Genomic DNA, 72089 nt, shown 5'->3' with positions numbered 1-72089 from the left:
GGATGACGTAGGCGTAATAATTAGAAAACACATGCGCCGATTGTGTCATAAATGCCAGAATTATTGTCGATTGATCATATCGAGGTAAAACGGCTACTCCAACGTATCAGATCAACTCGGCACTTCTATAAATAGTGGACGAATTCCCACTTGTATCTCTTTACACTCAAAATTTCTGGCCTTCTATCTTGTTGAAACACCTTTCCACATGATTTTGATTTGACAAAATTATTCATATTAATGATAAAAAATATATTCTAACACATTAAATTTAAATGCTTTGATTTATTCACACTAATGTGTTTATTCAATGTTGAGTTATTTGATTTATAAGACATTAAATTAAATGGCCCCAAGGCCCATGAAAGAGAGTCAAGCCCAAGTCAATGGATCATAGCCTGACGGCCCAAGAAGACCAAAACATAGTCGTACTGAGTAAAACGCAAGCCCAGCTTGGAGAAGGATCGAGAAGCCTTCGTCTAAATAGCTTCAAGATGAAGCTGCTGAGTTGAGCGACAAGATAGTCCAGTCAGCAGTTGACCTGAACAAACTTAGAGACAAAGTATTTCTACTTTGGGTAAAGCTCAGAAGACGCAGAAAGCTGTCTGGAAGACTTTACTATAAATGTGGAAACATTCTGTTTTGTCTGACGAAAAGCTGCTGAGCACTGCCGAAGAAGAGACAAGAATGTTATTGGCCGAGGACGCTGAGCACGTACTGAGTGAAAGCGACAGGAAGCCCTTTTCCTCCAATGATTATTTCAAAATTCGAAATCACTAGTGCTTCAAGTGTCACTATAAATAGGCCTCTCAAATGCTTTATTCGATGCAGATCTTCAATAAAGTCAAAACGCTGACCAAATTGATATTCGAAGTTCTGTGAGTAAAGCAAAGCAAATCTTACACCAATTCCAATCTTGTGTAAAAGTCTAGAGTGATCTTATTCATCTAAAGTGTCTTAGTAATTGTTGTTTAGGACAAACACTTATCATTTCTAGAAGTATAGAAAGGAGAAGCTGAGTACTCGGTATAGTACTCAGTAGTAGAGATAGGAGTGAGTAGAGGAATAGAGGAAGGTACTCTTGTATACTCAGCTTCTGTTGTAAAAGGTTTCGTGCTTTACCTTTAAAGAGCTCAGTAGAGGATTCAAAAAGCTCAGAAGGAATTCCGGGGACTGGACGTAGGCGGAGAGGCCGAACCAGGACACGTCTGCTGAGTAACATATTTCTAACCCTTAACTCCTTTATATAAATTGCTTGCTATAAAACTGACTAAGTAACGGACTCACGCTGAGTATAGTGCACTGAGAAGCTGAGTTCAGGAATAGACTCAAGTGCTATCTCCTGACTCAAGAAAAGAAACAGACTTAGTCACTAGTTGACTAAGCTTGTGTCTTAAACAACTCAGCACCGTTGTGTAAATCTTCTCTTAAGGAAAAGAAGTCAGCCTTAACGGACAAAAATTTAGAATAGTTCCTATCCCCCCCCCCCCCCTTGGAACTAATCTTATCACGTTGCACGGGACCAATAAGTGGTATCAGAGCTTAAAAGCTCACCGAGCAAGATATAACTATCTTGAGCTGATCCCCACAATGGCTGAGAACAGCACTCATTTCCTCCCAGGAAATCAGTCAACTCAGATTCTTCCTGAGGGATTGTCCATTACTCGGCCTCCTCTGTTCTTCGGGTCTAACTACACCTTTTAGAAGAACAGAATGAAAAATTTCATTCAGGCAACAAATATGAGTGCATGGCTTTCTGTAGTCCAAGGCCCATTTGTTCCTGTTGAAACTGTTGACGGCCAAACGGTTGTTAAAGTTGAGGCTAAGTGGATAGAAGATGACCTCAAGAAGCTACAAAATCATGCTTTGGCTATAAACATGCTTCACTGTGCGTTAGATGCTGCAGAGTACAACAAAATTTCAGGTTGTGAGTCAGCACAGGAAATCTGGAAGAAACTGGAGGTCACCTATGAAGGAACCATCAAAGTTAAGGAGTCCAAGGTAAACCAGCACATGAGGTTATACGAGCTGTTTGAAATGAATGATGGTGAAGGAATCTCTGAAATGAACTCAAGATTCACCAACATAATCAACGAGCTCAAAAGACTTGGCAAGATCTTTATTGAGGAAGAGCAAGTTAATAAGATACTAAGGAGTCTTCCCAAAAGCTGGCAAGCCAAGAAAACTGTTGTTGAGGAAGCTCAAGACTTGACCACCTACAAGTATGATGAACTCATTGGATCTCTGCTGACCCATGAGATCTCAATGAAGAACTTTGAGGTGAAGGAGAAGTCTGAGGACAAGAAGCAAAAGTCTCTTGTCATGAAAGCTGACTCCACTGATGGGAGCTCAATAGACGATGAAGAAATGGCCATGTTCACTAGAAAAATGAAAAGGCTGTTCAGAAAGAATGATAAATATTCCAAGAAGCCTTACAAGAAGTTTGATAAGTACAAAGCTGAGTCCAGCGACAGCAAGTACAAAAAGGACAGTTCAAAGCCCATCACATGCTTTGAATGCCATCAAACTGGCCATATCAAATCAAGCTGTCCTACCTTGAAGAAGGAAAAGAAAAACAGCAAGAAGGCAATGGTGGCCACCTGGAGTGACAGTGATGAGTCATCATCATCAGAAGCTGATGCCACCGAGTCAGCAAAGATTTGCTTCATGGCTGATGAGCTTGCTGAGCCTTGTGTTTCTGAGCATGTTGACCCCTCCATTGCATCTAACAATGAGGAACACTCAACTGAGGGAATGTCACTACCCCTGCCCAGAAATGAACTGATAAATGCCCTGAGTGACCTCTACACACTTATCAAAAAGTGTAACGAAAAGGTTAGAGCACTCAGCAGGCGATGTGATGAGATTGAATAGGTCAAACTCAGTGACCTTCGATATCTTCTCCAAGACAACTCAACTTTGCATAACAATATGGAAATTATGCACAAGTTTGTCTCTGAGGTCCAATCAGATTCTAAGAAACTGAGAAAGGACATCACATCTATTCAGAACCAATTCAAGGTTCCGAATAAAAGAAATATTCCTCTGAACACTCAGTACCGAAGTACTAGTCAGCAGAGATGGAATCCTCAGCGGAATGTCTAGTGTGACTTCTATGGGAAGAAAGGACACACCACAAAGGTGTGCGGGCATGCTCAGCATTGGGGTGCTGACCAGCTAGTGAGATATCCCCAACGGAAGGTCAGCTGTGACTTTTATGGGAAAAATAGGCACACTGTCAAAGTGTGTCGTCATAAGATTAAACATGATGTTTCACCTACTGAGCCTAACAAACAAGGACCCAAAAAGACTTGGGTACCTAAAGATAACTAGTTATATTGCAGGTAAGCCTGAGGTGCGCTGAGAAGTCAAAGATGTGGTACATTAACAGCGCATGCTCGAGGCATATGACTAGTGATGAAACTCGGTTCATCACACTTGTGCGTAAACGAGGTGGAAGCGTAAGTTTCGGAGACAACAAAAAGGGTAAGATAGTAAGGTTAGGAACCGTTGGTGGTAATCCTACTATTGAGTCAGTCTCCCTAGTCGGTGGACTTAAATATAACTTACTGAGCGTAGCTCAGCTGTGTGACAACGGTAGAAAAGTTATATTTGATGACACTGGATGAAAAATACTCGAGGGAAAAACAAATGAATTAATTTTAACTGCACCTCGTGTTGATAATGTCTTTATGCTGAATTTGGAAAAGAAATTTTCAAAAAATATATGCTTAGTGTCAAAGGAAGAAAATTACTGGCTATGGCACAGGAGACTTGGTCATGTAAGCATGGACCTCCTGGCCAAATTAGCAAGAAAGCAATTAGTTGAGGGAATGCCAGAACTTAAGTTTGAAAAGGATCAATTATGCAATGCTTGTCAGTATGGAAAACAAACTAAAAAATCTTTTCACAGTAAAAACATTGTCTTAACCAAGCGTCCACTAGAGTTGCTACACTTGGATCTCTTCAGACCAGTCCAGCCGCTGAGCTTGGGTGGTAGGAGATTTTCCTTGGTCATTGTAGATGACTTTTCTCGGTACACTTGGATCATCTTGCTGAGTAGCAAGGATGAAACCTTTGAGACGTTTTCAACATTAGTAAGAAAACTTGAAAATGATAAAGACCTAAAGTTAGCTCACATCCGAAGTGATAATGGTGGAGAATTCAAAAACCAACAGTTTGTTGAATTCTGTGAAGCCAGCGGCATTGACCATAACTTTTCTGCTCCTAAAACGCCTCAACAGAATGGGGTAGTTGAGAGGAAAAACAGAACCTTGGTTGAAATAGCCAGGACAATGCTGAGTGAGAATAGGCTTCCAAAGAACTTTTGGGGAGAAGCTGTCAACACAGCTTGCTACATACTTAATAGGGCTCTAGTCAGACCTATATTAAAGAAGACCCCCTACGAACTCTGGAAAGGACGAAAACCCAACATTGGATACTTTCGTGCCTTCGGTTGTAAATGTTTCATTCTAAATACTAAAGACAGCCTTGCTAAGTTTGATTCAAAGGCTGATGAAGCTATCTTTTTAGGCTACTCAACAAACAACAAAGCATATAGAGTTTTCAATAAACGAATTCAGGTCTTAGAAGAGTTCGTACACATTAAGTTCGATGAAACTAACCCTGCAGGAAAAGACAATCAGTTGACTGAGGATGATCCATACTCAGCACCTGCTGACCAAGAAACAGGCACTGAGTCACTACCTCAAGGGCTGGCCAAAGGTAAAAGCGAAACTCAAATTGTTTTCACTGACCAATCTATACCTGCAGAGATTATTGAAACACAACCAGCTCAAGACATCACTCTACCAAAAGAGATCAGAATACCAAGAGGACACTCAGAGAGTGCTATTCTTGATGCTGCTGGAAACACCCTGATGACAAGAAATCAACTCAATAGATACCTCAGCAACGTAGCATTCGTCTCAGTTCTGGAACCAAAGAACTTCTTTGAAGCTGAGCACGATGAGTTCTGGATGGGTGCAATGTAAGAAGAATTTGATCAGTTCAGAAGAAATGAAGTATGGGACTTAGTGCCAAACCCAAAAAGCCAGAAGACCATAGGAACAAGATGGGTATTCCGCAACAAGCTAGATGAACAAGGGAACATAGTCAGGAACAAAGCAAGACTTGTAGCTCAGGGCTATAGTCAGCAAGAAGGTATTGACTACGGTGAGACCTTCGCCCCAGTGGCAAGGCTAGAGGCTATAAGAATTTTATGTGCATATGCTAGTTACATGAACTTTAAGATATTTCAAATGGATGTTAAGAGTGCATTCCTTAATGGAGTTATAAACGAGGAAGTCTATGTTAATCAGCCTCTAGGGTTTGAGGATCCCAAGTTCCCAAACCACGTTTATAAGCTCAAAAAGGCTCTGTATGGTCTCAAGCAAGCACCGCGTGCTTGGTATGAGAGGCTGACCAGTTTCTTGCTGACTAGAAATTATGTCAGAGGTAAAGCTGATACAACCTTATTCATTAAGAGGAAGGGTAAAGATACCCTACTGGCTCAGATATATGTTGATGACATTATTTTTGGTGCCACTAATGAGTCTATGTGCAAGGAATTTAGTAAGCAGATGCAGACTGAGTTTGAAATGTCAATGATGGGAGAACTCAACTTCTTCCTTGGACTTCAAATCAAACAAGGGAAAAATGGCATCTTCATCAGTCAAACTGAGTATGCTAAGGAGATATTGAAGAAGTATGAACTTGAGAACTGCAAGTCAATATCTACCCCAATGGGCACTGACACTGTCCTCTGCGCTGACGAAAATGGTAAGTCAGTAGACAGTAAATTGTACCGAGGTATGATTGGCTCTCTACTCTACTTGACTGCTAGTAGACCGGACATTCAGTTCTCAGTATGTTATTGTGCTAGATATCAATCTAACCCTAAGGAATCTCATTACATAGTTGTAAAAAGAATCCTTAGATATTTGCAAGGCTCAGTGAATGCAGGTTTATGGTATCCCAATACTTATGATTTCACACTCATTGGATACACTGACGCTAACTACGGATGAGACAAGCTTGAACGAAAAATCACCTCAGGAGGATGTCATTTCCTTGGGAGTTGTCTTGTGTCTTGGTTCAGTAAGAAGCAGTCGTCAGTAGCCCTGTCAACCACTGAAGCTGAGTACATTGCTGCTGGAAGCTGTGTTGCTCAAGTCCTCTAGATTAAGTAACAGCTAGAAGATTATGGTGTTCAGACTAAAACAATTGAAGTCAAATGTGACAACAAGAGTGCCATTGACCTATCAAAGAACCCAATCCAGCACAGTAGGATGAAGCACGTCAGCATAAGACATCACTTCATCAGAGACCATGTACTCAAGGGAGAGATCAAGCTGACCTACGTCCCAACGGATGAGCAGCTTGCCGATATCTTCACCAAGCCGCTGGCTCGTGAGCAATTCAATATACTTAGAGAAGCTATCGGTAAGTTTAATCCTCTTCAATAAAGTCCAAGTATAATTCATGCCGAGTGATTTATTACATGTTGAGTTGCTATACATGCTGAGTATCTTTTACTATACAATGAATTAAAACTGCTTTATACACTCAGAACTTGAACTGCTGAGTAACTACGTTGCTGAGTAAAGCAACTTGCACAAATAGGGTTTGCATGCGTATTTATGTAGTCTCTAGGATGACGTCATCATTAGTAAAAGCACACGCCATTTCTTGCAATTAATGTCAGTAATAACTGACTTCCGATGGTTCAAATTCCCACCGCTCTTTCCGACCTTTCAAATCACCATTTATTGTCTATAAATAGTGAACGATTTCTCACTATTTACCTTCTACGCTTGAAATTCGCACTCGAACCTTCTCTCTCTGTCTAAATCCCTAATCTCTAAGCTTTTGCAAAGAAGTTCTCAAGAACACCATGTCTGATTCCCAGAATCTGTCTAGTGACCAATATGAAGATAATCGCTCAGACATCAATCCTGACTCTCCACCTGAGCAAGAATATGTTGAGACCCTAGAAGATGAGGCTCACACTGGTCATGGTCAGCATGACAAACCTATGGATGAGATCAGCATCCTTGGTATAGATCCCAACACTGAACACTCAACTCCTTCAAAGAAGAAGAAGAAGGACAAGGGCAAGAAATCAAAAGAGGTTGAGGAAAGAACTTTTCGATCTGTGTTCTCAAACGTTGAAGGACTTGATGTCGTCGCTTCACGCTGGTTCTCAAAGAGCTTCGTCGAAGTTGAGAAACCCTACAGTGACTGGATATCCAAAAACGGATGGACCAAACTTTTTTCCTTAAACGGGCTAACCTACCTAAGGCTTGTAACTGAGTTCTACTCAAATCTACTGGTTGCTACAGACGATGTTGATTTTATGGTCACATATGTCAACAAAAAGCAAATCATCATCAACCGCTCATATCTAGCCATTCTTCTAGACTTGAAGGACGAAGGAGCTGAGCTGAGAAAAACCAATGACTATAAAAAGGTCAAATACATCGCCACTTTCTGTAAGCCTGAAGGGAATGTCGGTGAAGTCTCGTGCACTTCACTTACTCAACATCAAAGACACGCCCACTACCTGCTGACCAACTACTTATACCCAAAGGTCAATGCCACATCCTCTGCATCCAATTTCGAACAGTGTTTCCTATGGCACATGCTGAACTACAAACCTCTGAATATGCATGTATTCTTGATCGGGGCTATGCAACGAAGCACTGGAGCACTTCGAATGGGATCTCTCATCACCGAGATTCTCAATGATCACAAGATCAGCTTTAAGAATGAGGAAAGCATACTGGGAACAGAAATCACCATTGAAAATCTTACTGGACTCGGACACAGCCTTCCCTTTAAATCAAAGAAAGGAAAGGATTCGGTGATCGAAACTGAAGAGGAAGCTGAGCCGACCTATAAAGGGAAAAAGAGAAAGGCAGACACATCAGCTACGGAAAAAGCTAAGCCTGCACTCCAAACTGTCAAAAGACTAAAGGTACTAATGACAAATCCCTCTCCCGCTGAGTCAATTAAAAAGAAAGCTGAGCCTACCAAAGCTGCCCAAAAACGACCTGTCGCTGACTAGGAAACTGAGGATGAACCAGAGAATATTGAGCCACCCCTAAAGAGAAAGAAGGCCTTCGGAGTTACTCCCTTGAATGTAACTCCTCTGGATGTCTCTATCCCAAAGGATTCCTTCTTTCTGCGAGCTCAGGAATCTGATAAAAGCACTCAACCATCAAACAATCAACAGAAACATTCTGTCTCCGCTGAGCAGAAAAAGAAAAGTGTGCCAAGTAAATCAACCTCTAGAAATCCGGCTACTGAGCCTAGTGCTAAGTCAAATGTTGACACCACTACTACCGAGGCTGAGCAAGTCCATCTCGAGTCATCCGACACCACTGACCAACTCCCTTCGTCAAACCTTTCTAAAGAAGGCAGTGACAAACGATATAAGAAGATGTCACACATCAATCTCACCAGCGCCACCATTATGATGCTGGTTTGCTCAAAATGTACCATCAGTCTTACGCCATGATGACCGACACCATGAGCTGGATGGGCAAGTCCCTTCAATTTATACTCAGCGTCATCAGTTCTCATATGGACATTCCGACGTCCAACATAGCTGGTGGGATCAAAGTCTTTGACGGGCTTAAGCACAGTACGGCTCAACTCCAACAGTATTCCGCCCTACTGACTCGTGCTGTTGATCAAGGGAAGTTTTATGCTGTTGTCCCTCAGCCCATTGATGCTGGCAAAAAGGGGGAGAAAGATAAACACCCAGCTGGAACTCAACAAAAGAAACAACATCTTGGTTCCACTTCTGCTGACCCTCCCAGCACTCAACCCCAGCAACAAGATACACTCAAGTCTAGTCAGCAAACTAAGACCAAACCTAACCAAGTGTCTGTCAACATTAGGCGATAGATAGTTGTAAACTTGTGTACTTGCTGATGACATGTTTTGTGCTGAAAATTATTGTATCTTCATTAAATCATCTATGCTATCGGTTCATATTGCTCTATGTTTGTCTGCTGTGTTGATATATATATATGATCTCTCTCACATGTCTTCTTAACTAAAACACATTGAACAAAATAACTACTCAGCTTACTTTGACATCTAAACTTAACCTTCCGTGTAACTTAACTGGGTAAAGAGGAAATGTTCCAAGCGCTGACCTAACTCTGAACACTGACTTTAGACTTACTTGATTAAACCTTGAAATGTTTAAAGTAAAACTAAGTCAGCGGCTCAACCCTTACAGGGGAGTATCTTAAGAAATCTAGGTCAACTATCACGGGGGAGCTCAACACTGAGTTCCTTACTGAATATTTTTGCCAACATCAAAATGGGGGAGTTTGTTGAAACACCTTTCCACATGATTTTGATTTGACAAAATTATTCATATTAATGATAAAAAATATTTACTAACACATTAAATTTTTAAATGCTTTGATTTATTCACACTAATGTGTTTGTTCAATGTTGAGTTATTTGATTTATAAGACATTAAGTTAAATGGCCCCAAGGCCCATGAAAGAGAGTCAAGCCCAAGTCAATGGATCATAGCCTCACGGCCCAAGAAAACCAAAACGCAGTCGTACTGAGTAAAACGCAAGCCCATCTTGGAGAAGGATCGAGAAGCCTTCGTCTAAATAGCTTCAAGATGAAGCTGCTGAGTTGAGCGACAAGATAGTCCAGTCAGCAGTTGACCTGAACAAACTTAGAGACAAAGTATTTCGACTTTGGGTAAAGCTCAGAAGACGCAGAAAGCTGTCTGGAAGACTTTACTATAAATGTGGAAACATTCTGTTTTGTCTGACGAAAAGCTGCTGAGCACTGCCGAAGACAGAAGATACAAGAATGTTATTGGCCGAGGACGCTGAGCACGTACTGAGTGAAAGCGACAGGAAGCCGTTTTCCTCCAACGGTTATTTCAAAATTCAAAATCACCGGTGCTTCAAGTGTCACTATAAATAGGCCTCTCAAATACTTCATTCGATGCAGATCTTCAATCAAGTCGAAACGCTGACCAAATTGATATTCGAAGTTCTGTGAGAAAAGCAAAGAAAATCTTACACCAATTCCAATCTTGTGTAAAAGTCTAGAGTGATCTTATTCATCTAAAGTGTCTTAGCAATTGTTGTTTAGGACAAACACTTATCATTTCTAGAAGTATAGAAAGGAGAAGCTGAGTACTCGGTATAGTACTCAGTAGTAGAGATAATAGTGAGTAGAGGAATAGAGGAAGGTACTCTTGTATACTCAGCTTCTGTTGTAAAAGGTTTCGTGCTCTACCTTTAAAGAGCTCAGTAGAGGATTCAAAAAGCTCGGAAGGAATTCCGGGGACTAGACGTAGGCGGAGAGGCCGAACCAGGATACGTCTGCTGAGTAACATATTTCTAACCCTTAACTCCTTTATATAAATTGCTTGCTATAAAACTGACTAAGTAACGGACTCACGCTGAGTATAGTGCACTGAGAAGCTGAGTTCAGGAATAGACTCAAGTGCTATCTCCTGACTCAAGAAAAGAAACAGACTTAGTCACTAGTTGACTAAGCTTGTGTCTTAAAATATTCAGCACCGCTGTGTAAATCTTCTCTTAAGGAAAAGAAGTCAGCCTTAACGGACAAAAATTTAGAATAGTTCCTATCCCCCCTTGGAACTAATCTTGTCACGTTGCACGGGACCAACATATCTCTCTTTCTCTTAAATCCCAAAACCTCCCTAAAATCCTTGAAAAAATCATGTCTGATTCTCAAAACATCTCCGGTGCCGGTTACGACGACAACCGCTCCGATGAAAATCCCTCGTCGCACACTGAGTAGGAACGTGAGGAGACTTCAATTGAGTCTCAAGAACATGGTCAGCATGACCAATCTAAGGTCATTACTCCGAGTAAGAAACCCCAAGCTGACCAAGCAACACCATCTAAGAAACAGAAAAAAGAGAAGGGCAAGATACCACAGGAAAGAAACTATTCTCCAGTCTACAACAGTGTGAGGGGATACAAGATCGACCATTCCCGCTGGTTCACTAAGGGTTTTGTAGAAGATGAAAAACCCTTTTGCGAATGGATCTCTAAGAATGGCTGGACCGGGCTATTTTCCCTTCGTGAAGCCACTTATCCTGAATTGGTAAGGGAATTCTACACCAACTTACGAGCTGCTGATGATGACACTGACTACATGGTCACAAAGGTCAGGGGCAAAGAAATCTTCGACAATCCTCCCTATCTTGCCACTTTGCTCAAACTAAAAAATGAAGGAGCTAAACTCCGAACCACGAACGACCATGCCAAAATTGACTACCCTTCGGAGTTCTGTAAACCCGCTGGTCACGTAGGAGAAATCACTAGCACCTCTATGGGTCAAAATCAAAAGATGGCCCATTACATTCTGACAAACTTCATATTTCCCAAGGTCAATTCCACATCCTCAACGTCTAATTTTGAGCAGTGCTTCATCTGGCACATGCTGACCTACCAGCCACTCAACATGCATGTGTTCCTCATCGGTGCTTTCCAACGAAGTACTGGCACACTCTGGTTAGGTTCACTAATCACCAAGATACTCAAAGACTATAGGGTGAACTTAGTTGAGGAAATAAATGTTTGGGGTACAGAAATTACTACGGCCATATTGTTCGGTTTGGCCTATGACCAACCCATTAAACCCAAGAAAGGAAAAGGGGCTGTAACAGAGGAAGGAGATAATGTGGTTGAAGGAATAAAGGGCATGCTGACCAGAAAGGGAAAGAAAATAAACCAAGCACGCACTGACCGCGCTAAGCAAGACAAAAAGAGGAAAGCTGACCAAACCTCTGCAAAGGATGTGAACACAGCTCCTAAAAAGCTAAGAATAGTATCCAGTGCGAGAAAAGCTGATGCTGAGCAAGGTTAGGAGGCACCTAAGTCAGCAGAAAAACTGAAAAGGCCAGCAGAGCCTGAGGAAGTAAGTGAGGATACTCCTGAGGAGCCCCTGAGAAAGAAGAAGAAGAAATCCTCTGGTCTTAACCCAATTGATGCACTTTCTCTTGACTGTGTTGTCTCTGAAGACTCACACTTTGTGAGAAGTCAAGATATCGATCTTGAGAAACCTCCTGCTGATCAAGAAGAAGAACTGGGTAATGATGAATGTCATTTTGATGTTGAAAGGACAGATGATGCTGAGCTAAGTAAGGATGTTGCTGCTGAGGAAAACCAAGCAGTTGATGCTGAGCAGACTGAGACTCAAACTGAGCAGCTTGTGCAGGACAAGGTTGAGGAAGGCCTCAATACTGACCTTGGATTGAACTCCTCTTCAAGTAAAACCAACGTCTCGCTATATGTGACTTGACATTATCCATAGTCATAAGATTCAGTTCAAGGACGTAGTTGATAAAGGATCGAATTATATCGTAACTAATACGGAAAGGTCAACGGCAGAATCAACCTGTCTTCTTATAGCTCTGGGGGAATGATTACGGACTTGCTAATCACATACTTTATACATCATTCCGTTATGCAAAGATTAAATATAATTCTTTGAAAATTAATTTAATAGTTGCATACGGCTAGAAGCAATAAGAACCTAATGGGTCACACATAAGACTTGGAACCCAAAAGAGAGACAGATGTTAATTAATTGACGGAAGCCCAACTGAGCCCAATAAGGCCCAATTATTAGTGGGGCGATTTTTATGTATGTTAATACATAAATAATTAATTTGATTTTATCAATCCTAATTAGATTAGGATTATGAATTAAATTAATTAAAGGATAAATAAATTAGAAGTTTTAATTAGATTAAATCACTCCCATTATTATCCAATAAGGTTATTATTATTATCTTTTATATTTAGATATACTAATAGATAATAATTAAGAATTCTATTCCGAATTAAATTCTTATTCAATAACCTAATTCTATCTAACTAGGGATTAGATACAAGAGATTATAAATACCCCCCTACATGCTATTTTCGAAACACCCTAAGCAATTCAAGAGAGAGAATTTCGACCCCCTTGCTCGAGGACGAGATTTTCTACCGCTTCCTTCCGTTCAATTAATTTTCATCTTTCTCTTTATCCTTGATCTTGTGTTGATTAATTAGAGACAATCTACTTTGGTTGTTATAAACGGTTGATTCTAACTTGATCTTCCATTGTTTTGTTTTGTGCTCGGGAACTCGAAGTAAGAGTTGTGGGCACTTCGTTTGCAACGGTAGATAGAACTTCTGAAAGGTATTTCTTTTATCCCTCTTTATATGAAATAACGATTAACGGATCTTGGGGTTAATGGAAATAGGTTAAAATTTTTATATTTTCGCTGCTATACGTTGGCCTATTTCCCTTCAGGCTCTGTTCAAAATGTATCATCAATCATATGCCAAGCTGACAGAGTCCATCACTTGGATAGGGAAATCACATGAGTATCTCTTGAGCATGCTAAGTGCTAACATTAGGGTCCCTGCTGCCACGCTGGACGATGGCATGGCTGTCTTCGACGGTCTTCGGGAGAGTACGAGCCAACTCCGAGCATACTCCGCAAAACTCACTTGTGCTGTTCTTCGCGAGACCTTTATTCCCCCTTCATCTGATGCTGGAAAAACGGGGGAGAAAGAACAAGCTGATGGAACTCAGCAAATGGGGGAAGCATCCGGCAGTCAGCAATAAAGAACTACCGAAGGAAAATGCAAAGTTAATCCTGCTCACCAAGCTCAAGTCAACAGGAAGAAATAAGATTGTCTAGTTTTAGTACTTGACTTGTGGTTTATCTGGCATGTTCTTTCGTATTTTGTATGCTCACAACCTATCTATTTTAAGCATCTTTTCATTCAAAACTGACTTATCTATATGCGATGCTTACTTGTTGTGCTATATGCTGATCTGTCTTAAACGAACAAACAAACAAAACTAAAAAGGGGACATACAAGTAAAATATACTCAGTACACATTTGCTTTGATATATCCTTTCATTTGCTCTGATACATGATTAAATAAGCTCTGATATAATTCTTCATAACTCTGATACCTAAACTGACCGTGTATCAAACTGAGTAAAAATATGTTCCAAATTTTGAACTCTTCTGAAAGCTGACCTAGGCTCATCTGAATTAGATCTCGGAAGGTCTAGAATTGAACTTAGTTAGTATAAGCATGTCTTAATTTTACTCGATTAAATCTTAGAAGGTTTAGAGTTAATTTAAGTCAATAGATGCAACCCTTACGGGGGAGTAACTTCAGAAGAATGAAAAATAACTCAATCATGGGGAATTTCAAAACTGAGTTCCATAATTAAATATTTTGCCAACATCAAAATGGGGGAGTTTGTTGAAACACCTTTCCACATGATTTTGATTTGACAAAATTATTTAAGTTAATCCATGATTAAGACAATTAAATTTATGTGCTTTGATTTAATTGTACTAATGCGTTTGTTCAATGTTGAGAATAAATAAATATATATATATATATATATATAAGAACATGAATCAAATCATTTTTAAAAATAAAAAATATTCATAAATAACAACTTTATATCCTTTTAAAAAAGGCTTAACACACAAATAACCCCCTGAACTTGTCCAAATATTGCAACTGCCCCCTGCAACTTTCAATTGTAACAACTTACCCCTCAAACTTGTCTAATTGTAAAACATAACCCCTCAAACTTGTCCAATTGTAAAACATAACCCCATATTGTTGACATGGACTGCAATTGAAGAAACGCGTGAAATACAAAAGCTGCAATATTCGTGGAGTGTGATAATTAGATCTTTGGCGTGATACGAATCCGTGGAAACATTTTTACGATTGCTTCAAGTACGGGGTAAAAAAATTTCCAATTTGGGGTTATGTTTTACAATTGGACAAGTTTAAGGGGTAAGTTGTTATAATTGAAAGTTGAGAGAGACAATTGCAATATTTGGACAAATTCAGGGGTTATTTGTGTATTATGCCTTTAAAACAACAACTTTATATATATATGAGAGAGAGAGAGAATATGATTGCTTGATTGATTATTTCCCCAAGAGGAGTTACATATACTATCTTGGTTACATAATCAAAGGCTATCAATATGCTAATCCATTAACTACAAATATATGCTTGCCATATATACAAAATATTCCTAAATACAAGTTTGACTACTATATTCTATTATTGAGTCTATTACACCCCCTCAATCTGAAGCAGGAGGCGGTCGAATGCTCAGATTGTTGCGAAAATCCTCAAATAGAACCAAGGGAAGGTCTTTGGTGAAGATATCTGCAATCTGGTACCGTGAGGGGACATAAAGAACACGAACATGGCCCTTTAGCTACTTTTTCACAAACAAAATGAATATCCATTTCTATATGTTTGGTTCTCTGATGATGCACTGGATTTCCTAAAAGATAAATTGTACTAACATCATCACAATACACCATAGTAGCTTTTGGAATAGGACAATGTAGTTCTAGTAGAAGGTTGCGTAACCAACATGTCTCAGATACAACATTTGTAACTCCTCAGTATTCTGCTTCAGCACTTGACCGAGACAATGTGGATTTCCTTTTGGAGGACCAAGAGAGTAAGTTGTCTCCCAAAAATACACAATAGCCTGATTTGGAACGACGAGTATCAGGACAACCGCCCCAATCTGCATCAGTTTAGGACAAAATGGATGTGATGGAGGAGGGATATAAATGGAGACCGTATGTTAAAGTGCATTTGATGTAGCAAATATATTTTTTTCAGGGCATGCATGTGAATCTCCATAGGATTGTGCATGAACAAACATATTTGTTGAACCGCATAGGAGATGTCTGGCCAGGTGAAAGTGAGATATTGTAAGGCCCCTACAAGACTCTGATAAATAGAAAGATCGACAAAGAGAGTACTCGTGGTGGCACTGAGCTTGGGTTTAGTGTCAACATGAGTGGATGTGGGCTTACATGCAAACATGTCAGCCCTTTCGATGATTTCATAGGCATATTTGCTTTGAGACAAGAATAGGACGTTTTTGTGATGTGTGACCGCAATCCCCAAGAAATAATGTAATTGGCCAAGAGCTTTCATTGCAAACTCAGAACTGAGAAGTGAAATTATATGCTTGCGAATAACGTCTGAAGAGGTTGTTAAAATGATGTCATTAACATATAACAAAGGATAAGCCACATTAGTACCATGTTTAATTAAGAGTGTGGGATCACATTTGTTGTTGGTAAAACCAAGAGTGAACACAAAATTTGCAAACATTTTGTACCAGGCCCGTGGGGTTTGCTTGAGTCCATAAAGAGATTTTTGTAACAAACAAACATGGTCTAGAAATTAAGAGTCGTGGTAGCCCATATGTTGATACATGCACATAGTTTCAATGAGTTTCCCATGGAGGAAGGCATTTTTGACATCAAGTTGATGAAGTGAACATCCCTTTGAGAGTGCCAAACTGCGTACGGTTCGAATGATGGTCGATTTGACCATGGGGCTAAATGTTTCACCATAAGGCTAGGCTTGGAAGATTTAGTATTAAGGGGAGGATGGGTCATTTGGTGAATAGTGTAAGGTGAGATTGGGGGTATTTAGAAAATTATAATTAGATGAAGTTGGAGGAGAGAGTGGAAAATGGGAATTTTCTTTTATTAAATAAGACATGACGACTTATGAATATGCATTGCGACACAAAATCAAAACATTTATATCTGCGGTGGTTTTGTGGAAAACCTAAGAAAACACATGGTGTTCAACAAGGTTGGAGTTTATTTGTAGTGGTTGAAGGAAAAAAAGGGTAACATAAACAACCGAAGACACGAAGGTGAGAATAAGAAGGTACTTTTTGATAGAGAATGGTATGGGGAAATAGAAACGACAATTGTTTACTAGGAAGAATGTTAAGAAGGTTTATTTCCATATCGAGTGCATGATGCCAAAATGACGGTCGAATGGAAGCATGTGTGAATAAGGTGCGGATAATATTATTGATGGATCGAATTTTTCGTTCAACCTTTCCATTTTGAGGTGAGGTGTGAGGGCAAGAAAAGCAGAAAGAAATTCCATGAGTTCTACATAAATTCATCATCAAAGTCAAGAGCAGTTGTTTATATATTTTCATTATTTGGCGGAGGAGAATGAGGCGGTGGTGGAGATGATCCTACAAAGTGTCCTTATAAGGAGTGGACATGGGTGTGGGAACAGGCTGTTGGTGTGTCCTAGTTCTTAGGCATTGTTTCTATGCTTTGTGAACATAATGTATATTGTTAGAATACATTGTATAAGTGTTACATGAATAAAGACATTAATTCGTTCTATTTATATCTTATGTTATAAACATGAATGAAGTATCCATTGATTGTTAATCATTAATCTATCCGAGGCTTGTTCTATTCATGTGAATAAATAAAACCAAATTCCTATACATTCAGTATATGTGTTGTAGTGTTGAACATATGACTGCAATACTTGTATAGTAAGATATAGATGTAGGTACGGATGTAGCTCAATACGGGACTGGATTGATCTGCTCTAGAAATATTCATGGTGGACGTGTCATTGATCTTTTTATATGAAGAACTCTATTATCTCCAGACCTGATTTCATTATAGTAAACAATGTGGAATCTGGTTCACTTTAATATACGCCTCACAGGTCCATAACAGGATGTTAGATATGGGTATGTTGGGTGAACCAGTAAACACGTTGTTGCAGATAAGTGAAGTGAAGGAATTACCACTCACATAGCAGTGAGCTGATATCACCGACCACTTGATAAGTGGAAATGAAAAAGTGTATGGTCATACCCTGATAAGTATTTTTACTTATCTGATTCATCGATTCACTTTCAATTAAGAAATATAATAAACCATACAGAGAATTGTTGAAACACCTTTCCACATGATTTTGATTTGACAAAATTATTTAAGTTAATCCATGATTAAGACAATTAAATTTATGTGCTTTGATTTAATTGTACTAATGCATTTGTTCAATGTTGAGAATAAAAAAATATATATATAAGAACAGGAATCAAAGTAAGACAGAACATAGTCGGCATGATAACATAGCACGAGCTGAGTAAAAGTATAACTCAGCATGAAAAGAAGAAAAGTCTTCTTCAGAACTGAAACTTGCAGATAAAGCTAACCACAGAAGCTGAGGAGAACGTAACTCGGAAATATCTTCTTTGGAACAATATCTTGCACAACGAAGCTGATCATGAAAGCTGAGTAAAAAGCAACTCAGTATCGTAAATAGCAACGATCAAAGACAACGACTATCAAAGTAAAGTTGAGTGCTCTTCAGGACAGCACCAATGATCCGTTTGCTAAAAGACAAGATCCGACAGTGATCTGCGCCAATTCAGAAGCTTTGGAATCATGCAAGGATATAGTTTCGAGACGCATGGGTCAACTGTTCTCTAGCTAAAAGACGAAACTGGCGCTAGAAGACAAACCTGCGGAAAGAAGACAAGCCTGACGCTTGCCAAATTCAGACGACAGGATTGGCCTGCAAATCTGAAGCTGACCAGAACCATGTCGCATGAAGAGCCGTTTGAATCCAACGGATAGATCCAGATTCAACTGATTTAGTCTTCAGATTTCAACTATAAAAGGACAAGTTCATTCTTGGATCCTTTGCCGATTGCTGATATACAAAAAGAGAAAAATAAAAAGCACATTCAAACAAGAAAAAGATCTTACATCAAACTTCCATTTCTGTGTAAAAGCTAGATTGATTTTGTAATCATCTAAAGTGTTCTTCATCTAGAAAGAACAAGTTTGTATCAATTGTAAAATTGAGAGAGTGGTGCTGAGTACTCGGTTTTAAGTACTCAGCGGTAGAGAAATCTAGGTGTTCGGTTATAGCACTTAGTAGGAGTTGAGTAGACGAATAGAGGAAGGTACTCTTGCATATTCAACTGCCTTGTAAACGGTTTGTGCTCTACCTTTAAAGAGCTCAGTATTGGATTAAAAAAGCCCGGAGGGATTCTGGGGACTGGACGTAGGCGGAGAGGCCGAACCAGGATAAGTCGTGCTGAGTAATTTCTAACTCTCTCTCAATATATCTATATATGTGTTGCTTGATTAAATTGCTCAGGATATAAATTGTACAAGTGACACTGAGTAATCTGGGTGCTGAGTTTGAAGCTGACCTCAAGTGTTAATTCCCAACTCACGAGTAAAACAGTTCTAGTCAGCATCTGACTAAAGCTGTCTTACACTTCTCGGCCGTGCTGACCTGAACTAAGTTAAAGTAATTAAAAAATTATCTTAAGTCAGCATAATTAAGCGAAAAATTTGTATTAGTTCCTAACCCCCCCTTGGAACTAATCACACGGGACCAACAAGAATGACAACCACCATGTCTCTGGTTTATAAAATCGATATGCAATTGGTAAGAGATACTGATGGATCATCTACTGGATTTTATGTCTTCTTAAGACGGCTGAAATAATTCGTACCAATTGGGGACCGTAATGGTTGGCTAGAACCCACTTACTGTCATTAGGCTTTAGGGCCATGACTGACTGAGGACGGACTGATAGGATCGTGCACATACAACTACTGGGATCAAACTTAAGCAATAAATACATGTTATGTATTTAAACAGAAAGGAACATGTTAATTAATTGTTAATTAATTAACTGTAGGCAATATTTGATTATTTGTTAAATAACAAGTTAATCAATTTAGTATTAGAAATTGATTATAGTTAATTAATAAACTTCCTAATGTAATTAATTAGTCAATTGATTAATTAGGGGTAAATTACATACGTGATATACAACATTTATCTGTTTTCACACTTTCGTGTACAACCAAATTTTTTTCACACTAAAGTATACAACTTTCTGGCGACCTTCCACTAAAGTGTACAGCCAGTAAAAATGACCGGTTAACGCAAGTTAATGTTGTCATGTCAACATTTTGACCACTTTAAAAGTAAAAAATTCGCACCCCTAATATGGAATTACTAAAATACCTTTATCCCTTCCAAATTGAAAAAAGTAAACCCACTCTCTCTCTCCCTTCATTTTGTGTATCTCATCTCTCTATCTTTCAATTTTTCTCTATCTTTCCATTGCACTGGAGGTGGCTGCAAACAGATAGAATAAATACTTCATTTTTTACCTTTCAAAAAAATACATTTTTTAGATTTTTTCCTAAATTATATATATATATATATATATATATATATATATATATATATATATATATATATATCCAATGATGAAAAAAAGTTATTATGAAAAACAAAAGATACATAAAAGTAATTTTATGTTTCTGAATTTAAACAGTAATTGAATTTAGAATTTCACTTTAAAAAAAAACTAGCACTTTATTAATCGCTATAAGAGGTATCTCGAATTAGAATGCCTTGAATGAATATATAAATAAAATAATGAATAAAGGAATTAGTATAGAACCAAGCATGTCGTGTAAGAGCATGAGCTGCTTTGTTTGCTAACTTTGAAACAAATACCACCGAAAACCTAGGGTGGTTACATAATAAACTTCTCACCTCATGAATCATACTACCAAATTTCGTTAGATCTCTACGATTAGATGGAATGACATCGACTACGATTTTTGCATCAGACTCAAAAACAATGTCGTTGTATCCTGTCAAACTAGCCCAGATAATGCTTTCTTTCAACGCCATTGCTTCTGCTAGGCGGACCGACACTATTCCTTCCATATGCATACTGAACCCTGTAATATAATTTCATTTGCTATCCTGCAGAATCGCTCCAGCCCCAAAGGTCCGCGACTCGGAAAAAAGCGCCGCGTCTAAACAAATATATAAAGGACTAATATAAAACTATATCAGGAAAACTGATTACTAATCGATGTTATGCAAATATCTTATATTAATTAATTTATTATAACAAATTGAGTCTCTCTATTTCATACTCGTTCTTTTGTTATTATAGACAATGATCGTATTTAAACTTTTGATCTTTAAACTCTTAATCCATATTTTTTTCTACGAAACTTCTTTTTATTTATGACTTAATTAACGGAATTATTAGCGATGAACTTAATATGAATTTCTTAAAAAAAAACTTAATATGAACGAAATTAAATTTTAGAATTTTATTTTGAGAAAATAAATAATCAAATATCCCTGGAATTTCAAATTCTGCGTTTAGGATTTTATAATTACATAGCATAGCCATTTAGCTAAAATTTGAAAATAGGCCACCTTAAGTAATCATTTAAAAATTGAAAATAATAAAGAGGTGGACCAACCAAAGCAAACGAGCATTTGAACTGAAAATAAATATAATGATACTGAAAAGGGAATAATATTAATATATAGACCTCAACATGAAAGGACAAAAGTGAAATTATCCTTTTAATTTAAGTAAAAAATGAGATAAGGAATTTCTATATGGTACAACCGATTGTAGTTTTCATAAATGCAACTGCGATACTATGTAGAGGCGTTGCATGAGAGTAGAAAAAAACGAGAGTAAGGTAGTACGCTGTACGTACGTTTGGATGAGGGCACCAAGGACCATTTGTCATTTACGTATAATACTCTTCTTCTGCCACGTACTCCCCCACAATTCATAACCTTATATCCCACTTTATTTACGCTCTTGCCACTGTCCTAGTTTTCTTCCTCGTTAAGAATCTCCATCACCATGCAAAACCAATTGGTTACATTGATAATTTGTAAATTATAATGTATTAGGACTCATCTGGCTTTAGGAGAAGACATCATGATGTGGAATCTTCAATCTAGCCATACGAGGGGTTCCTCTAGAACAGAAACATTCTATGGAAGCTTTTTGGCGGATTTGAATGTCCAAATTAGGGCACATGATAGCAGATCCGAAGGCGCCTAAGACACCATATGTCTGCACGATATCATATGCCCCTTTTCTCTTCTGAACTCTTGCAGGGTTCAATATACGTGGGGAAAGTGAAATGACTTTCTTCGGCCTTAGCCTTGCCCTTAGCTGCCTTTGTCTTTGGTCATAACTTTCTTTCTTTTGACATGTGTCATTTATGTTTTTATGGGGGGTTGATTTCTGTATTAATACGCATTGTCCAACTGTCTTGCGCTAACTGGCCTTGTTATTCTTGCAGGCTGTGATTTCTGAAACGGTTGCTATCTATTATGATCATTTAATCATGTCGTTTCTTCTTCCCCTTCTCTTTATAAAGGCGTCGTTTTTACCTATTTCTTTTACTTTCCACCATTTCTTATTTTCCAGAGCTTTCATATTCCTTGCTTCCCAGATTTCCCTTGATCCTACTTTGCCAGTAAGTTCTTCTACATGCTCTCGTCTATTGTTTCAATTTCTTTTATTTTCTATAATGGATCATAAGAAGACACGAGCTGACAGAGGTGCTGATTCAGCGGATGTGAAGAAGGTTGTTGTTCCTAACCTCCAAAATTTTGAGCTATCCTTTACTTTAGATGATCTTGCATTGACGAAACTAGTCTCTACCTACCACGAGTTTGCACATTTGAGATTCTCAACTCCTATTTCGGACCAGGTGATAACCAAGGCACTACAAGGTTATCTGGGATTTTATAAAATTTTCATGGAAAACGGAGTTCGTCTACCTTTCTCCTTCGACATTTTAAACGTTTTGAAGGAGTTTTGATATTTTTCCTGCCTAGGTATCCCCTAATGGTTGGCTATATTTACTCGGGTTGGTAAAAATATGCGAAGATTTAAACTTCTAGCTGACTAGACCCTTATTCCGCCATATCTTGACTCCTTTCGGGAGGAAGAACGATGATTCCCTGTAGATATTGAAGCTTTGTTTCTGATAAGTGTTCTAGTATTAAGAATTTTAAACCTTCTTTGTTCTGATTTTTTAGCTAAAAGACGAGGAAGGTAATCCCTTAAATGGGGCTCTGTACACCGAAGGATTCCCCTTCTGCTCCTCTTAGAACTCTAAGGCCATGGATAAGGTTAACTGGCCCAAGCTGACTCCGCTATCGTCGTCGGAGAATCACAATTTCCTGACTAAACTGAAATTTACTTTTACCAAAGAGGATCTACCGACTCATCTTACCGAGAATACCCTGTTCTTGCTCAAATCTGCTAGAGGCATAGTGTAAAAAGAATGAACAGTTGAATATGCTGACTTACTCATAGGTTTGTTTTGATATCTTCTTCCAATTGTGATTCATTGAGCCCTATGCTTGCATGCTCTAACATGCCTACTTTATGGAAAACATTGCTAGCTCTCCAGCTGGACAAATGAAAAGCTGCTCAAGAGAAGGAGAAAGTTGCTGCTAATGACTCATTTACTTCTTTGCCAACCAGTTTGACTTCGTCTTCGACTGGGTCAGGCTCGTCTACTAGCTCTGTGGGAGTTTCTGTGGTTGGAGCTAGGGTATCTACCTTTGGTGAGAATTTTATTGGTATCTTTATTCGCTTCCTTCCTCCAACTGCCTTTTAACTTTTGTTTATATAGGCGGAGTAGTTGCCTCAGCCTCTGTTTATTCGACTGAACCTGTCATGGCCCAGAATGAACCCGCAGTTGTTATCCCTCTGTCTTGTTTTTCTCCTCATGATTCTCATGCAGCCAAGTTTGTATCTGAATCTTATGTTCAATAAAGCATTCGCCCCTGTTGAGAACGTGACTGTTGAAAAAGATGTTGCTTTGAAGGACCCTTGAAGGGGAAGGCTTCGGAGAGGCTATTGTTAAGCAGAAACAAGTAGTTGGAAAGGCGATTTTGGCTGCTGGGGATAAATCTTCCAAGATTATTGGTGTGAGAATTGGCCCAAAGTAGAAATTCCTAATGGAGCCAGGGAGGAGTTGCTCATACCAATAGGTTGCCAAATCCTTTAGGTTCATTGGGAAAAGATGACAAAGGACAATATCGGTTGTCGTCATTGCTTACATTGTTCTTCTGAAGTTTTTAACGTGGGTTGTTGGATCCCTTGCGCTTCCATACTCCTTGAAGGTATGGATACAAAACTCCCTGAGCATCAGTTGATGCCTAATTTCTACGAAACGTGGAGTGCACGTATCAATTATCTCTAAAGGTCCTGTCTGAACCCCCATTTCAGCCCTAACATCATGCAACTCCTTTTCAGATGAACTCGTACATTTCACATTTACTAATGAGTTTGTCATCCTCCTCTGCTGGCCTATTGAAAATCTAGTTGAGATTCTGACACCCTTCATCCTGAATGATATGCCTTGTAGGTCGACTAGTCGACGCTCCTTGAGCTAAGTCAGTAGGTGGAAACAATGCTCACTTGGAACATGCTTTCGTCCATGCTCACTGCACTAATGCTGTCATGCAATATGTATAATCTTCTAGAACCTCCTTCATTGACCTGGAAAAGGGAACAACAACTGGTTAGAGAGGGGCCAATGTACAGTGAACCCGCTTCGATGCTTAAGCTAGCAGAGGTTGAAGGGAGGTTGAAGGCAATAGGAATGTTTGTAACTATAATGTTCACATACCTTTTATGAATTACTCACCTTATCTATTTAGAATGAATGTCAATGGTAACTGTCGTAATCTTGAGAATGTGTCCTAATGACTCATCAAACACATGTCAGCCTTCGGTTGGCTCTGCAACATTCAGAATGTAATGACGTCATGTGGTGCACCATGCCATATAAAATGTGTGCTGTCAGGCGTCATCGTTTCATTTGGATTGAGGCCTTCAGGCGTTAGTTGTCGCGCGACACACTTTGTCAGTACCTTATAGGATTTGTGAAACTGTTTATCCTGGTGCAATGGTTCCCTTTCCTTAGTCGTACGGCTATTGAGGCTGCAAATCGTCGAGCCCTCATGAGCGGTCCGATAAAAGCTCGACTGTGCGGCTCGATTTATAAATGGGCCAAGGTTGAGTACTGCGAAACTCGATTCAAAAGCTTGTGAGCAGGCTCAATTATAGGTTCATGAACAAGCTCAATTATAATGTTCATGAACACTCTTGAACAAGTTTGGTTCGATTATTATGTTAATAATAATATTTCTATAAATGGGAAAATATAAAAATATGTAGTTTTATGTAAAATTTAATTGTATAGGCTTCAGAACTATGTAGTTTTGTATTAAACAAATTCTAAAATAATATAATTAATGGATATAATTAATTATTTATTTTTGAATGAAATTTATGAACTAAATTAACGAGCTGTTGGCGAGCAAAACTCGTTAAATAACTCACGAACAAAATATTAAACTCGAATACGTTAATTTTCTTACAAACCGAGTTGAGCATACTAAAGCTCAAATCGGATTGGCTGGATTCGATTATAACTATACAGTGGATATTGTATCTCATTAGAAAATATTCTTTCATTCAAATTAGGGAATTCTTATAAGTCTTTCTGATCCAAATAATAATATTAATCCACATAAATAAATAAAAAATGTATGTATGGAACATTTTTTTTAGAATTTCATATTATCATTTCATACGTTAAAATCCCACGTAACGATAGAAACAAATTAACGTTATCCTTACAATAAAAAATAATTCGATTATCGAGTTGTATTGTTGCCAAAACCCCCCAAATTGTCCTACCTTATGATCAGGACAACATTGTCTTTTCCACTAGAAATTTAAAAAAATTAGCAAAAGAATTAAATTACTAGTATGCATGACAATTAGGAAAAATAAGAAAGAAAGAAGAGAAACAGTAGCTTTTACCTTGGTAAACGACAAGCACCGCCTCGTCTGAATACTTCCGACAAATGTCAGCTAATAACATGTTGAGACACGTGTAGAGTCAGATTTTCTTGAGCAGCCATTAAAAGAGACTTGTAGACCGTACCTTCCTCCAGCATAAGCACTAACCACGGTTAATGCGACTGTCAACCATAGTTAACTGGCGCCGCTTTAATTCTAGTATTTTTTTAATTATTAGTTTCTATATACACTTCATTCAAATCCTTTCTCTCTCCCTCTGTTTAATGTTTCAGCTTCCCTTTCTCTCTCTATCTCTATCTCTATCTCTCTCTTTTCGGGGATCATCGTATGAACTGATGCAGCCGCCTTATGAGACCTTCGAAGCTCCGTTATCTAGTTACCGACTGTGTTTTAATCGGTGTTTAGTTTTTCTTAGTGTGAGATTCGCTAGGATTTTGTACAATCTGCTTTGAAAATTATTCGATTTTCGGGAGAAACAATCAGAATCTCTGTATTTAAAGCACTGATTTGATTATTTGACTCAATTGGTGATTGTAAGTTTTCCATGGATTCATTCTTCCAGAATGCATACATAGTTAGGTGTAGCTAGTTTTTCTTAGCTTTGTCTGTTTGGTTGGGTTCGCCATTTCTTGTTAGTTGAAATTTCGAATCAAAAACCCTAGAAGTCTATTTGTTTAAGCTTCTCAGAGAAGCAGAAGTTGAGGTTCGAAAAAAAAAATCGAATGGGAGAAGTTGAGAATTCAACAGAAATGACAGTTTCTACTGCTTCTGGAGAAGCTATGAGTGCGTCTTCTTTCGGCTGTCAAGCGGTGCCACTCTCGCTTCCTCCACCAAAGAAGAAGCGAAATCTCCCCGGAATGCCAGGTATGTATAAAATAGAATTCACCATTTGAATTTCCCAGATTGCAGCTTTGAATTAATTGTGTTCCTGTGCCTTATTCTGATATTCAGATCCAGATGCTGAAGTGATTTCTCTATCGCCAAAGACACTAATGGCTACAAATCGATTTGTTTGTGAGATCTGCAACAAAGGCTTTCAACGGGACCAGAACCTCCAGCTTCACCGGCGAGGTCATAACTTACCGTGGAAGCTCAAGCAAAGAACAAGTAAGGAGCCAAAGAAGCGGGTCTATGTCTGCCCGGAACAATCTTGCGTTCACCATAACCCAGCTAGAGCTCTCGGTGACCTCACCGGTATCAAAAAGCACTTCTGCAGAAAACACGGCGAGAAGAAGTGGAAGTGCGAGCGTTGCTCGAAGAAATACGCTGTACAATCAGATTGGAAGGCACATATGAAAACTTGTGGCACTAGAGAGTATAAATGCGATTGTGGCACTTTGTTCTCCAGGTTTTCAATTTATCAAATCACTGATCAATTATTTGTCTGGATATGCGTTTGTTCTTTACTGATTTTTGTTCTTTTTCTCTTTGGGGTTCAAGGAGGGATAGCTTCATCACACATAGGGCATTTTGTGATGCTTTGGCGGAGGAGAGCGCGAGAGCTCAAACTTTCACCATTTCGGGTAAGGAGGAGAATGCCGATATTGTCAAGAATGCAGTCGCAGTCGCATCGCCGCCGCCGCCGCCACTTACTCCCTCTACTACTGTGGTTTCTCCGGGTCTGTCAGTTCAAAGCTCAGGTGAATAAATATTTATATGTATATATGTACAGTCTACCTGTGTTGGTCAAACTAGGGGTTTGAAAATATTTGTTGGATATCAGATTCAATCATGTTTTTTATTATTATCTTTGGTTGAAAGGAGATGATGGCAGATTTGGATGTGTTCTCAACTGGGTTTGGTGTTTTTCAAGTGATTTTGTCTTTTTCATAAGTGAATTAACAAATGTGTTAGTTGCGTCTTGCGTGTATATGTTTTTTATATATATATTCAAGTCATAGAGAGAGAAAGGTTAAAGTTTGTTGTGATTCACGGGCACAATTTGCATATTCGAAGTAAAAAGCTCAAAGATCGAAAAGCTGATAAGTAAGAATATCATATGTGATATGGGACAAAGGACGCCATTATTGCTTCTAGCTTTTACTACTCTAAAAAGCTTTTGTTATATTAGCCTTTTTCATCATACAAAAAGTTATCTCTTTGGTTAAATTAAAGTTCTTTGGGGTTTGCAGTATTTTCTTTGATCTTTCTTTCATTGTTTATTCTGTTTGCAGAATTAGCAGAGAACCCAGTTAATAATATTTCAGCTGCAACAACACCAGTAATTACAGCGCCTACAAGCACTAGTCCTACATGCTCAACAAGCAATGTATCTGCAAGTCATGTATTTGCATCCACAACATCAACAGCAATCCCACAAGCATCAACAAGTTCATATTCTAATCTCATTTGCTCCTTAACTCGCCCAGATTGCCTCCCTCAGATCCCAAATTCTACCAGACCCTTATTAGAACCAGCTCCCTCACTCTCCCTCTGTTCTTCCCTTTATCTATCCAACACAATCTCCCTCTTCTCAGACCAAGACCCTCAACAACACTACACTCCCTCACCCCAACCCGCCATGTCCGCAACCGCATTGCTTCAAAAAGCAGCACAAATGGGCGCAACGTCGTCCAACACATCATTCCTTCGCGGTTTGGGATTGTCCGTATCCCCTTCCGCCGGGCAAGATAATAACCAATGGGATGTTAAGCCGGACACCAATTCAGTGGCAGCTGGGCTTAGCCTTGGTGGGGAAATGATGATGAGTACAGCTCCGTTGTTCGGGAACAAACCGACCACGCTTGATTTACTTGGGCTGGGCATAGGCGCTAGCTCTGCCTTCTTAAATTCATACGGTGGCAGCTTTAGTCTTGCTGCTGCCGCAGCATACGGAGGAGGGCCTTCGGACGAGGCGTGGGATACTGCACCTGATAAAAAGCCAAATTAGTTAGAGAGGAGAGCAAGACACAGCTCCGAGTTTTGCCCAGGTATTTTTGTCAGGGGCAAAAAAGACAAATTTCCCATCTCAATATTTTAATCGACTTTTGTTGGTCAATACCAAATATGCTTAGAAAAGGTTCATAGAGTAGTTTCAAACGTAAGAAACTTCCTATCATTTTCTTTGGTATGATATTATATAAAATACTATAATATATAGGACGTGTATATACTTTTCTAGGAACTTTGTTACTTTCTGGTTTACAGTTAATTTAAATTATAATATATATGAGGAGCCCTTACAGAGGAATGAGTGTAAATCAAAATTCTCTAGTAATTAAGAAAATTAAAGCAGAAAATGTCTTCTGATTTTGATATTAGCTTCTAATCTGATATTTTAACACATCAGATCCCTAATCCAATTAAATCTTTTTAGGTAGGCTAGGACTCGAACTCGAGATAATGTTAAGCCAATTTTATTGGCATGACTTAAAATTATATTTTTTTAAATTCAAAACATGATTTTTACAAATTTTCTATAATTACATACAAAGAATTATTTTCAAGGTTTTTAAAATTATGAAAATATAAAGTTCCTTTTGAACTGTAAATAAAATAATTAAATTTTTGTTAATAGAATTTTAATTAAAATTGATTATTGTTGTTTGTTATGAGAAATTTAATGTGTTGAAATGATGGTTGAAAGCTTAATGTACCAAATAAAGAACAATGAAAGGTGAAGATGGTTTAATTGAAAAGGAATAAAAATAGTAAATAAGAAAGGTAGGTTTTGGTAATTAATAAAAGTGGAGAGGAGAGAAAAGGATAGATAGGGAAAAGCAGAGGGCGGTCAAAATAGGGTGTGAGGATAGTCAAAAATAGTAAGGGAAAAATGACAGTGGGAGACAGAAGCAGAGGCAGGTAGCGTGTTATAAATGAATAGGTAGGGGTGAATAGTGGGGTCCTTAAACGTAATTATGGAGGCTCTGTCTGTCCTCTGCTGACTCTGGAAGAAGATAACATGCATGGTGCGTTTCAGCTGTGTGCCCAAGGACGACGACTACGTTTTTCATAATATCTACACTACCCCCAGACTGCATATTCCTTTATTTAGAGACTATATATATATTCTTTTATAACAGTGTTTATGAATTCCGAATGGAGGATCCGAATGTCTCAACGAATCTTCCTGGACTAACCTGTAAAATAGAATCCAAGATCGGAGAGGGTTGGAGTTCCACGAACCAGTTTCAATGCCTAAGGTGCTTATAAAGGAGTGAAAAGTAAAGATTAAGTGCTTAGAAGTTCGTGAGAAGGTTTGATTATAGGTTTGTGAACAAGCTCGATTATAATGTTCATTAGCAAGTTTGGTTCAATTATTTTATTAATAATACTATTTCTATCAAGGGAGAAATGTAAAACGTAGGTTTATGTGAACTTTGATTTTGTAGATTTCAAAAATATGTAGATTAGTGTTAAAAAAATCAAATCAATATAATTAATGAACATAATTAATGAGTTGTTCGCGAACGAAGTTCATGAACTGAATTAACGAGCTGGTCACGAGCAAAGCTCATCAACAAGTTCGTGGGACACTCATGAGCAGCTCACGAACAGAATGTTGAGCTCGAGTTCATTAATTTTTTGACGAGTCAAGTATGAGTAAATCAAAGCTCGGTTCGATTCGATTAAAATCATAGAGAGAAGCAAGAAAAACACACAGACTTTATATAAAATAATTTTTTTAATTAATGATGTTGGACAGCTGATAACAGTACTCCCTCTCTAAATAATTATAAATCAGTTTTATATTCAAAATAATTTATTAAATTTTTATTATTAATAATAGATGAATTGATTGTTTACTTTTTTTTTTTTTTTTTTATAGCTTAAAGTGTTATTTAGTTCATGATCCTATCTAAAATTTTATCATTTGGGTTCTGATTTATTTTATTTTTTTTGACAACAGGTTCTGATTTATTATTTAGTCATATTTGGACAATAAACTATCCTAATAAATTAGATGAAAACTTGATAAACCCGTTATCCCCCTGATACGTGGTGATATTTTGACACCTGGACTTGATACGTGACACGTCTTAAAGTATATTTTCCACTTATATAAGAATAATTAATTAGATTTAAAAAAAATCTCAAAAATCTAATTTATCAAGTCTAAGTGTCAAAATATCATCACGTGTCAATAGAATAACAGTTTTGTTGGGTACCTGCAGATAGAGTACTTATTGTCATTCCTACTGTTTATCCTCGTATTTTAATAATATATTATAAGAGCCTTACACTACGCCAAAACCCTCTTTAGACGACGGTTAAAAATCGTCGTCCCGCGAGATATAAATCTGTCACGGGGCTCGCTGCCGTTTATTGCACCTTCAGACGACGGTCAGATTCTGTCATGTTTCATCATCACACATGACATTAGCCTATTTTCTTACTGTCATCTTTCCCTTGTTACGATGCAACTTATTTATTACTGCCGTCACCTTTAATGTCATCACATGACATTCTGACAATTAAAACCGTCAGGTTAGCGTGTGGGAAATTGACATATTTAATTTGAGATGACAGTTTGTATAATAAATTCTGCCGTTATAGCCTGTTTAGATGGCACGGGTCTTAATCAACCATGTCAAAGGAGTTTTTTTCATATGACAGAAACATTTTTTTAATGTCTTTTTATTGCTGTTTAGATGACATTTTTCAAAATTAAAATGTCACTTTATGCTTTCTTCTTTGTTTGAATTTCTGGTTTTTATACCTGAATACAGAAACATTCTAAAATATGAAGATTAAATTCTGTATAACAATGGTTTCAATTTTATTGGAGACCAATACTCATAATATGTTTACATTTGTGCCTAATGTCAATCCATATCTTGAATAACCAATACATTTCTGAATTAAAACACAAAAATAATAACCAATATCTTCCATAAGTCAATCCATATCTTAGAGTAATAATTAGGCCTATAATCCCAAATGTCTTGCTATCTGCAAAAGCCAAGCAGGTCATTAATATTACACACAACCCTAAACTCAGTAGTAATTACGTGACCCTTCCCCTAACACGGCCTTTCACTTACCACAATCATGTCACTATAAATATATGCATCATAATTCAGAATCATACCTTCAACAGCCAGAAAACTTACCAACAATGGATCCCCTTATTGAAACACCAGGAGAAATAATTGCTGACTTGAATAAGTTGTACATGGAGAACCCAGAGTGGCTTCTGGCCATCAATGGTACGTATGTCAATCCATAGTTGTTCTGTAACCCTTCCTGGTTTCTTCTATGTATTTCTAATGATTCTTCTTGGATGATAACGTACAGGTCCTCTCGATGGTAACTTCTTCAAATGGTCGATCAGAATGAAAGGCCCCCAATACACCCCATATGAAAGGGGTGTATTTGAAATCAGAATCAGCTACCATCCGGATTTCCCAAACAGACCTGCAAGAGTAATATTAACTCAGATCAGTAAGATATAATCACCTATATGAAACATACACTAATACATCTCTCCTCTTATTCTCAGTTTTGGTTCCGGAATAGGAAATATCATCCTAACGTGGCTCCTCAGGGGTCGATTCATCTTCCCCGTATCCTTAATAACCATCGCTTTTCCACTGCCACGGTATAATGCAACCATTTATCTATTTCATTTGATATACATACAACATCATATTTTTGTTCTAATTATTCTATGCATTTTGTAGTATCTGTGGCACATATATGATCTACTTCTACAGCCCCACAGTGATGAGCCATTTCCTGGGCAAGAAGCAGTTGCTGAGCAATACCGCAGCAACAGGGAAGAGTATGAGGGGATCGCCCGGATATGGACTGAGGAGTATGCAAAGTGCATATGGGGTGTCCAAATCTACTAAACTATATTGGCTAAGAGAAAGGAGAACCGGAAGGCAATGTGAGCTCCAAATGTGGTTCTCATTCCAATTCCAAATTTCATTTCTTTAGTCAAAATAGTTAAGGAGCTTTGGACCCTTAATTTCCCCCTTTTGTAATATATAACGTGGAGCTTTGTGCTCCTAAACTGACCTTTTTATAATGCTTCTTCCACTTGGTAATGAGGGTTATGATGCTGTCACCATAAGGGACTCTGTTTGTGCCGAATATGAAGGGTGTTCAAATCTCCTAAGCTTTCTTGACTAAGTGAAAGGAGAATTGAAAGGCAATGTGATATCCAAATGTGGTTCTCATTCCAATTCCAAATTTCCGTTCACTAGTCAGAACAGCTAAGGAACTTTGGACTGTCAATTACAACCGAAAGGCAACACTCATCCCCCTTTTTGTAATATAAAGTAGAGCTTTGCTATTCAGTTTGTATGTATGTGCAAGTAGACTAAACTGACCCTTTTACAATGCTCCTTCCACTTAGGTTGTACTCGTGGTACTCTAAACTTGGTAATGAGGTTTATGATGCTGTCAAAACAAGGGACTCTGTTTGTGCTGAATGCATCATAAACCTATCACTATGTTTAATGTTGTTGTTACGATATCAAACCGAGTGGAAAGGAACATAGTAAGAGTATGGCCAATGCACATACATAACCCTTTATGTAGAACTTGTTATTCAGTTCGTATGTATATGTATATTCTATCTAATCAAAATATATCTTATCATTTGCAAGCCATATCAGTACATGCAATTAGCCTAAATGTACCCTTTAATACATGCTTCATACATGCTTCATAAATGAATTGCATTCAGAATCCTTACTTATCATTTCAAATAAAAATGAGCCAGTTGAGTTCATAACATTTTCAACTTTAAGAGTATGCCTAACATGCTATAACAAGTAGACAACTTATTCAAGTAGACATGTATATTCAAGTGAACATGCTATAACAAGTAGACAACTTATTCGTGCATGTCTATTCCTTACTTATTCAAGACAACTTATTCCTTACTTATCATCATAGGTCATGTTCAATTTCAAAAAGAGTATGGTGATATCTCATCATTTGCAAGCCATATCAGTACATGCAATTAGCCTAAATTTACCTTTTAATACATGCTTCATACATGCTCAATGACCCTTTTACAATGTTCCTCGTACACATACTCATACAGAACCTCAAACATAAACATCAACAAAACATCATACATAATCATGTTTCATACACATACACATACTCAATCACTTCTAGCAGTATAACTCATAGGTGTAAGAGTAGTGCCAATCTCAATGAACATTCAAAGCTTTAGAGTATGCCTAATCAGCCACATGTTTAATGACCATTCATCAATGTTCCTCTAATACTTGATGCATGATTAATAAGCTACATGCCCAAATGAACAATCGTACACATACTCATACAGAACCTCAAACATAAACATCAACAGAACATCATACATAAGCATGTTTCATACACATACACATACACATACTTTCACTTGTAGCAGTATAACTCATAGGTGTAAGAGTAGTGCCAATCTTGTTGGGGTTTAGTGTCCTATAGACAATTGTTCTAGGATACAAACTTAATGTAAATGAAGTGTTCTTTATATCATTTGTTTTAATAAGATATGGTTTCATAACTATATAAGGGCAATCCCTTTTAAGAACTAAATAAAATCTAATAAAAGGAAATCCATAAGTTTGTTTAAAGTGATTATAAAGTGTTCATACAAGCATGAAGTGAGACGAAACTTTATAATAAACTAATAAACTTAAAACCACCCCAAGTCAAGTAATATATTTAGGATTGACATATCACTGCTGAGACTTGCATGTAACAATGTCTTCTGTCGAGACAGAAAGCTGATCTCACAAGCTTCATATATGCAGATATCTGGACAGTTACATGGATCCAATGAAAAGAAGTTCATTAGGATTGGGGACCCAACTTGAGATAACAGGATGGGTAGATTCATCCTTGTCACCTGTTCATCTCATTGGTATTAATAGGTATAAGTAATCCTCAGACTCAAAGGAATGTTAATTGGTGATCCTGGATTATGGAATGTGATGCTTTGATCCTGTTGTAACACGATCCATAACAGAGATGACTCTGGGGTGTGAACGACAGATGTTGGGTATCACAGAAAGTAATTGCAGGATAATTATACATTGGATTGAGCATTTATCACTCCTGATGAATGGGAGATACGTCCATGGATCGCTTGTGGAAGACTCGACTCTAAATCTTTGCAAGGTGATAGCTTAAGACTTGAAATACAGATTTCACTTAACCTATCTAATTGGAGTTGACTCGGCCTGTACAAGTAAAAAGAACGTCTCGCTATATGTGACTTGACATTATCCATAGTCATAAGATTCAGTTCAAGGATGTAGCTGATAAAGGATCGAATTATACTGTAACTAATACGGAAAGGTCAACGACAGAATCAATCTGTCTTCTTATAGCTCTGGGGGAATGTTTCGGATTTGCCAATCACATTTTGCGTACTCATTCCGTTATGCAAAGATTAAATATAATTATGTGAAAATTAATTTAATAGTTGCATACGGCTAGAAGCAATAAGAACCTAATGGGTCACATATAAGACTTGGAACTCAAAAGACAAACGAATGTTAATTAATTGATGGAAGCCCAACTGAGTCCACTAAGGCCCAGTATATAGGGTGGGGCGATTTTATGTATATAAAATACATAAACATTTAATTTGATTTTAAACAATTCTAATTAGATTATAATTGTGAATTAAATTAATTAAAGGATAAATAAGTTAGGAGTTTTAATTAGATTAAATTGCTCCTATTATTATCCTATAAGGTTACTATTATTATATTTATATTTAAGATATAATTATAGATAATAAATAAGAATTATATTCCGAATTAAATTCTTATTCAGTAACCTAATTCTATCTAACTAGGGTTTAGATACAAGAGAATATAAATACCCCCTATATATGAATTTTTGAAATACACAGAGCAAACCGGGAGAGAGAATTTTCGACCCACACCATAAGGACGAGATTATCCACCATTTCCGTCCGTTCAATTGATTACATCTATTTTCTCTTTATCCTTGATCTTGTGTTGATTAATTAGAGACAATCTACTTTGGTTGTTATATACGGTTGATTCTAACTTGATCTTCAATTGTTTTGTTTTGTGCTCGGGAACTCGAAGTAAGAGTTGTGGGCACTTCGTTTGCAACGGTAGACAGAACTTCTGAAAGGTATTTCTTTTATCCCTCTTTATATGAAATAACGATTAACGGATCTTGGGTTAATGGAAATAGGTTAAAAATTTTATATTTCCGCTGCTATACGTTAGCCTATTTTCCTTCAGTGGTATCAGAGCCTGCGTTAAATCCGTTATTTTATATATGAAAATTTAGAAGTTTTTCAATCAGGTTGAATAAATATTTATAGTTAGGTTAATTAACAAAACTGTTTTGATTAATTAGTTCTAAAGATAAATAAGTTTTAATTAATTGTTAATTAAAATAGTTTATGCATATGTTCTTAATTATTTCGATTGATAATCATTATAACAATATCTATTAGTTTTATAGTTAGATTGTTAAAAGTTAATTTTATTGATTCTAAAGATAAAATGGAAAATCTATAATAGGTTTTCTTATTTTCTGAAAATCGTTTTGAAACCGTTTTAAAACTGATATATATATATATATATACATAATTTAAAAAAAAAGGGGACAGCAGCTCGGGTCGCGCCTCACGGCGCGACCCGGCTGCTATCGCACGGTTGCTGCCCCGCGGCAGCAACCACGCGGCGGCTGGCCGCCGCTGCCGCAAGGCAGCGGCTGGCCAGACACGCTAGGGCTGCTGCCAAACGGCAGCAGCCGCGTCCTCGGGCCCGGCCCGAAACCCACTTATTTTAAAAGTGTTTTAAAATCAGTTTAAAAATAATTGTATATATAAATATATATGTTTCAGAAATTAATAGTTTTATGTTTTGATTATCGAATGAAAAATTTATTTAAAAAGTTTGTTTTACCTATTTGTAAATCAAAAGTATTAAATGAATTGAAATCAAAATAATTGGGACATGCATAAATTAAAGTTTTGTATAGTTGTATTAATCTAAAAGGTTAATATAGAAGATACGAAACTGTTAGAAGTAAAATTGGATGAAAGTTAATTTGACGTGTTAATGTGATTAACCTAAATATTACATAATGTATTTATGTAATCAACCAATTAAATTTATTTAATTGAGTCTATGCATGTTTGGAGTTATGGACATATTTGGACCCTCTTTTAGTCTTTTGGTATTTTTGAAATAGGGCCTGCGAGTCCTGCCTTTCTACTATTTATTGTAATTTCTCCTCTCATCTAATTCCCTTCAATTTAATTGATGTTTTCTTTAGTAGAATAGAAATTAATATGTAATTTCAAGGCGCCATGGAGAAGACGGAGGACCTAAAGAGAAATATGTAATAGTTAGTATTTCCCTAGGTTTGGCCTTTTATTCCGTCTCTGGCTCGACGGAATAATTTAGATGATATGTCCATAACGCCAATGTATGTGTCTGATGTATGCTAAAGCAAATCAAGACTAAGTTAGATTATGAGACTTAAAATAAAAATCCCTCACTAATTAAAAGTTAAGTAAATAAGCAAGTTATTAAATCGGTTGCCCCTCCCTAATATTATAATTCAGCCGGCAGTACTGGGGGCCTTTGGGTTGTTGAGCAAACTCAAGCTCGGGGTCTTATGGTAACACCTGAATTATCGAAAATCATTTTTCATGAATATGGGGTAATACTTAAATTAGATTATGATAATTGGATGAGCAAACTCATGTTGTCATAATCTAATGGGCAATATGGTTGGGATTAATATGAATAGCATATTAGTTACTAATGTGGTTAGTAACCCAATAACCTAGGAATCACATTAAAGATGTGATTGATTACATGAATCTACCTAACAAATGAGACTAGCTTGTTGAGCAAACTCAAGGCGAAATCTCAGGAGTTAGAATCCTAGCTCACTAAAGGATTTGTGAAATTCTTCGAATTAATATGGAGGGCTATTAATTTGGCAAAATAGTGGGAGCAATCTAAAATAAACAAAAGGCCTATAATTTTAGATTGATGTATTTTAAAGCAAATGAATAACGTACGTTTACTCTTTCTCACTCTCAGGTTATATTATAACACTCTTAAAATCATGACTAAAACCAATCTGCAAAACATTCTTACCGATAACAAATTGAACGGTTCAAACTTCACCGATTGGTTTCGTAACCTCAAAATCGTTTTGAATTTCGATAAGATAGGGTATGTACTTGATACAATGATACCCCCTATCCCAGCTGATGATGCTCCCATCGAAGAAATTGATCCTTACCAGAAGCACAAAGCTGATGACGATCATGCGGGATGCATCATACTTGCATCGATGACACCGGAATTGCAAAGGCAACATGAGGAAATGGATGCCTATTCCATCATCATGCACCTTAAGGAGCTGTTTGGGAAACAGACTAGGTGCGAACGCTACGAGATATCCAAGTTGCTATATCATTGCAGGATGCAAGAGGGCACATCTGTGATGACACATTGTGTCAAGATGATTGGCTATATTACCAAACTTTCTAGTATTGGATTCGCGATGGATAACGAACTAAGCATAAACTTAATTCTTCAATCCCTCCCAGAGAGTTATTCACAGTTCATCATGAACTACCAGATGAATGACTTACAAACCTCTCTTGGAGAGCTTGCAAATATGCTCAAGTCAGTTGAGCCCAATATGAAGAAAGACAAGGCAATACCGGCTCTTGTCATAGAGGGATCAAAGAAGAGGAAGGGGAATTTTCCCAATCCTAAATATCCCAAGAAAGGCAAGGGAGCCATGCCCACTAGAGCTAAGGGAAAGGAAGTGAAGAAGCCCAAAGGAGAGTGCCACTTCTGTGGTAAAGACGGGCATTGGAGAAGGAACTGCAAGGAGTACCTAGCCTCCCTCAAGAAGGGAAAAGGCGGTGCTTCAACATCTGGTATGTTTTGTATTGAAATAAATACAGTTTCACAGTCTGAATCTTGGGTACTTGATACCGGATGTGGATCTCATATTTGTACAAATATGCAGGAACTAAATCGGACTAGGGAACTGAAGAAAGGAAGCATAAACTTGCGAGTAGGAAATGGAGCAAGAGTTGCCGCCCTCGCCATTGGAGATTATGCTTTAAATTTGCCCTCTAGGCTTGTAATAGAACTAGGGAACTGTTTATATGTTCCAGAAATGTTTCGTAACATTATTTCTATTAGCCGTCTTGTTGACGATGGTTTTTATATTTCAATAAAAGACAAACATTGCGATTTTTATAGAGATGGGATTTTCTATTTTTCAGGAATATCACAAAATGGGATATATGTGCTAGATGACAAAATTTCTGTTTTCGCAATTGATACCAAAAGACATAAGCTAGATAATTCAACTTACTTGTGGCATTGTCGTTTAGGTCATATAAACAAAAGACGCATGCTTAAGCTACATCAAGATGGGCTTATAAATTCAATTGATCCTGAATCATTGGAAACATGCGAAGCATGTTTAAAAGGTAAAATGACAAAGACACCCTTTAGCAATAAAGGTGAGCGTGTATCAGACACTCTAGGCTTAATACATTCCGATGTATGCGGTCCTATGTCAGTCCAAGCAAGAGGAGGATTCAAATACTTCATAAGCTTCATAGACGACCATACCCGATATGGTTATATCTACTTGATGAAGCACAAGTCCGAAGCTTTTGAGAAATTCAAATGCTTCAAGAATGAAGTAGAAAATCAATTAGGAAAGAAAATAAAGACACTTCGATCCGATCGAGGTGGCGAATATCTTTCAGATGATTTTCTGAATTATCTAACTGAATGTGGGATATGCTCACAATGGACACCTCCCTATACACCACAACACAATGGTGTATCCGAGAGGAGGAACCGTACCTTACTAGATATGGTACGATCCATGATGAGCATAACATTACTTCCAAAGACATTCTAGGGCTATGCCTTAGAAACCGCCCTCTTCACCCTAAATCGAGTACCAACTAAATCCGCTAGTTCCACACCATATGAATTGTTCGTTGGTAGGAAACTCGTGTTCTCATTCATGAGAGTATGGGGTTGTTCAACATTTGTCAAACGCATAGCGTCAGACAAACTAGATTCTAAATCTGATAAGTGTTTCTTCATTGGATACCCTAAGGAAACTGTGGGGTATTACTTCTATCATCCAGATGATCAGAAAGTAATAGTATCCAAGCACGCAACCTTCTTAGAGAAAGAGTTTCTCGAAGAAACAGAAAAGGAAAGCATGATTGAACTTGATGAAGTTCAAGAACAAGAAACACCGACTGAAACAACAGAAGCGGTTGAGGAACCCGATGCAGTCCCATTATATGAGACTCAAGTGCCATCCATTCGTAGATCACAAAGAGTTCGTGAACTCCCTATTAGATATGGTTTTCTAGTGGGAGATGATGATGAGGTTCCCGTGTTAGACGACGAACCCAAAAACTACGAAGAGGCTCTTAACAGTCCAGATTCTAAAGCATGGCTCGAAGCCATGGATTCTGAGATGGATTCCATGTACACCAACCAAGTGTGGACTTTGGTTGATCCACCCGAAGGGATAAAACCCATTGGGTGCAGGTGGATCTTCAAAAAGAAGACTGACATGGATGGAAAGGTTAGCACCTACAAAGCTAGGTTAGTAGCGAAAGGATATCGTCAGAAACAAGGAATTGATTATGACGAAACTTTCTCTCCTGTGGCAATGTCCAAATCAATCAGAATAATGCTCGCTATTGCCGCTCACTACGATTACGAGATTTGGCAAATGGATGTGAAAACAGCTTTCCTAAACGGAAACCTGCTTGAGGATGTATATATGATGCAACCTGAAGGTTTCACATCAAAGGATGCAAACAAGGTTTGCAAACTTCAAAGATCCATTTATGGACTCAAGCAAGCATCAAGAAGCTGGAACAAGCGTTTTGACGAAACCATAAAACAATTTGGTTTCGAACAAAATTGCGAAGAAGCTTGCATTTACAAGAAAGCAAGTGGGAGCTCAGTAGCATTTCTGATATTATATGTGGACGATATATTATTAATGGGAAATGACATAGCTCTACTACAGTCGGTAAAAGTATGGTTATCTGGTAACTTCTCAATGAAAGACCTTGGTGAAGCAGCTTATATACTTGGTATAAAGATCTACAGAGATAGGTCAAGAAGACTGCTTGGTCTTTCATAGGCTACATACATCGAAAAGGTGCTAAAGCGATTTAGCATGCTTGAATCGAAACGAGGTAACTTACCCATGATACATGGAGTAAAGTTAAACAATCATCAATGTCCTAAAACCGAAGATGATAAGAAGCGCATGGTTGTAGTCTCGTACGCCAGCGCAATCGGTTCGATTATGTATGCTATGCTATGCACTAGACCTGACGTAGCGTTCACGTTAAGTATAATGAGTCGTTACCAAGGTAATCTGGGAGACGAGCACTGGAATGCCGTCAAGAACATTCTTAAGTACTTGAGAAGGACTAAAGACATGTTCCTAGTGTACGGAGAAGGGGATCTGAAAATAGAAGGATTTTCAGATGCCAGTCATCTCACAGATGAGAACGATTTTAAATCCCAAACAGGATACCTGTTTATCTTGAATGGGGGCGCGGTTAGCTGGAAGAGTTCCAAGCAAGGAAGCGTAGCATTCTCTACGACCGAGTCAGAGTATATCGCTGCTGCGGAAGCAGCAAAGGAAGCGGTTTGGATTAAGAAGTTCATTACTGAACTTGGTGTGGTGCCTGACATTGTAAATTCCATTACACTGTACTGTGATAACAATGGAGCCATTGCGCAAGCAAAGGAACCACGATCTCATAATGCATCCAAGCATTACCTGAAGCGATACCACATTGTAAGAGAAATTGTGGCAAGAGGAGATGTGAGAATAGAAAGAGTACCTACTGAGGACAACGTTGCAGATCCGTTGACAAAGCCCTTAACCCAGAAAGTACATAATCGTCATCTAACTTCTACTGGGATAAGTTGTAGAAACAATTGGCTTTAGTCCAAGTGGGAGTATGTTGGGGTTTAGTGTCCTATAGACAATTGTTCTAGGATACAAACTTAATGTAAATGAAGTGTTCTTTATATCATTTGTTTTAATGAGATATGGTTTCATAACTATATAAAGGCAATCCCTTTTAAGAACTAAATAAAATCTAATAAAAGAAAATCCATAAGTTTGTTTAAAGTGATTATAAAGTGTTCATACAAGCATGAAGTGAGACGAAACTTTATAATAAACTAATAAACTTAAAACCACCCCAAGTCAAGTAATATGTTTAGGATTGACATATCACTGCTGAGACTTGCATGTAACAATGTCTTCTATCGAGACAGAAAGCTGATCTCACAAGCTTCATATATGCAGATATCTGGACAGTTACATGGATCCAATGAAAAGAAGTTCATTAGGATTGGGGACCCGACTTGAGATAAAAGGATGGGTAGATTCATCCTTGTCACCTGTTCATCTCATTGGTATTAATAGGTATAAGTAATCCTCAGAATCAAAGGAATGTTAATTGGTGATCCTAGATTACGGAATGTGATGCTTTGATCCTGTTGTAACACGATCCATAACAGAGATGACTCTGGGGTGTGAACGGCAGACGTTGGGTATCACAGAAAGTAATTGCAGGATAATTATACATTGGATTGAGCATTTATCACTCCCGATGAATGGGAGATACGTCCATGGATCGCTTGTGGAAGACTCGACTCTAAATCCTTGCAAGGTGATAGCTTAAGACTTGAAATACAGATTTCACTTAACCTATCTAATTGGAGTTGACTCGGCCTGTATAAGTAAAACGAACGTCGCGCTATATGTGACTTGACATTATCCATAGTCATAAGATTCAGTTCAAGGATGTAGCTGATAAAGGATCGAATTATACTGTAACTAATACGGAAAGGTCAACGACAGAATCAACCTGTCTTCTTATAGCTCTGGGGGAATGTTTCGGATTTGCCAATCACATTTTGCGTACTCATTCCATTATGCAAAGATTAAATATAATTCTGTGAAAATTAATTTAATAGTTGCATACGGCAAGAAGCAATAAGAACCTAATGGGTCACACATAAGACTTGGAACTCAAAAGACAAACGGATGTTAATTAATTGATGGAAGTCCAACTGAGTCCACTAAGGCCCAGTATATAGGGTGGGGCGATTTTATGTATATAAAATACATAAACATTTAATTTGATTTTAAACAATTCTAATTAGATTATAATTGTGAATTAAATTAATTAAAGGATAAATAAGTTAGGAGTTTTAATTAGATTAAATTGCTCATATTATTATCCTATAAGGTTACTATTATTATCTTTATATTTAAGATATAATTATAGATAATAAATAAGAATTATATTCCGAATTAAATTCTTATTCAGTAACCTAATTCTATCTAACTAGGGTTTAGATACAAGAGAATATAAATACCCCCTATATGTGAATTTTCAAAATACACAGAGCAAACCTGGAGAGAGAATTTTCGACCCACACCATAAGGACGAGATTATCCACCGTTTCCTTCCGTTCAATTGATTACATCTTTTTTCTCTTTATCCTTGATCTTGTGTTGATTAATTAGAGACAATCTACTTTGGTTGTTATATACGGTTGATTCTAACTTGATCTTCAATTGTTTTATTTTGTGCTCGGGAACTCGAAGTAAGAGTTGTGGGCACTTCGTTTGCAACGGTAGATAGAACTTCTGAAAGGTATTTCTTTTATCCCTCTTTATATGAAATAACGATTAACGGATCTTGGGTTAATGGAAATAGGTTAAAATTTTTATATTTCCGCTGCTATACGTTAGTCTATTTTCCTTCAAATCTCAATGAACATTCAAAGCTTTAGAGTATGCCTAATCAGCCACATGCTTAATGATCATTCATCAATGTTCCTCTAATACTTGATGCATGATTAATAAGCTACATGACCAAATGAACAATCGTACACATACTCATACAGAACCTCAAACATAAACATCAACAGAACATCATACATAAGCATGTTTCATACACATACACATACTCAATCACTTCTAGCAGTATAACTCATAGGTGTAAGAGTAGTGCCAATCTTAATGAACATTCAAAGCTTTAGAGTATGCCTAATCAGCCACATACTTAATGATCATTCATATATAAACTCTATGAGTCCTAGCTTCCTAAACAGTTATATCTAACCAATCAGTTCATACCAATCATTTCATCATCACCCAAAACATCATACATATATGTAATCGTTCAGTTCAAACCCACATAACAATATATATACTAAATCAGGCTAGTTTCCTAAATCAATGAGTTCTCGGTTCCAAAACAGTACATCAAACATACACAATCACTTCTAAAGGCATGACCAATCAGTTCAAACCAACATAACATTAACATATATTCAGTAAGTTAAAGAAATCTTCCCATATGCTAAAGGCATGAACCGATTGACAATCTCTTCAGTCAGCCTTTCCATGTACTGAAGCATTCTTACTATCCCTGCAAATAGTGTTCAAATAAAAAGGAATCAGATGAGTTCATACCATCTACTGTATCAGGCACTGTCTTGCCCTAGATTAAAAAAGATAAAGACCCAAGATTTACAGCAGTGAATCTAAATACAATAAAATCAGTGTAGCTAAGCGAGAGATCTAAACCTTTCAATGATAGGTCTGAAAATCACAAGATCCTTATACCAGCTGCTGAAATCGACATACACAAAAGTAAATCGGATGAGGAAAAGATAGAGTAAGGAACAATGATACATCTAGGAACGAAGAAAATATGGCTTACCAGTACCGTGTTTCGAGCTCACCCAATGATTGCATGTTCAAATCAACCATGGAGATAGAGAGGGATGAGAGGGATGAAGCTTGCGTAACCTAAACTGGGGTTTGGGATTGAGAGAGGGTTTATATATCAGCTGAAATTTCAGTCAAAATGATATAGAGCGCCTAAAATTTGGTATGGCCGCGTAAGTGAAATTTCATTTGCCGCTTTTTTGTTTTCGGTATACAATGACATTCATTTATTAGAAGTGTCATCTGTTGAGCGCATCAAATTGAACGAAAACGCGCGTTTTCTTTGGATGATAAGATTCTGTAATCGTAATGTCATCTGAGAATCGAGCGCATTTTTTATTTCGCCTTAAGATGACATACAGTTAAAATACTGTCACGAAAAATATTCAGACGACACAAAAACAAATGTCTATCATGTATCTTGTGTCATGTGAAAGGAAAAATGACATAGTGTTAATTTTTGTTTTATTCTGAAGGCTCTAATACAGCCTATATATATCTCTAACCTCAAAGGAATGGATAATGAACCTAAAACAATTAATAAACAATAGATTTAGTCTTACCTCTAGTAGCGCAGATCCGTTAAATAACACCAGAAGAAATTGACATTGGTTCCGTATTACCGATCCAGGAAACTGCTACACCAGAGAAGCAATCACCGTTGTTCCACGAACTAAGAACGCACATCGAGTAAAGAGGGGGTGATGGCTAGGGAGGGCAGGGAGATTGGAATTGCCTTGTGCAATATTTTAATCTCTCTTTATCTTTTGTTATTAGTCTCTTGTATGTATGGTTTGTTAGGTTTAGCTTCCATAACTATCTATTTATAGCTAGACTAAATCTAAACCCTAACTCTGATAAACCGATTAGGTCATATAGTAAATTAAATTATAACATCTTCATATATTCACTTCTATCTTGAATTCTTAAAATTTATTAATTATAATTTTTATTTATTTCAAATAAACATTATTTAATTGGGTCATTATATCTCTTTTATTTATTGTCTCTCGATATAACTTTTTAAATAGGTTGATATTGATGTGAGTGTGATATAGAGATATATCATATGCAATCTCATACTACTTTTAGAATCAAATTATAATCATCCATTTTAATTTTTTATGCATGAATTTGATACTTCTCCCAATAATAAAAATTGTAATTGATGTTCATTTGATCTTGGGTTTTACTGGACTGCGACTGTATTCGTTACATTCTTGCTCAGTTGGTATACCGTAAATTCAAGCATATTGACATTATGAAAAATCTATTCATGGTAGTATCGTTTATATGAATAAACGTGATGTGTGGATTCTATAAAATTTTTTGATATAAATTATGAGTCTTTTATTGTTGTTTTATTGTTACAAATATATTTATTTTATTACATATTTATTTTTTGACGTGTACTTTTTATTTTTTATATATTATATTGAAAATAGTGTAAAAAATAGTAACGGTTTTTATAATAATCCAGACATTATTATTAAAAACATAATAATAAAAATTACAATAATTATAATGTACTAATAAATAACCAAATATCAAAATAGTTAAATATGTTATATTATCTGCACAACACGCGGGTCTTCGACTAGTTTTATATTATTTTAAAGAGTCAAATAGCTAGTTAGTGTTGGAAATGCTCTAAGAAGAGAAATAAATTTAATGTACATAATATAAGTTATACGGACATAAAATTACTCAAAAGAATATGTCTTCTTACATGTAATAAAAACACCAGAAACATGAATGTGAAGAGTCAGTGAACAACTTATCCAAACAAATAGTTTGTAAAGAGTTAAATGCACCATTGGTCACTGAATTTACATTGTTATCTTAAAATGGTAACTCAACTTCAATTTGTCTCAATAAAATCATTCAACTTTGAGTTTTGTCTCAATTAAGTCACTATAAAGATTTTAATGATTAAAAATTATCAGAATGATGACATAAGTGATACGTCAATATGAGAAAACTCATATTTCAACCTGGAATGACACATGACATCCACATATGCGCCACATGGTTATCACATGTCGATTATTTTTATAGAAAAAACTAAAATTTAGTTTATTTCATAAAAATACCCGACATACGGCTGTTACGTTTCGTTCCGATCAAAGATTTGAGTTAACTCTTGTTGACGTGTCATCCATGTCATTATTTCGATGCATTTTAACCACTAAAATCGACAGAGTGACCTAATTGAGACAAAACTCAAAGTTGGGTGATTTTATTGAGACAATTGAAGTTGGATGGCCATTTTGAGACAACCATATAAGTTCAATGACTAATGATGAATTTAACCCAGTTTGTAAACCGTACAAAACACAAACTCTTATTTGTAAACTTTTTTTTTTATATCACGAGACTATCTTTGCAAATCGGTCAAATCAAAATTTTTATTTTTTTATTTTTATTTTTTGTAATTTTATCATTTAGAATTAATTAGTTTTAGAATTGGAAAAAATTCTCAAGCGTTTAATTTGCGGAAGCGCTTATTGAGGTCAAAGGTGAAATATGGATTGCTCATATAAGGATCAATAACCAAGCTTTCAAAATTTTACCAGTTAAAGTCAATTTCTCAAAACCGTAAGCTCTCCCAGAATTTTAATTAAGTCTCTTACACTCTAACATAGATCGGGTATATGATCAAATCAAGAATACCATCTTTCTAACTATTATATTTCACTCCATATAGATTTAAGTCATAATTTTTAAATATGGGGATGTAGCTCAAATGGTAGAGCGCTCGCTTTGCATGCGAGAGGCACGGGGTTCAATCCCCCGTATCTCCATTGTTTTCAAATATCAAATATTTTTTCTACAAAAAAAATAAAAAAGTCATAATTTTTTAATTAAATTAAAGTTTTTGTAGAAAGAAATTTACAAAAAAAATATAATATGAAGAAAAATTTGATGTTTTATTTTCATGAATAAGATGTTATTTTTATTGAACAACATGTGTGAATACCTCAAAATGACCACTTGTTGTAATAAATATATTAAATTTATTATTTAGAAAAAATTAGTTATTTAATTCTGCTTGCTCTGATAAAATGATACTAATTCTGAGGGATTATTGTTTTTCAATAGCTGTTGGGTTCCTTCCTAGTAAATTTTACATAAAATAAAATATTTTTACGATTTGGCCTTTCACTTAGATATAAAAATGTTTTTTTAATTAATATGATTACTTCAGTTGAGGTTGTTTAGACATCTTTTTAGTGATCCTTCCTCCAATTAAGTTTTTTTTTGGAAAAATTATAAAATTGGATGAAATGGGAGACACATTTACATTTTTTGATTCATCAATTAGAAGTAATTTCTTTTGAAAAAATGCATTTATAGTTGATTGTTTTTTTCTTTCCACCTAAATCAAAATTAATACCATCCTTAACTTTTTGTAGTGCAAACACAACTTCTAGTATATTTTGCTCCTGTTGTAGCAAGTAGTTGTTTAAGGTGACATTGCTTGAAAGACATTTTTTGACGATACATTTGCGACAGCGCAACTATCATCCGGCTCTGGATCATTTCCATCATCATTGTTCATTATTGACTTTTCTTACCACATACAATGTATACATTTTACAATGAAAAATTATCTATAAAATAATAAATATTGATTTATCGATAAATAAATAATCTCGCTTAATGAATATTTTTCTCTGATCACAAGGATATGCATTTATCGAGGTTTTACTGTATGAGTTAGGCTATGCTTACTTTGTTTTTGACAAAGTAAGCATTACTTTGTTTTTCCCACCATTGGATGGTGATGAACTTTAACAAAGTAAGCTCATCCAATGGTAGAAAAAACAAAGTAAATCTTACTTTATAAAAAACAAAGTAAGCATAGAAGACACCTTTACTGTATATATATATTATATGTAATTCAATAATTATTAATTTATATTTTCATTGGTCCCTTAAGGATTTAAATATTTTTATTACTTAATGCATTTAGCGAGGTTATTACTTTAGTCTATTGGTCCAAGTCGGGATCGAAAGAATTTATTATATAAACAAGGTTATTACTTTTTTTTGAATCAAGAAGGTTATTATTTTATCAAACATTCATTTATCAAGGTTTAACACTACGAGCATTGTAATAATATAATATAAAATAAAAAATAATTTATTTAATAAATAATAAAACTGAATCAAAATATTTGATTCGGTTCGATTCAGTTTATTAATACTATTCAGTTAGTCAATATTCAGTTATTTCGATTCGATTTTTAAACCGAACCGACCGTTCAACACCCTAAATATCATATTCATCAGTTTATTTATTTATTTGAAGTCAATTCATCTCTTTATAGAAACAAGAAACGACGTCATTTTTGTTTAATAAACTTCCTTAATTCATAGTTTATGCGCATTAAAATGTATTCGATGAGATGACATAAATTTATGCTCCAGCAAAGTCAAACTCCAAATATTTTTTGAACTTAAAAACTCAAAAATCCCAATCTTCTGTTTTCAGTTTTTCTCCCTTCAGCTTCAATTTCAGTATGCTGCAACTTTATCAAATCCTCATCTTTCTTCTTCCACTAATCTTCATCCTTAAGCTTATATATTCAATCATTTGGATCCCTCTCAGAATCCAACAACACTTCAACAAACAAGGGATCACTGGCCCTAGTTACCGTCCTATCATCGGTAATTCCGCCGAGATCCGCCGCATATACGTTCAAGCTAAATCCAAATCAATATCATCTTCCAATCACGATGTGCTTCATCATGCTGCTCCATTTTACCACCGGTGGTCCCAGATTTACGGGAAAACGTTCCTCTACTGGTTTGGGTGGAAGGCGAGGCTGGCTTTTTCCGATCCGGAGATGATTAAGGAGGTTATGATGAACACCGGCGGTGGCTCGTTTGAGATGATTGGGAAAAATCCTCAGGCCAGGGTTTTATTTGCCGAAGGGCTTGTTGGGCTGGAAGGTGAAAAATGGGCTCTTCATAAGAGGATCATTAGCCAAGTTTTCAGAATGGAACCAGTTAAGGTATGTCAATTTCCCTAAATCGTACTCTCTCTCTGCTTCGTTTGGACTGGTCTGTTAATATTTTCTATTTTAGGAAATAGGTTGGGTAAAATATAGGTAAGTTGCATTATTGGTCACCGAAATTTAAAATCATTTTTGTTATTTTAACAAATTCATTCCAAAATTATTAAAATAGTGACAAGGAACTTTTCTTTAGAAACTTATTTTTACATATATACATTTTTTATTTTCCATGTGAAAGTGACAGATTTAAGCAAGGGTAAATAAAAAAGTTGAATACATGTTTAAACTTTTCAAAATAATCTACCACACATTTATCATTGAATCATTTAGACCTCCTCGATATAAAATCGTTGATAACAATAGATAAAATTTATCAAATTTAAGACTTAAATATACATTAAGCCAAATAACAAATATGATTTTTTAACTATCATAGAGCTGTCATGTGTCATGCCACACATAAGATGTTTGTCGATCATTTTCAAGGCGACTGTTAATTCTGTCTTCACAACAACAACAAGAATCCATACCCTTTATCATTGCATCTCTTTGCCACTTTTCAATTACGACTTCAGTATTCTGATAATTTATTCTGTATGAAATTATCAAAACATACTTTATTGCAATAAAATAAAATTTCAATATCTTTATTAAAATAAAAAGAAATTAATTGAATTTTGAAAATGTCAGTAACTATATATGCTCATAAAATATAAGATGGTGACTCAACTTTCTGTATTATTTCATTACTGTTACTAAACCTGAATTTATGACATTAAAATATATTTTTTCCTCATTAAAATCAGCATCACTAACATAAAACACACTAAATTATCAAAAAAAAAAAAAAAAAAAACATAAAACACTCCAACATTTGAGTTTGTTGTTATTTATAAACCGGGATTTGAGTGTTTATTGCTAATGTATCATCAAGGGAGCTAACATGGCGTATCTTAGACTCTAACATGACTATCCCATGTCTGGTTAATTTGCCTAAACGATTTTTTTGGCAGATTTAGTCTTTTCAATTCAGCATCTTCTAATAAAATGACATTCATTGCAAGTGGTTATTGCATTTCAGACATGTCATATAATCTATGTTCCATGGATACGGATACAGACACTGAAATGGACACCGGAAACGTCATTTCTAAAACATAACCTTCATAACATCAAGTAATTTTGATAGGGTTGGGTGCCAGAAATTGTGGGTAGCACAATGAAGATGCTGAAAAAATGGGATGAAATAAGGGAAGGAAGAGATGAGTTTGAGATGGAAGTAAATAAAGAACTTCATGACCTCTCAGCAGATATTATATCCACAACTCTTTTTGGAAGCAGCTTTCAAGAAGGGAACCGCATTTTTGCATTACAGGAACAGCAAATGCACCTTGTTTCTCTGTCTTTAAGAAGTGTTTACATCCCTGGTTTCAGGTCATCTCTAATCCAACTTATGCTCGTTTATTTAACACTTGCTTTCTGTGCTCATCATGCTTGATGTACAAGCAGGTTTTTGCCCACCAAGAAGAACAGGGAGAGGTGGAGATTGGACAAGGAAACTCGCGAATCTATAAGGAAGTTGATCAGGAGTAATGACAGAGGAAATGATAATGCAGGAAATCTACTTACTTTACTAATGTCATCGTATAAAAATCAGGACGGAGAAGAAGAGACTTTGACAGAAGAGGAGATCATAGATGAATGCAAGACCTTCTATTTTGCAGGTAAAGAAACTACAGCAAACCTTTTGACTTGGGCACTTATCCTTTTAGCAGTACATCAAGAATGGCAAGACAAAGCACGAGAAGAAGTATTTCAAGTTTGTGGAAGAAATGAGCTTCCAGTTGCAGCAAATTTGAATGATCTGAAGATTGTAAGCCACATCTGTTAATTAAATACTACTGCTTCTTTCATAAATTTTGATTCTTGACATATAATAGGTGAGTTTGATCATCAACGAAACGTTTCGACTCTACCCACCAGCTGTGGCCCTAACAAGGCAAGCATCGAAAAGGGTTAAGCTGGGGAAGCTTGATATCCCAGCAGGCACACAATTGTATTTTCCAGTGGCTGCTGTACACCATGATCCTGATATATGGGGGGAAGATGTTAATGAGTTCAACCCATTGAGATTTAACGGGTCTCGAAAACACTTGGCTTCTTTTTTCCCATTTGGATTAGGCCCCAGAATCTGTGTTGGTCAAAATTTAGCCATGGTTGAAGCTAAAATTGTCCTGGCAATGGTCATCAGGCACTTCTCTTTTGTATTATCACCATCATATGTTCATGCTCCAATGTTGCTTATGACCTTGATGCCGGAACATGGTGCACAGATCATCTTTAGCAGAATCTAAGGTTAGCTATATTTCGTTGTTTCATTTACTTTGTAAGCATTTAGTCCAAAAAAGGACTGTTTATAAATAACATGTGAGTTTCTTCAGTCTTCTTCTTGTCTACCAATTCATGTTCATCATACTATGCAGTATGCAGTATGCAGATGCAATGTAGCCTCAACAAAGAGCAAAATCCTTTTCACAAAAGAAAATGGTAATTTTGTGTGCTTGTAATTAGTGCAAGGGGTTTGAGTTTCACACTGTATATGCTGGACTTACAAAGAAAAAAAAATCACAGGATTTACAAAAATTCACAAGTGAGCTTGCAATTTATCTATTTTTGAAAAGGTAAAAAATTTAACATCTATGAGATTATGTCAATTCCACTAGCACCTCTTGAACTTTTCATAACTAATTTTTGTCTCTCTTTATTTTACTTTCATCAGATTCTAATGTACTTCCATCGAAGTGTGTACATTTAACCTGTAAGTTGATAATGTGAAATCTATGTTAAACGAAATTTTTCTTCAGTAGTGACGTTTTGTATCTGTGTTCGTTTCCACTTTAGTTTTTATTTATGTTTAGCTACAATTTAAAAAAAATAAATAACTTTTCACGGTGTTGTTTCCGTTTCCATACAGCATAGTGTGGCATAAAACTAGACATCAACACTTTGTTTGGATGAAATGTTAATGGTACGGTAAGTTTTGATATGGTAAATTATTGTAATGGACTATTGAGTATCTTTTATGTTTGATACGACGGTAAGGTAAAATCATAGTTTAATAATGTTGTTGTGTTTGTTTTGATGGTAAGCGATGATAATATTATTATAGAGATAAACTTCAAATTTGTCCTTACGTTTTTTAGGAAATGCAAATGTACCATTAACATAAGAAATGGTTAAATTTTATCTTCAATATTTTCAATGTGGAGTAATTTTGGAGTCTAGATAGTGACGAGGTCAATTTGTGACTGTTTATACCCTTTTGGTCGAAGTTGGGCCAAAAAAAAAAAAAAAGTACAACCCTTCATTTAAGGGTGTAATCAACACCTTGCAAACGAAGTGGAAGGGTGGATAGAAAAGAAATCACCCTTTAACCCACCTTTACAAGAGGTGGTTGCCGATGATCGGAGGTGCACCAACACCTTTGTATCTCCTTCCATCTTTGGATTCAAGTTTCATGTTTTATACATATCTTGGATCTAAAATTGCTCTGTGCATTGTTACATGACTCATATGAGAATATGGAACTTGGTCCGAGTTGGAGCATTACGAATTATGACGAATATATGCAACATGTTTATCAAGATTTCGAGCCGCGTGACGATTCAGTATCAAAGACACGACTCTTTTAGTTACACCTAAGGATGACGCGGAGCCTAGTAATATAAAAAATACTCTCTCATCCCCAGATAAAGACAATTGGATTAAGACAATGGAAGAAGAGGTGACTTTGATGAGATCGAACCAAGTTTAGAAATTGGTTGATCTATCAAAAGGATGCAAAGGTATTAGGAGAATTAATGGGTTTATGTTTAATAGTTAATGGCTATACACAAGAGGAAAGGATAGATGTTTGAGGAAACCTTATCACATATTGTGAGGTTTATGTTTATTAGATTGATTCTAGCTATTATGGCAAGTTTAAATCCGGAGCTACATCAACTGGATGTAAAGACTGCTTTTCTCAATGGAAATTGGACGAAGATGTCTTCATGGAACAACATATAGGTTTCATCGAATAAGACTGCAAACAAAAGGTTTGCAAGTTGAATGAATCAATTTATGGCCTCAAACAGTCTTCTAGACAATGGCACATTCAATTTCAAGTTAAATGAATCAATTTATGGGCTCAAGCAATCTCTCCTCCTAGTGTGTCTTAGTGCAGTTGATTTGTGACCCGTGATATGCAATTAAGATTTGTTCTTCTGCTGCAACCAACATAAACAAATTTCACGCTTCAATAGGTAACCCGCGAATCCATTTATTTATACGGATTATGTATTGATTAATTCACGACAACTTGGTTTAAAAGTAGGATAAAATTGAATGATTAAGATTAAATTACTGTTAGTTTTGAATAAAGATTCAAAACTGTTTAAAGAGATAATGTTCAAATTTCCCTTTATTGTTTTTCGGGAGTGTATATTTATCCATGATGTACATGGTAAAATTTTACTCCTAATGTTTCTAAGCAAGATTAATTTTTCTTTACGTGACACACAATTTAAACGAGCTGGTTTAACTGTTATTTACTGTCACATCGGACATTTTCCACAAGTTTGTTGATAAATTGAAAGCGGCTTCATATATTTTGACATGTTATTTGTAACTGTGTTATTAATATAATAAATATTTTAGGTACTTTTGCTATGATTAATTTAAATGTAATAGGATTAGTTAGTGACGTTTGAGTAGGTTATTTGTAACTGTATTAATAATACATTAAATATTTTAAATATAATTAGATGTTTGGAAATCTAACCCTATAGTTAAATAACGGATCTAATAATAGTAAATCAATATATTTAAAACTTTTGTTAGGTTATGGTATAATTAATTTTGTTTGAAAATGCTAGAATTAAAAATTTTACGATTTTGTATAAATTTGCACTTCCTTAATAATAATAGAGATAAATTTGGGCTTTATCTCTTATTTATTTGATAAATTTAAGTCTAATTAATTTTAAGGTTAAGGTGTAAAAATACTCCTAACGTTTTTGGCCAGGAGCAATTTTATCCCTAACGTCTAAAATGATGCAATTTTACCCATAACGTTGGTAGCCAAGAGCAATTTTACCCCTAACATTGATAATTTGGGTCAATTTCAGACACTATTATAAAACAAAGATATTTTTATTCCTTACTCTGCATCAATTGCATATCAATTCGTTCTAAAAAAAGATTTCATGTTTTTTATAATCTAATAATAGAATTGGGGATTAATATTTATAAATTCGGTAAATTTTTTGAATTCTTTTTCTAATTCGTAAAAAAAAACATTATATATATATATTTTTTCACATCCCAACATATATTTGTGATTTGTTATTGATAAAATGACGTACGTGTGAAGTGTAAATGACAAGATTCATGACCGAGAAGACAATTTGATGAATTATTTTCAAATTGACCCAATTTATCAACGTTATGGGTAAAATTGCTCTTAGCTTACAACGTTAGGGGTAAAATTGTATTATTTTAGACGTTAGAGGTAAAATTGTTCCTGATCCAAAACGTTAGGGGTATTTTTGTAAATTTACCCTTAATTTTAAGGAATAATGTACAAAAATATACTTGACGTTGATTGTCAGAAGCAATTTTATCTCTAATGTCTAAATTGTCCAATTTTACCTCTATTATTGGCAAGGTGGATCAATTTGAAAATAATTCATCAAATTGTTTTCTCAATCATAAATCTTGTCAGCTAAACTTCACATGTGTCTCATTTTTATCGTTCACTACTAACAGATCACAAACATATTAAAAAACTATAAAATTATAAGAAGTCTAAATATTTCGTTGAATTGAAAAATATTAATCTCCGATTCATTCTTAAATTACAAAAAAAAATGTTAATTTTTTTTAGGGAAAAGTACAAAAATAATCCTTGTGATTTAGATAATTTTCAAATTTAAATTACATGGTTTAAAAATTTGCAAACTGATACCTTATGGTTCATTCCGTTAGCAAAGGCAATCTAAACTGACTAACGACATTAAAAAAAAAGAGTCAAAAATCAAACGATAAAGAGCAATTTTTGTCTTTATATTGTTTATTTGGATAAATTATACTAATTGCCACTAAACTTTACCCATTTTAATATTATGACCACTGAACTTCAATTCTTGACGGTATGGTCACTAAATTTTACACTTTTTAACACCTGTGGTCATTCAACTTTAACCAATTCCTCAAAATGGCTGTTAACAACCGCAAAACAAAAATATTCAAGAATTAAAGTTGTTCAGAACGACATTTACCATGAAACCACACTTTTTTTCTTCAAAATCACATTTTTTTTAGCTTTCTCTCTCTAAAAATTTATTTTCTCTTTCCTAACCAAACAGCACCTAAATGACATCAAAACGAAAATTTTCAAGAATTAAAGTTCCTTAAAATATCATTAAGTCTTCAAATTTTTTATTTTGAAACCGTCAATGGTCGTTTTGAAGTGTTGAGTGACCATCGGTGTTAAAAAGTATAAGGTTCAGTGGCCATACTGTTAAGAATTGAAGTTCAGTGGCTACAATGTTAGAATGGTAAAGTTTAGTGGCCATGGATGTAATTTACCTTGTTTATTTTATAAATTAACCCTCTTATTATCTAATTATTATAAAAAAAAAAACAAAAAACAAAAACAAACTATCAAATTCACCACATTCTCCCCCTATTCTTGTTCTTGTTATCACCTAGCAACTCCAGGTATCAGACTAACTAGAGCCGCCAGGCTTACCTTCTTCATAGAATGCTTCCCGCGAAGTAGTGAAGGGAGAAGAATAGTCACTACACCTTATTTGCTTTACCGTTGTCCTTCATCCGTTCTGTCAGCAGTACGCTTCTCCTCAACTTTCGGCTTACCAAACTGCCGTTATCTTGTCTTATGAGTTGTGACTTCACTGGCAGGCCCTTGCGTCAAAGCCTATCTCCTTTTGCCCTCCCCCTTTCATATGTGTTTTTAATTTATTTTCGTTCGGTCTCTAAACGCACTCATTCACCCCATCTATTTTCATTGCCTTATTCTTTAAGCAACTACGAAATAATTTATGTTTTTTAACTTCTCTTCAACCAATTATAAGCAACTCATGTTTAACTACAGAAATCAGAGATCATAATATTGCTCACTTTGTTGGATTGATTTGTCTTAATAAATCTGCAGCTCCAACAAAGTGATTGAAGAACACTGCAACTTATGCTTAAGCAAAGTCAACCAATCTCCATAACTTTTTTCATCACATAAAGTTCCAAAATCGCAATCTACTCTTTTCCTCCCTTCAATATCAGTATGCTGCAACTTTACCAAATCCTCGTCTTACTTCTTCCAATCATCTTCATCCTGAAGCTTATATACTCAATCATTTGGATCCCTCTCAGAATCCAACACCACTTCAACAACCAAGGAATCACCGGCCCTAATTACCGTCCTATAATCGGCAATTCCGCCGAGATCCGCCGCATATACGCTCAAGCTAAATCCAAATCGATATCATCTTCCAACCACGATGTGCTTCATCATGCTGCTCCATTTTACCACCGGTGGTCTCAGATGTACGGGAAAACGTTCCTCTACTGGTTTGGGTGGAGAGCGAGGCTGGCTTTTTCCGATCCGGAGATGATTAAGGAGGTTATGATGAACACCGGCGGTGGAACTTTTGGGATGATTAGGCAAAATCCTCAGACCAGGGTTTTATTTGCCGAAGGGCTTATTGGGCTGGAAGGTGAAAAATGGGGTCTTCATAAGAGGATCATTAGCCAAGTTTTCAGAATGGAACCAGTTAAGGTATGTCAATTTCCCTAAATCCTCTCTCTGCTTCGTGTGGACTGATCTGTAAATATTTTCTATTTTAGGCTTGATTGAGAAATAGATTGGGTAAAATAACATATAGGTAAATTGCATTATTGGTCACCCAAATTTAAAATCATTTTTGTTATTTTAATAAGTCCATTCCAAAATTATTAAAAAGATGACGAGGAACTTTTCTTTTTCTAAACAACCGTGATAAGAAACTTATTTTTACATATATACATTTTTTATTTTCCACATGAAAGTGAGATTCAAGCGGTAGTAAATAAAAAAGGGCTTAAAGCACTTTTTGGCCCATGTGCTATTTAAAATTTGTGCATTTGGCTCCTGGCCTATTATTTGGTCATATTTGGCTCCTAACCTATCAAATTAGATAAAATCCAATCCATATTGAATGAAAAATTAACTCTGTTGGAAAATTAACAGCAGTAACCAATATAAAAATGACACATGACACATAAATAAAATTAATTTCACTCTATCAGAACACTAGAAAAGTTTTTAGGATTTTTTTACTATGTAAAATAGTTATTGTTGTCATCTCCAGTTGAAAATTAATTTTATTTATGTGTCATGTGTCGTTTTTGTATTGGTGAATGCTGTTAATTTTCCAACACAGTTAATTTTCCATTCAATATGGATTGAATTTTATCTAATTTGATAGGTCAGGGGCCAAATATGACCAAATAATAGGTCAGGGGCCAAATGCACAAATTTTGGATAGGTCAGGGGCCAAAAAGAGCTTTAAGAAGTGGATTGTTAAATACCACCTCCAAATTATTTATTATCGTTTCTATTTGGATTTTTTTGCCATTATCATAATTTTGATTAAAAACTGGATATTCTCTCCAAAATCATAAACCCGAACAACAATCATTTAAATTATGAAAATAATTGATTTGTGACAACCCGAACCCGGAAATGGATGATTACAAATCGGAAACATTGCGTTTTTTATTAATGTTTTTTTATCAAAGAACTCATGAAAATAATATATATTTTTTATAACGATTTTTCATTTTTCATCATAAAAAATTGGAGAATTTTACATTTTTCGTCACAAAACTTGAACAATTTAATATTTTTCGTCACTAAAAATTTTATAATTTTGCAATTGTCAAAATTTGGCCTAAACGGATGCGGCATCCGTTTAGGCCAAATTTTGGCCGATCCTCTAAAAAAACATTTTTAATTTTGAATTTTTTTTTATGAAAAGGGAAATTGTCCAAATGGGGACGGTGAAAAGTAATTTGGAAGCGGTAAATAGCAATATCTATAAAAAAATATAATATGTCAGCCGTGTCAATTGTCAAGCGGTACTCAAATTTTTTATTTGGCTTAATACATCATTTCCCTCCTGAACTTGTCTAAAAAGTTTGATTAGCTTCCTGAACTTTCAAAGTGTCCTGATAGCTCCCATAACTTGCATAAAATGTTCAGTTAACCCCCTGAATTTGTGCAAAATGTAATCAATTGATCACTCGGTTACAAAAAAAGTAAGTTAATGCAGAAGATGTATTGCACGCGTCTTAAAAAATGTAAAACGACTAAGATATGAGATTTATGATTTTAATATTAGCGAAGACAAGTTTTATAATTGAACAAATAATAACTTCATTTTTAATCTATTTTTGAATTATGTAATTACATTCTAAAATGCGTGGAATACATTTTCCACATTTAATTTTTTTTTTTTTTTTTTTTGCAATTGAGTGATCAATTGATTACATGTTATGCAAGATCAAAGGACTAACTGGATATTTTATGCAAATTAAGAGGACTATTGAGACACTTTAAAAGTTCAGGAGACCAATCAAACTTTTAGAACAAATTTAGGAGGCAAATGATGTATTAAGCCTTTTTATTTCAGTACTGTTACTAAACCTCAATTTATGAGGTTAAATTTTTTTTTTGCCTCACTAAAATCAGTATCACGAAACGGAAACACTCCAAAATTTGAGTTTGTTGTTATTTTATAGACCGCGATTTGAGTGTGTATCATCAAAGGAGTAGAAACGTAGCCGGGATGGGGTGGGAAATGCATTTCTTATCTCTGTTCTATAGTAGATATGATACTAATTCTTAAAAATTTTATTGTGAAATCATTATTGGTCAAATTTTTAAAAGATAAAAAAATTGTCAGATATCGATCTACAAAAAAACATGAAACCACAAGTCATTTATTTGAAATTAATCCATAAATCAATAAAGCCTAGAACTTATAAGAAACAGTAGCTACTAATACCAAACATCAACAATTATTTTCAAATTTTCCAAACTATAAAAAAAACTAAAATTGAAAACAATTCATCACCTAATTAAAATGTATTTAAATTATCCAAAAAAATCAATTATCACGGGGAATAATCGAGGATCTCTGTCGGGATTAACAGGGTGGGGATACCTTTCTCCATCCCCACCACATGTAAACATAATAAAATTCGGGTATAAAAAATATATTATACTTTCAGGGCTAATGGGTTAATTTGATCCTTTACGTCAACTTTCAAGATGTGAATTGCTCAATACCGCTCCCAAATTCCTAGTTACCGCCCCATTTGGACTTTTTTGCCCTTCTCATAATTTTGATAAAAAAACTAAAAATTCATTCTCTAAAATCACAAACTCGAACAATAATAATTGAAATTATGAAAATAATTGATATGCGACATAATCCGAATCCCGAAAATGGATGATTATGAGTCGGAAACAATAAAATTTACATTTTTTTTCTCAAAAAAATCATGAACATAATGCATGTTTTTTTGTGACGATTAGCATTTTTCGTCACAAAAAATTGGAGAATTTTGTATTTTCCGTCGCTAAAAAGTCTAGAATTGTGCCTAGGTCCAATTTTGGTCTAGGTGGGTGCCAAATCCGCCCAGCCAATGGGCTGGGCGGATCCAGCACCCGCCCAGCCACTGGGCTGGGCAGATCCAGCATCCGCCCAGCTCGGATCTGGCACCCACCTACACCAAAATTGGCGTTTTTTTCTTCTTCCAAAAGGGCAAAATTGTCCAAATGGGGGCAGTAAGAGGTAATTGGGGGACGGTAAGTAGCAACACCCTTAAAGATTGGGTTGATACAAAAAAATTAATTTGGACTAAATTGATCATTCATGTCAACTTTAAGAGCCAATTTGACCTTTATTCGTTAGCTAATAATAAATTGTTTTTATATAGCATGGTTAGTATATTACTTTCTACGTTTCATATTACATGTCGTTTTAGAGAGTTGCATAGAAATTAAGGATATGGTGGATATTTATTTATTGATTCCACTATTTATTTATTCTATAATAAGTCTATTATTCTAATTAATTTTCATAAACCCACGTTTTATAGCAGGAAAAAAATGCCTTAACATGTACTGATCATATAAAATGACATGTATTATGAAACAGAAAGGCCTAACCCCTTCCCAGCCCCTTAAACTTGTAACTTTTTTTCATTTAGCCACTTTAACTTTAGGTCTTCCCATTTAGCCACTTAAACTCAAAAATTGTAACTCTTTTGGCCTCTTTTTCCAAATCAAAATTTAAAAAATTAGCAATGCGTCAAATGCAGTTGTTAATTCATCATAACCAATTAAGTTATTAAACAACTAACCCCATAATTTGGACATCCATAAAACAATCTTCCCGGATTTGAGGGTTTCCGTGATACTTTAAGTGGTGAAATTTTACTGTTATATAGCATAGAGGAATAGAAATATAATATCCTACGCGCCTCCTAATGTTTGGAAAGACAACAAGTGCCATGTAAGGCTTATAAGGGCTAAATGTGTCTCATTTGTTGAGTTTAAGTGGCTAAATGGGAACACTCTAAGTTTAGGTGGCTAAATGAAAAAAAGTTATAAGTTTAAGGGGCTGGGAAGAGGTTAGGCCAAACAGAAAAGAGTTTTTAGAAAGAGATGTAATATGAAATGGAAGTAGCACTAATTTTACTAATATTTTTTTATTAGTCGTTATCTGTATTAGTTTGAGAGTGGAATAGTATATTCAATTTGTTTAAAGTAAGAAACACAAAGTAATCTTCATAGATGATTTCTTATTCATTCAATTTGCTTAATTGTTGGACATATAAATATTCAAAATTTAGAAAGGAAAAAGAACTGAAGTTTTTTATTTATTATCTTTGAAAAATAATAAGATGATTAAGTAAACAATATCCAAACACATCCGTGAACTTGTAAGATTATAAGGACAAAAAACGCTAGAAATATTTGTGCAACATAATGATAGAACGGATTGTTTTGATTTGTAGAATACTAAGTTGAAATGCCAAAACTTAAAAATATTTGACATTTATGTAAAATGGAGCGGGAAGTGAAGTTGAAGGATTAAAATTAAATCATTTAAGCATCCATGGCCAACAACACTTGACAAAAATATATTCTGATAGGGTTGGGTGCCAGAAATTGTTGGTAGCACCATGAAGATGCTGAAAAAATGGGATGAAATAAGGGAAGGAAGAGATGAGTTTGAGATTGAAGTAAATAAAGAACTTCATGACCTTTCAGCAGATATTATATCCACAACTCTTTTTGGAAGCAGCTTTCAAGAAGGGAAATGTATTTTTGCATTACAGGAACAACAATTGCACCTTGTCACTCTGTCTTTAAGAAGTGTTTACATACCTGGTTTCAGGTCTTCTCTGATCCAACTTATGCTCATTTATTTAACCCTTGCTTTGTGTGCTCATCATGCTTAATGTACAAGCAGGTTTTTGCCTACCAAGAAGAACAGGGAGAGGTGGAGATTGGACAAGGAAACTCGTGAATCTATAAGGAAGTTGATCAGGAGTAATAACAGAGGAAGTGATAATTCAAGAAATCTACTTACTTTACTACTGTCATTGTATAAAAATCAGGATGGAGAAGAAGAGACTTTGACAGAAGACGAGATCTTAGATGAATGCAAGACCTTCTACTTTGCAGGTAAAGAAACTACATCAAACCTCTTGACTTGGGCACTTATCCTTTTAGCAGTACATCAAGAATGGCAAGACAAAGCACGAGAAGAAGTATTTCGAGTTTGTGGAAGAAATGAGCTTCCAGTTGCAGCAAATTTGAATGATCTGAAGATTGTAAGCCACATCTGTTATTTAAATACTATTGTTTCTTTCGTAAATTTTGATTCTTGACATATAATAGGTGAGTTTGATCATCAACGAAACGCTACGACTCTACCCACCAGTTGTGGCCATAGTAAGGCAAGCATCGAAAAAGGTTAAGATGGGGAAGCTTGATATTCCAGCAGGCACACAATTGTATTTGCCAGTGACTGCTGTACACCATGATCCTGATATATGGGGGGAAGATGTTAATGAGTTCAACCCGTTGAGATTTAACGAGTCTCGGAAACACTTGGCTTCTTTTTTTCCATTTGGATTAGGCCCCAGAATCTGTGTTGGTCAGAATTTAGCCATGGTTGAAGCTAAAATTGTCCTGGCAATGGTCATCAGGCACTTCTCTTTTATATTATCACCATCATATGTTCATGCTCCAATGTTTCTTATGACCTTGATGCCGGAACATGGTGCGCAGATCGTGTTTAGCAGAATATAAATTTTATGTTCATCATCCTATGCAATATGCAGATGCAATGCAGCCTTAGGAAGGAGCAAAAGAAAATGGTAATTTTGTGTGCTTTGTAATTAGTGAAAGGAGTTTGAGTTTCACATTGTGTTGAACTTTAAAAAAATATCGCGAGTGAGCTTGTAATTTACTTTTCTATTTTTAAAAAGGTAAATAATTTATAGATTTGTCTCCCAATCATAATTCCATTAAAGAGTGTACATTTGACCCCTTCTTAAGTTGTTGATGTGGTGTAAAACTGGGCATTAACACTTAGATTTGATATAGTATGTTAAAGTATTGTAATGGCTATTAAGTACCTTGTTGTATTTGATATGATCGTATGATGGTAAGGTCAAATCATGGTTTAATAATGTTGTTGGTGTCTTAGATGATAATATTATAATAGAGATGAAGTTTAAATTTATCCTTAACTTTTTTCATGAAATGCAAATATACTGACATAAAAGATGGTAGAATTTTATCTTGAATGTTTCCAACATGCTTGGGGGTCTAAACAACGGGTCTAGACAGTGGTGGAGTCACCTTATGACTATTTGGAATGCAAAAGATAGACCATGTTCATGTGGGTTGGGTCTAAATTGATTTTACTCCACTGTTTTGGCTTGAATTTACAACGATTAAGAGAGAATTAAGAGAATTGAATCACAAATCCAATTGTATTAATGAATTATTCACTGTTTATATAGCAGTTACAATGAGAAGAAACGAAAGAATTTTGTACAAATAGAAACAGAGGATAAAGTTACAACAAGAAGAAACGAAAGGATTGTATACAAACAAAAATGGAGAATAAAAAGATACAATGCTTAGCTGGAAACTAACAACAATTAGCTAATATATCATAATACCCGCCCCTCAAGTTGGGAGTGCAGTGGAAAGAAATCATAACTTAATCAACGTTGATTGCATTTGAACACTTAACAGATTCATGGTCAACAGATCTTTAAGTTGATATTGAGAAGAAATATAAGAAGTAAAAATAAACCCTTGTATTAAATACTCTCTAACCACATGACAATCAATGTCAATGTGCTTCACCTTTTCATGAAATACTCAGTTGGCTGCAATGCAGATTACTGCTTAATTATCACACCTCAATTCAATAGATAAAGCAACCTGGAAACAGAACTCGTGCAACAGGTAATTAAGCCACTTTAATTCATAAGATGTCGTGGTCATGGCACAATACTCAACTTCTACTAATGATTTACTAATTGTGACTGTTTCTTGGACTTCCAAGAAATTAAACTCCTTCAAAACGAAATAAAATATCCAGTAATAAACTTCATTGTGATTTTGCAACGACCCCAATCTGAATCATAATATGTTGAAAACACAAAATATTGTTGACGGGATAAACACAAGAACAATTGTGTTGTGCCTTTTAGATATTAATATATAAATATTTCTTCGAATTGAAATATTAATATTCAATTCTATTATTAAATTACAAAAAAGTTAAATTTTATTTAGAACTAATTCTATTATTAAATTAAAAAAATATAAAAATTTTGGGATTAAGGTGCAAAAAAATACTTCTAATGTTTTGGATTAGGAACAATTTTACCCTTAACGTCTAAAATGGTACAATTTTACTCTTAACGTTGGAAGCCAAAAGCAATTTTACCCCTAACGTTGATAACTTGGGTCAATTTCAGACACTATTATAACACTCAGATATTTTTGTTTCTTATTTTGCACCAATTGCATAACTATTCGTCATAAAAAAGATTTCACATTTTTTATAATTTAATAATAGAATTGGAAATTAATATTTATAAATTCGGTAATTTTTTGATTTTTTTTGTCTAATTCATACAAAAAGACAATATATATATATATTTTTTACACATCTCAACATATGTTTGTGATTTGTTACTCATAAAATGATGCACGTATGAAGTGTAGATGACAAGATTCATGACCAAGTAAACAGTTTGATGAATTATTTCTCAAATTGACCCAATTTATCAACGTTAGGAGTAAAATTGCGTTTGGTTTTCAACGTTAAGGATAAAATTGCACATTTTTAGACGTTAAAAGTAAAATTGCTCCTGACCCAAAATATACGCATCTCAACATATGTTTGTGATTTGTTAATGATAAAATGCTGCACGTGTAAAGTGTAGATGACAAGATTCATGACCGAGAAGACAGTTTGATGAATTATTTCTCAAAATTGACCCAATATATCAACGTTATGGGTGAAATTGGTTTTGATTTCCAATGTTAAGAGTAAAATTGCATAATTTTAAACATTAAGAGCAAAAATTGCTCCTAACCAAAACGTTAGGGTATTTTTTCTCCTTAACTTTTTTTTTTTTTTTTTAGAACTGATATGTAACTGGATAATGAAACAAAATTTATATGTTTTATAAATGTTATTTTTACACTTTGTCCAATTAGATGAATTAAATACGTTTTTTTTGTAATAAACGTTTTTTTTTTTAATAGTGTGACTGTGGACATAGATTCTAGGTGGTGGTGGTGGTGGGGGTGGTTTCTACAGCAAAAAGATAAGATGGTTGCTTGCTTGGGCATTCGTGTTTCCTTTTAGATGCTCTTTTGTTTTTTTTTTTTTTTTGTATAAATCGTAGTTTAAGAACACTGCAACTTATGCTCAAGCAAAATCAACCTCCATAACTTTTTTGATTACATGAAGTTCCAAAATCGCAATCTTCTCTTTTCCTCCCTCCAATATCAGTATGTTGCAACTTTACCAAATCCTCATCTTGCTTCTTCCACTCATCATCATCCTTAAGCTTATATACTCAATCCTTTGGATCCCTCTCAGAATCCAGCATCACTTCAAAAAGCAAGGAATCACCGGCCCTACTTACCGTCCTATTATCGGCAATTCCGCCGAGATCCGCCGCATATACGCTCAAGCTAAATCCCAATCGATATCATCCTCCAATCACGATGTGCTTTATCATGCTGCTCCATTTTACCACCGGTGGTCTCAGATGTACGGGAAAACGTTCCTCTACTGGTTTGGGTGGAAGGCGAGGCTGGCTTTTTCCGATCCGGAGATAATTAAGGAGGTTCTGATGAACACTGGCGGTGGAACGTTTGAGCTGATTGGGCGAGATCCTCAGACCAGGGTACTATTTGCCGAAGGGCTTATTGGGCTGGAAGGTGAAAAATGGGGTCTTCATAGGAGGATCATTAGCCAAGCTTTCAGAATGGAACCAGTTAAGGTATGTAAATTTCCCTAAATCCTACTCTCTCTACTTCGTATGGACTGCATTGTAAATATTTTCTATTTTTAGGCTTGATTGAGAAGTAGGCTTAATTTAATGAATCCTAAATTCCCAAACTTAGAAATTGATCAAATTAAACTTATTTTATAATATTTACATCCATAAACCCTTTGGATTAGCTATTGTCCAATAAGTTTGACAATAAGAACTGAGATTCTCTACACCGGTATCTTAGAGCATCTCTAATAAGATTGTTTTAAAATTTAATACATCGTACTAAAATATAATATTTTATTAAATAGTAAACAACTTTAAAAATTGACACAATGGTCCCACAAATCATTACTTTATATATAATTTATTTAAATTATAAATATTATCAATCAACAATGAAAGGAGAACGACATATAAAAAAGATGCATCAATAGTAATTAAGTAAATCATTTCTTTTATATTAAAAAAAGTTTGACAACCTTGCTTGACATCCATCATCACTCCAATAGTAGACACTCTTTGAAAATTGTCAAACCTAATGCTACATTATCTAGTACTATTTTAATCATCCTCTATTGGAGATTCTCTTATAAAATGAAATCAACAAAATAGATACAGGGAGCTATTAAGTATGCCAAATCTTTCATTATGTATGTGAGAGGTTGAATTCATTGAAGTATAGGTTAATATGAAAGTTGAGAGTGATAAGGGAATAAACTTGCTAAGTTTGAGGGTTTATTTATGTATTAAGCCTTTATTTTTCACAACTTTAATAGTTTTAACTTTAAGTCTATTATCTTTAATTTTTTATATATTAAGTCTACACTAAGGTGTTGTTTGATAAAACTAAAAATTAAGTGGTGAAAAAATAAATATTGAATTTTGTCATGAAACCAATCGAACTAAAAGTTCAAACTCATAATTAAAGGTTCACTTCATATTAATATCTGACAAATAAATGTTAAACGTTGAATATTATAAGTGCTGAAATTATTAGATGATGTAATTGTTTGATAAATACTAAAAATAAATGTTGAATATAAAAAAGATTAGTTGATGATGTTCAACTTAAAATATTAAGTTAAATATTTTGATTTATAAAAATAAGAGATTTTTAACTTGATTAGAAATAATCATTAGTGATTAATATTTTAATTTAAGTAATTAAGTTGGTTATCAAACAAGGTCTCACACTTCATTGAGTTGTTGTTTCATAAAATTAAAAATTAAGTGTTGAAATAAGTACTGAATTTTAAGTGAAGAATATTATAAGTGCTGAAAGTATTAAATCATATAATTGTTTGATAAATACTAACAATAAGTGTTGAATATAAAACTATTAGTTGATAATATTTAACTTGAAATGTTAAGTTAAATATTTTGACTTATGAAAATAAGTGATTTTTAATTTAATTGACTAATTTAAATGGTGGAGAAATAACTACTATTATCAAACACAATTCAATTGAATAAGTGCTTAACATTTTTAATTTAATTGATAAAACGTGTTATCAAAAAAGGCCTAAGTTAGCTAAAGCTATTAGCATGCACTTAGGGCCCGTTTGGTGAGATGTAATGGGTGCCATTACATTGAATGGTAATTACCATGCTTGGTTGCATATTAAAATTTTGTTATAATGAAATGAGAAATCCATATATTAAATTTTGTTTAACAACTATTGTAATCCCATTACATAAAAATAATGGCTTAAATTCTCATTACATCCAAAGCATGTAATCCTAATTTCTATCTTTAAAGTTTCATCTAACGTCTCATTTGTCAAATCTCACTTCCCATCATTCTCAAAAACTAGAAAAACTCAAACGAAAAAAAAGTGAAAAAAACAGTGAAAAATGAAAAATGAGAAAATAGGAAAAAACGGTGAAAATGGAAAACAAAAAAATGAGAAAAATGTAAAAAAATACCATGAAAACACGGAAAACTATATATTAATTTCACGTTTTTCATGTTTTTTTGTTGATTATAATTATGTAAATAAAATTTTATTACATTCAACTAAGCCAACATGAGTATTATAATGGTAATTACATTTCATTAATTTTTTTATTTGTCAACCAAACATGGTAGTAGAATCACTATAACATTTCATTACATTACAACTTTGATTACATTACGGATTTTGATTATATTACATTGCAGTACGACCCACCAAATAGACCTTAATACATGTGAAAGTTATATATCAAAAGCTTAAGAAAAGTTATAAAAATCAATGAATTAAATATGATTTTTTGCCTATAATAAAAAAGCTTAGAGAAACTCACTAATAATAAATTGTTTTAATTTAAAATTTTAAGATTTTAAGGACACAAAAATGCATAAACGCTACATTATTAAAGACACAAAACGCTACTAAAGAAAAGTATTCATGCAACATAGTGATATAACGATTGTATTGATTTGATTTATAAAGAATGCTAAGTTGAAATGCCAAAACTTAAAAATATTTGATTTGATGTAAAATGGAGCAAAAAGTGAAGTTGATGGATTAAAATTAACTCAGTTAAGCATGTCCAACAACATTTGACAAAAAAAAAAATTGATAGGGTTGGGTGCCAGAAATTGTTGGTAGCACCATGAAGATGTTAAAAAGATGGGATGAAATAAGAGAGGGAAGAGATGAATTGGAGATGGAAGTAAATAAAGAACTTCATGACCTGTCAGCAGACATTATATCCAGAACTCTTTTTGGAAGCAGCTTTCAAGAAGGGAAGCGCATTTTTGCATTACAGGAACAACAAATTCACCTTGTCACTTTGTCTTTTAGAAGTGTTTACATCCCTGGTTTCAGGTCTTCTCTAATCCAACTTATGCTCATTTATTTAACACTTGCTTTGTGTGCTCATCATGCTTCATGTACAAGCAGGTTTCTGCCCACCAAGAAGAACAGGGAGAGATGGAAATTGGACAAGGAAACTCGTGAATCTATAAGGAAGTTGATCAGGAGTAATGACAGAGGAAGTGATAATGCAGGAAATCTACTTACTTTACTAATGTCATCGTATAAAAATCAAGACGGAGAAGAAGAGACTTTGACAGAAGAGGAGATCATAGATGAATGCAAGACCTTCTATTTTGCAGGTAAAGATACTACATCAAACCTCTTGACTTGGGCACTTATCCTTTTAGCAGTACATCAAGAATGGCAAGACAAAGCACGGGAAGAAGTATTCCGAGTTTGTGGAAGAAATGAGCTTCCAGTTGCAGCAAATTTGAATGATCTGAAGATTGTAAGCCACATCTGTTAATTAAATATTGTTGTTTCTTTCATAAATTTTGATTCTTGACATATAATAGGTGAGTTTGATCATCAACGAAACGCTACGACTCTACCCACCAGCTGTGGGCGTAGTAAGGCAAGCATCGAAAAGGGTTAAGCTGGGGAAGCTTGATATTCCAGCAGGCACACAATTGTATTTGCCAGTGGTTGCTGTACACCATGATCCTGATATATGGGGGAAAGATGTTAATGAGTTCAACCCGTTGAGATTTAACGAGTCTCGAAAACACTTGGCTTCTTTTTTCCCATTTGGATTAGGCCCCAAAATTTGTGTTGGTCAGAATTTAGCCATGGTTGAAGCTAAAATTGTCCTGGCAATGGTCATCGGGCACTTCTCTTTTGTATTATCACCATCATATGTTCATGCTCCAATGTTGCTTTTGACCTTGATGCCAGAACATGGTGCGCAGATCATCTTTAGCAGAATATAATATTCATGTTCATCATCCTATGCAATATGCAGATGCAATGCAGCCTCTGCGAGGAGCAAAAGAAAATGGTAATTTTGTGTGCTTTATAATTAGTGAAAGGGGTTTGGATTTCACATTGTGCTGAACTTTTAAAAAAAATCACGAGTGAGCTTGCAGTTTACTTTATCTATTTTTAAGAAGGTAAATAATTTATAGATTTATGAGGTTATGTCAATTCTAGTAAGACGTTTTGAACTTTTCCTGAATAATTTGTCTCTCAATCATAATTCCATTAAAGTGTGTACATTTGACCCCTTTTTAAGTTGTTGATGTTGTATAAAACTAGACTTTAACACTTAGGTTTGATATGGTATGGTAAAGTATTGTAATGGTTATTAAGTACTTTATTGTATTTGATATGGTCATATGATTGTAAGGTAAAATCATAATCTAATAATGTCATTGGTGTCTTAGATGATAATGTTATAATAGAGATGAAGTTTCAATTTGTCCTTAACATTTTTGGTGAAATGCAAATATACAAACATAAAAAATGGTATTCCCTCCATTCTCTTATATAAGTCATTCTAGCAAATTAGTTTTCCCCCAAATATAAGTCATTCTAGCTTTCCAAAAAAAATTAATTTTAGATTTTTTTTTTCAAGCATTAATGTCTTGGCCCGTGTGTTCTTTAAAATTCCAAGGCTTATTCCTCAACCATGATATGAAGAGAATTATTTTTTAGTTAACCAATGTAAATTTATCAATTTGACTCTATATTAATTGTATTTTTTTATTTGTGTCAAATACTCTAGAATGACTTACATAAGGGAATTGAGAGAGTAGAATTTTATCCTTAATGTTTTCAACATACAACAACTTTAGGGTCTAGGCACCGATGGAGTCAGCTTGTGACTATTTCGAATGTAAAAAATAGACCATGCTTATGTGAGCTGGGTTTAATTTGTTTGATGCCGCTGTTTTGGCCTGAGTTTATAGCGATTAAGAGAAAATTAAGAAAAATGAATTGATCCAATCAAATTGTATTAATGAATTGTTCACTGCTTATGTAGCAATTACAACGAAAAGAAAAGAAAGGATTATGTTCAAACAGAAATAGAGAACAAAAATATACAATGCTAGCTGGCAACTATGCATAACTGTAACTAACAACAATTAGCTAATATATCTTAATACTCGCCCCTCAAGTTGGGAGTGCAATAGAAAACAATCCTGACTTGAACAACGTTGATTGCATTTAAACACTTGACAGATTCTTGGTCAATTGATCTCCAAGTTGATCTTGAGAAGAAACATAAGGAGTAGAAATAAACCATTGCATCATATACTCTTTAATCGCGTGACAATCAATGTGTTTCACCTTTTCATAAAATACTAGGTTGCCTGCAATGTAGATTGCTACTTAATTATCACACCTTAATTCAATAGGTAAAGCAACCTTGAAATAGAACTCAAGAAATAGGTAACTAAGCCACTTTAATTCACAAGTTATCGTGGCCATGGCACGATACTTAACTTCTGCTGTTGATATGCTAATTGTGGATTGTTTCTTGGACTTCCAAGAGATTAAACTCTTTCCAAACAAAATACAATATCCATTGACAGACTTCCTTGTGATATTGCAACGACCACAATTTGAGTCACAATATGTTGAAAACACAAAATCATCACTGAATAAAACAAACACACTTGTTTTATTCCTTTAGATACTTGAGTATATGAACTGCAACATTCCAATGTATTTGCCTTGGAGCATTCATGTGATGGCTAAGTTTTTGTGTGACAAAAAGTTATGTTTGGGCGTGTGAAACCCAGGTACAACAATATAATTATCAATCTCATGAGAAATAGGAGAAGTAACATTTGGTGCGTCCAATTATACACCACAAGGAAAAGGATTATAAACAACAATAACATTAGCAAGTCTTGCATCAATCAATAAGTCATATATATATATATATATATATATATATATATATATATATATATATATGTATATATATTTACCTTGAGATAACAAATCCCTGAATCTGACTTGTGTAATTCCACCCCAAGGAAATATTTGGCATTTCTAAGATCCTTAATAGTTAATTCCTTGTGAAAAACTTGTTTGACTTTTTCAATTTGCTGTAATGAAGACCTAATAACATATCATCTTCATAGATGACAATAACAAGAAACTAACCTTCCAATGATCATGTAAAAAGGAAGTAATCATGCATTGATTTGATAAAACCCACCTGATGTAGAGACCGAGTAAAAGCCTTATACTATTGTCGGCCTGCTTGCTTGAGGCCATATAATGATTTGG

At 35.3% G+C, this 72089-nt stretch overlaps 4 protein-coding genes, 1 long non-coding RNA gene and 1 other non-coding gene across 13 annotated transcripts; all 6 read left to right on the top strand.

Annotated features, from left to right (window-relative positions):
* Nucleotides 1–25830: 25830 nt before the first annotated feature.
* On the top strand, nucleotides 25831–28751 carry LOC136235556 (zinc finger protein GAI-ASSOCIATED FACTOR 1-like). The gene is made up of 4 exons (XM_066025290.1): nucleotides 25831–26464; nucleotides 26552–26948; nucleotides 27041–27240; nucleotides 27775–28751. Exons 1-4 carry the CDS (start codon nucleotides 26323–26325, stop codon nucleotides 28488–28490), a joined length of 1455 nt encoding a protein of 484 aa, XP_065881362.1. The 5' UTR covers nucleotides 25831–26322; the 3' UTR covers nucleotides 28491–28751.
* Nucleotides 28752–31352: 2601 nt separating this feature from the next.
* On the top strand, nucleotides 31353–32460 carry LOC136234807 (uncharacterized). Its single transcript, XR_010691486.1, has 3 exons — nucleotides 31353–31749; nucleotides 31838–31965; nucleotides 32043–32460. It is a non-coding gene; the product is annotated as an uncharacterized lncRNA (long non-coding RNA).
* A 14633-nt stretch (nucleotides 32461–47093) lies between these two features.
* TRNAA-UGC (transfer RNA alanine (anticodon UGC)) lies at nucleotides 47094–47166 on the top strand. The gene has a single exon. It is a non-coding gene; the product is annotated as a tRNA-Ala (tRNA).
* A 1589-nt stretch (nucleotides 47167–48755) lies between these two features.
* LOC136201188 (cytochrome P450 734A1-like) lies at nucleotides 48756–52481 on the top strand. 8 transcript variants are annotated; one of them, XR_010673723.1, is made up of 8 exons: nucleotides 48756–49383; nucleotides 50576–50820; nucleotides 50896–51259; nucleotides 51327–51741; nucleotides 51870–51933; nucleotides 52018–52067; nucleotides 52166–52204; nucleotides 52361–52478. XR_010673723.1 is itself a non-coding variant. In XM_065991781.1 (5 exons), exons 1-4 carry the CDS (start codon nucleotides 48889–48891, stop codon nucleotides 51738–51740), a joined length of 1518 nt encoding a protein of 505 aa, XP_065847853.1. In that variant the 5' UTR covers nucleotides 48756–48888; the 3' UTR covers nucleotide 51741; nucleotides 51870–52155. The 8 variants fall into 8 exon arrangements, 2 of the variants coding, with proteins under 2 accessions (XP_065847853.1, XP_065847855.1); XR_010673721.1 differs by having other exon boundaries at nucleotides 51870–52067; nucleotides 52361–52481; XR_010673725.1 differs by lacking the exon at nucleotides 52361–52478 and having other exon boundaries at nucleotides 51877–51933; nucleotides 52166–52349.
* Nucleotides 52482–56307: 3826 nt separating this feature from the next.
* Nucleotides 56308–63092, top strand: LOC136201070 (cytochrome P450 734A1-like). Its single transcript, XM_065991631.1, has 4 exons — nucleotides 56308–57223; nucleotides 61651–61895; nucleotides 61971–62334; nucleotides 62402–63092. The coding sequence occupies exons 1-4, from the start codon at nucleotides 56729–56731 to the stop codon at nucleotides 62813–62815; spliced, it is 1518 nt and encodes a 505-aa protein (XP_065847703.1). The 5' UTR covers nucleotides 56308–56728; the 3' UTR covers nucleotides 62816–63092.
* A 2329-nt stretch (nucleotides 63093–65421) lies between these two features.
* On the top strand, nucleotides 65422–70061 carry LOC136235691 (cytochrome P450 734A1-like). The gene is made up of 4 exons (XM_066025583.1): nucleotides 65422–66048; nucleotides 68614–68858; nucleotides 68934–69297; nucleotides 69365–70061. Exons 1-4 carry the CDS (start codon nucleotides 65554–65556, stop codon nucleotides 69776–69778), a joined length of 1518 nt encoding a protein of 505 aa, XP_065881655.1. The 5' UTR covers nucleotides 65422–65553; the 3' UTR covers nucleotides 69779–70061.
* Nucleotides 70062–72089: the final 2028 nt, after the last annotated feature.

The sequence above is a fragment of the Euphorbia lathyris genome, chromosome 7 (genome assembly GCF_963576675.1).
Source record: "Euphorbia lathyris chromosome 7, ddEupLath1.1, whole genome shotgun sequence".
NCBI classification, from domain to species: domain Eukaryota; kingdom Viridiplantae; phylum Streptophyta; class Magnoliopsida; order Malpighiales; family Euphorbiaceae; genus Euphorbia; species Euphorbia lathyris.
This window is presented reverse-complemented; position numbering and strand designations above follow the sequence as displayed.

Excerpts from the sequence above, each read along its gene's own strand:
- LOC136235556 (XM_066025290.1), top strand. The coding sequence starts at position 26,323 with ATGGGAGAAGTTGAGAATTCAACAGAAATGACAGTTTCTACTGCTTCT. Across the intron at positions 26,465-26,551 it reads AAATCTCCCCGGAATGCCAG|ATCCAGATGCTGAAGTGATT; the intron begins GTATGTATAAAA and ends TCTGATATTCAG. Across the intron at positions 27,241-27,774 it reads TCTGTCAGTTCAAAGCTCAG|AATTAGCAGAGAACCCAGTT; the intron begins GTGAATAAATAT and ends TTCTGTTTGCAG.
- LOC136201070 (XM_065991631.1), top strand. The coding sequence starts at position 56,729 with ATGCTGCAACTTTACCAAATCCTCGTCTTACTTCTTCCAATCATCTTC. Across the intron at positions 57,224-61,650 it reads TCAGAATGGAACCAGTTAAG|GGTTGGGTGCCAGAAATTGT; the intron begins GTATGTCAATTT and ends ATATTCTGATAG. Across the intron at positions 62,335-62,401 it reads ATTTGAATGATCTGAAGATT|GTGAGTTTGATCATCAACGA; the intron begins GTAAGCCACATC and ends GACATATAATAG.
- LOC136201188 (XM_065991781.1), top strand. The coding sequence starts at position 48,889 with ATGCTGCAACTTTATCAAATCCTCATCTTTCTTCTTCCACTAATCTTC. Across the intron at positions 49,384-50,575 it reads TCAGAATGGAACCAGTTAAG|GGTTGGGTGCCAGAAATTGT; the intron begins GTATGTCAATTT and ends TAATTTTGATAG. Across the intron at positions 51,260-51,326 it reads ATTTGAATGATCTGAAGATT|GTGAGTTTGATCATCAACGA; the intron begins GTAAGCCACATC and ends GACATATAATAG.
- LOC136235691 (XM_066025583.1), top strand. The coding sequence starts at position 65,554 with ATGTTGCAACTTTACCAAATCCTCATCTTGCTTCTTCCACTCATCATC. Across the intron at positions 66,049-68,613 it reads TCAGAATGGAACCAGTTAAG|GGTTGGGTGCCAGAAATTGT; the intron begins GTATGTAAATTT and ends AAAAATTGATAG. Across the intron at positions 68,859-68,933 it reads GTTTACATCCCTGGTTTCAG|GTTTCTGCCCACCAAGAAGA; the intron begins GTCTTCTCTAAT and ends ATGTACAAGCAG.